Source organism: Camellia sinensis, chromosome 4 (genome assembly GCF_055761805.1).
Source record: "Camellia sinensis isolate YWXY chromosome 4, ASM5576180v1, whole genome shotgun sequence".
NCBI lineage: Eukaryota > Viridiplantae > Streptophyta > Magnoliopsida > Ericales > Theaceae > Camellia > Camellia sinensis.
In genome coordinates, this window is record NC_138964.1 from 193,598,745 (window position 1) to 193,670,010 (window position 71,266).

A 71,266-nucleotide genomic window follows, 5' to 3' on the forward strand; every position below is an offset into this window, starting at 1 on the left:
ATTATTTTTCATAATTTTATCAATAATAATATGATAAATTATTTGTCAATTATAATTTTAAATCACTACATTGCAATACATGATGATATTGATAGTTGGATTTCAAAATCTAGGCTATTGGCCGGTACATATAAAAAAATTAGATATTGTAGCCTTCGTTTGCCATGTCAGATTTTTTTACAAAATGACAAAATAAGTTTTTTTTGTCCAATAAGACACAATATCATATCTAACTCATAATTATTTTATTTTTTCTCTCATAAAAGTCAAAAAAAGTCAAAAAGTCTATCTCAAACGAAATTTTTTAACCCTAGACTAAAAAATTAAAAAGTCAATCCACATCCTAAACGAACCCTTAATTATGAATTTTTAAAAATCATTAATAGGATGTGTTGTTAATCGTAATGACTATGATTTGACAAGTAACGGAGTCGATGAATTTAACTTCAAAATTGATTCACAGCATAATATTGAAATGTATCCGACTCGAGATCTTGAAAAGCCATTGCATACCAATTTTTAGAATAATAGGGTCAATTTTTAGTTTATTATCAATTTAATCATGTAAGACTCAAGTATCTTGTTATTGTGGGTAAATTGTAGGCATCTGGATTTCTAATATTTGTATTAGTTAAGAAAGACTTGCAGAAAACTCCCAACTATGATTTAATATAGGTATATTTTAGGCCAATTTTGAGTTCAAAATTGAGTGGGCCCCAAACGTCTATTGGGGTAGGTCCGAAGAGGTGAAGTGTTCCTTGCCGCGTGGCAAGTCACACGGTGAAGACGGTTCGTCAAAATCATTTATGAGTGAATGTGAAATTGACGTCGTTTTCGGGTTCGTGGAGTTGAACATTTAAGTTTTAAATGTGGGTTTCCTTGTGAGGGTTGTCTCACATTAAAACTTTAAGAGAGTTTATTTGTGTATATAAGCTCTAGCCTACAACACTTGGGTTGAGCCCCAAGGGGCACCCCAAGTTTGTAGAAGGGAGGAGTTATGGACAAAGTGAACCTTAGCCCAAACCACCACACGCGCGGGCACGCCGTCCGTGTCGTGCACGGTTGTGGGTCGGTTCAGTTCTAACATTAATTTTTTGGACAAAATTTATTTGAATTTTTTCCAAATTTCTTGCGGAAAAAATTAATTTAAATTTTGTATTTTTATAATTTGAATTTGAATTCAAGTTTTAGTCCAAAATTTGTGCCTCCTACAGTTCAAATTCCATACAGAATCTGCCAAACAGATTCATTACAGAAACTCCCCGGACAGTTACAGTAACTGTATCTGTTAGTTACAAAATCAAATCTGTCCGTAACAATGCAGTAGTTATAAACAGATTTGTTTGAATTTCAAACAGTATCTGTTCAGTTTGAATTAACACATGTTCACTTCCTTGTTGTACCTGTTCGGGCCTGCTCTTTTGTCTATATATAGAGGCCATTTCTGCAGTGTTTTGAATGCTGAAAATGGACAGAAAATTTTATTTTCTTGCTATCCAATTTTTTCCATTGCATTATTAATTATTCATTCTAGTTTTAGAGTAAATCCAAAGAGAGTATAGAACACAAGGTTCTAGTTCGCCGGACAAATTTGTTTGAAGTGCTTCTACAAATTTGGGAAGATCATTGTTTCCTGGGAGATAGACACCACTTAACCGTAAGCACCGTAGCAGGGCGAATCTGTCTTAAGGACAGAGTGTCACACACTCGACTTGGTCTTTTAATTTTTATTTGGTTCGACAAAATAAATTCTGTAAGTTTTTATTTTATTTTGTTTGATGTAGTTTTCATTTATTTTATTTACATAGAAGATTGTTCCAACAGGTAGAACAAGAAAAACAACAAGCGCTCAACAAGCAAGATGGTAGATGGATTCCAGTGGTAAAATAGAGGGGAAGACAAACAAATCAAGTTAGGTCGAAGGAAGGTAGGCATGCAGGGACGTATACTCTGTTTGTAGATAACTTACCAAAGTCAATGGCTCCAAGAAGCATGTATGCTTTGTTTCTAAAATTTGGCATAGTAAAGGATGTCTTAATTCCACAAAAGAAGAGGAAAACAACAAACACAAGGTTTAGGTTTGTACGTTTTGATTGTCCTGTTATAGCCAGTGTAGCAGAACAAAAGGCAAATGGACTATGGGTAGCTAACAAAGCTTTGATAGTTCAAAGTACAGTGTATGAAAAAAAAAAAAAGGGTGACAGGATGAGGTCGAAACAAGTATAGCGGAGGCAAATGGAGACAAGAAAACTATCAGATATAAATGGAACAAAAAAGTGGAATCAAGGCATTGATGGGAGGTCGTACGTAGAGGTCATAGAAGGAGCCCAACCAAGAGGTCAAACCACTACTACAATCAGAGTTGAAGAAATAGGAAGTGGCTGGCTGTATGCGAGCATGATTATGAGGCTTAAACCCAACTACTGTGCCTTGGAGGTAAAAACAGAACTTAAAGAACAAGGAATGGAGGATGTAATGGTGAGAGAATGAGGAGGGCGTGATGTAGTCCTATCATTCAACTCTAGGGAGGCTTTGAAAAGTTCAATTAGTAAGCTTAATGTTTGGTTCCAGGACTGGTGTGAATACATCATAGAATGGAAAGCAAGAATGCAACTTCAGCATGAGAGGTCTGTTTGGATTAGCTGTTATGGTGTATCTCTGAATCTATAGAATTCCAATACCTTCAGAAAGATTGGCCGACTTTGGGGGGAATGGCTCCAACAAGATCGAGATATTTGTGAACCAATATCCTTTTGTTGTGGAAAGATCAAAATAGCCACAAGTGTTATGGAACTGATCAATACCAGTATGAATCTAGAATACAAATGAAGAGTATATCCAATACGAGTCTATAAGGAACAGATTATCAATGAGGTACCAACCAATTGCAAAGGTATCAACACTGAAGATGGAGAAAAGGGTGTCAGCTCCAATGCTAACGGGGTGTTATAGTCAGCTGCAGAGAGCAAGAGGGAGGTAGAAGATGCTGACAAGGCTGCTGAGGTGGCGGATGATATGGCAAGAAAAAATGATAAGGCAAAAGGTGTTTCAACTCCTAGGCTGAATGAGGGAGGTGAGGTAGAGGTAGGTGGTAGTTGGTTTCAAATATTAGTGGTGAAAGAGACTAAAGAGTGCATGGGGAAATCAAATGAAACAGGTTCAGGCGTGAGTGAAACAATGATGGTTGTGGAAAGTTTACAGCAGCAGCAGATACAGAGGTGCAATCATGATTTGGGAAAAGTTGTTGAGGTTCAAAAAGATGATGGGCAGGTAGTCCTTACAGGCTTTATTAGATGCTTAAGTGAAACCCAAAAAGCAAGACCTAGAATTAGTTTGGGGTTTGCTTTGGGCCAAGACCAATCAAAGTCCCAGCCCATTGAACTAGTCCAGTACAAGTCTAATAGTAATGGACTAAGTCATATCTTGATAAGTACTGAAGGAGGACTCAAAGGGGTGGGCTATAAATCCAAAAGTAACGACACAATTAGTGCCTCTAGTGGTGGTTCCATTAATAACCAGTTTAAGCAAGGCCCAAGGAAAGTGATCACAAAAAGAGGGCCTAAACAACCATTGGCAGAAGGTGGGTTCTCTAGGCTGGTTAAAAGAATTGAGCAGAAAGGAGTGGGAGTAAGAAGAAGCAAGGCTTATTAGAAAAATATGGTGCCTAGATCTATAGCAGTGCAAAGGCCAAGTGTAATTACCAGTCAAAATACTTGTGAAGCTGATAAACTATAAAAGGCTCAAGAAACATTACTTATGGGGAAAAGCCTGGGGATCAACTTCAAGTGACAGGAAGCAGAAATTATTAATAAAATTGCACAACTGGAGGAGAAAGATAGGGTGAGAGTAGGAAGGGAGGACTGATACAACCTCAAAAGCGGTAATGTTAGGAGGTTACAGATCTAAAAAATGTTGCTATGAAGATTCTAAGATGGAATATTAGAGAGGTTGGAAGACCTGAAAAAATGAGAAAGATTAAGAACCTGATGTTTGACAGGAAAATTGATATAGCTTTGATTCAAGAAACAAAAAAGTCAAGCATGACCAATCTAGTGGCTAGGAGTTTGTCGCCAAGAGAAAAGATGAAATTCATGGTTATGGATGCACTGGGTATGGCTAGTGGATTGTTATGCCTATGGGATCCTGATGTATTTCAACTTTCAGAATGCTATAGTAACAGAAACTTCATCTTACTCTCAGGTACCATTTTGAATTCCTTTGACTGTGTTATTTTAAATGTTTATGCACCAAATGATATTACAATGAGAGGTAAGTTATGGGAGTCCTTGTTAAATTTAAAGACCCTTTTCCCAAAACCATGGTGTCTTGGAGGTGACTTCAATGAGATTAGAAATGTGGGGGAAAAAAATAAGAAACTCAAGAAGGGATAAGGGCATGAAAGAGTTTAATGAGTTCATAGATAGATGTGAGGTGAATGATATGCAAATGGTAGGGAGAAAATTTACTTGGTGTAATGCCCATGATAGACACAAATGGAGTAGAATTGACAGATTCTTTCTTAGCCCAGAGTGGATTGAAAATAAATTCAAACTTTGGGGACTACCTAGGTTGGTTTCAGATCATTGCCTTATAGTGCTTATGGAAGATGAGAAGGATTGGGGTCTTAAACCTTTCAAATTCTTAAATACTTGGCTTTTGCACTTACAATTTACACATTTTGTGGAGATTACTTGGAATTACAATTTCAAGGGACTACTGGGTACACTCTACTAAGGAAATTACAGGCTTTAAAGATGGCATTAAAATAGTGGAACAGAGAGGTATATGGTAATATTGTAGCACAATTAAAAGCATCAGAAGATGAACTGAAGGCCTTAGATCTGAGGGTTGAAGTAAGACCTCTGGAGGAAGCTGAAATCAAACAAAAAAGTGAGGCAAGGAATGAAATATGGAGATTAAGTAGAATGATGGAATGGGCATGGCTTCAAAAGTCAAGGTTAGACTAAAATATGAAAGAGGACAGGAACACAAAATACTTTCATGTATTGGCTACTAGTAGACAAAATAGAAATTCCCTCAACTTCATTGATGTTGGGGATGTGACAATTGAGGAACCAAATCAGGTCAAGAATGGGATATGGTCACACTTTACAAAGCAATTTTCAGAAGAGTGGAGGCATAGACCTGTGATAGGTGGGGACTTTAAAAGTGTGAGGCAAAGTGATTCCATTCATATGCTAGAGTCAGAATTTTCAACAGAGGAGGTTTGGGAAGCTGTCAAAGATTGTAATGGAATCAAAGCTTCGGGTCTAGATTGGTTCAATTTACTATTTTTTTAGAAATTCTAGATGGTGCTCAAAGAAGATGTGATGCTCTTTATGGCAGATTTTCATGACATGGGCAAATTGGCTAGTGGCTTGAACAGTTCTTTCATCATCCTTATTCCAAAGAAAGTTAATGCAGTTAACTTAAATGAGTATAAACCTATCAGTCTAATAAGGTCAGCCTACAAAATACTCACCAAGGTTCTTGCAAGTAGACTAAAAAAGTCGTGGTAGCTGTAATTGGTGAAACACAATCAGCATTCCTAGGAGAAAGAAACATACTTGATGGGGTATTGATTACAAATGAAATAGTGGATGAGTGGAAAAAAAACCAAGAAAAGAGGGTTGCTATTCAAAATTGATTTTGAGAAGGCTTATGACTCCCTCAACTGGGAATTCTTATTCTCAATGCTATCTAGTTTTGGTTTTAGAGCAAAATGGATCTCTTGGATGAAAGGTTGTCTCTCTTCAGCTAGAATCTCAATCCTTGTAAATGGTTCACCAACTAAGGAATTTAGTCCTTAAAAAGGCCTCAGACAAGGGGACTCATTATCTCCTTTCCTATTCAACTTGGCTGCAGAAGGTTTGAACATATTACTTATGAGAGCTAGGGAGTTAGGGTTGCCAAAATGAGTAGTTTTTGGTGATAATAATGTGGTAGTTTCTCACCTTCAATTTGAAGATGACTCCTTATTGTTTAGTGATGTTGAATGGTCAGAAATGCTAAATTTAAAAAGGATCCATAGGTGCTTTGAAGTTGTATTAGGGCTCAAGATAAACTATCATAAAAGTGTGGTACGTAGGTTTGGTATCTTTGAATCTGTGCTCAATGAGTTTGCCTCTATGCTAAACTGTAAAACTAAGTCAGCACCACTGAAGTATCTTGGGTTGCCATTGGGTGCTAGCCCCCATAGGAAGTTGATTTAGAAACCTGTCATTAAGAAGATAAAGCTCAGGCTTGCTGGTTGGAAGAGGAGATTTCTTTCCTTTGCAGGCAGGTTAACTTTAATTAAAACGGTGTTATCTAGCCTGCCGGTGTACTACTTCTCATTGTTCAAGATACCAAAAAGGATAGCAAAAGAAATTGAAAAATTACAAGCGTCATTCTTATGGGGTGGCCCTGAGCTAAAGAGGAAAGTTCTTTTAGTGAAATAGGAAGAGGTAACAAAAAGTATTAGGCAAGAGGGGTTGGGTGTTAGAAGAATCAAAGACATGAATGTTTGTTTATTAATGAAGTGGTGGTGGGGGTTTGCCAATGAGGAAAAAGCTCTATGAGAGAAGGTGATATGCTGTAAATATAAAGTTGAAGGTGGGAAATGGCTTTCAGATTATCAAGTAAGGGTCAGATTCTCCAAGATTTGGGGAGATATATTGGTTGCAGCAAATCAAAAGGTCAGCCTCCTGTAATTTTATGTAAATAATCTTCAAATTAGAGTGGGTAATGGTTGTAGAGTGTGCTTCTGGCATGACTGCTGGAATGATGGAGTTAGCCTCAGAGAATTATTCCCTAGACTTTTCAGGTTGTCTGATAAGGATTGGTCACTCAGGGATTATGCTGTCAAAAGAAGTAACTCTGAAAATTGAGTGTTCAGCTTTAGAAGGGCTTTATTTCAATGGGAACATGAAGAGCTCATCACACTTAATCACTCTATCAAACCTGGCCCTGTTTTGAATCTGCATAACAAGGACATAACAGTCTGGTTAGCAACCAAATCAAGTCAATCCTTTGTCTTAACCCTATACAATCACACTGATTTAAAGTATGGTGAAGTCAAGAGTTCTAGCAGATTGGTGTGGATCAAGTACCTCTCCCTTGAAATTCAATTTTTTTGGTGGTTCACATGGAAACATAAAGTAAAAACATCAGTGTTCTTGCACAGAATTGGAGTGCTGGATGCTAGTGCTATCACTGTATATATATTTTGCAAAGATGCCCAAGAAATAGTTGAGCATGTGCGTATCTGGTGTCCTATGATTTGGAGAGTTTGGACTAGTCTCCTGCAATGGTGGGGAGCTCAATGGGTGGTGCCTGGAACAGTTGATGGGTTACTATAGTGGTGGGCTGGGAATAATTTCATGAAAGCTGAAAAGGAGAATTTGAAATGCCATTCCTTTGGTGGCTCTTTGGTCCATTTGGAAGCACAGGAATGATTGTCTCTTCCAAGATATCCAACCAAACATGGAGAAGCTACATGAAGTTATCATTGTTAGGCTTGCGATTTGGTTGAAATCCACATCCAAGGATTTCTATTTTTCAGTCACTGATTTTATGTTTAACCTGGTGCAAATTAGATTTTGTTTGGGTAGGAGGTTGTAATGTTGTATTGTCATTGAGGTTTTGAGGGGTTTGAGTTGGAAACTTTCTAACTCTTTTTTGGGGCTTTGGAAATGCACATGATTAGTCTTGCTATGGGTGTCAACCTAGTTGGGATGCCTAGCTTGGAGTCCAGATCCTCTGCCGCATTTCCCTACGGCGGTCCCTGCGGCGCCCCAAAACGACGTCGTTTTGGGGCAAAATTTCAAAAAAAGAAAAAGATGCAAAAACATAGAATCAGAAGAGAAAGGGGAAGAAGAAAGCAGAGGAAGACAGAGAGAGAGAGAGAGAGAGAGAGAGAGAGAGAGATGAGAAAGCAGCCTCAATTCGGAGTGTCGTTGGGTGTGATCGAGCCTACAAGCTAATGGATCGAACATGGTAGTTAGTTTTGGATTTGGGGGAGAAACTAGGCATTTTCAAAGTGGAAAATTTCATATCAATGGTAGGTTTAAAAGGACTGATCCACAGTCATTCTCAATTTATGCCAGCAGATGATGAAGATATAGTTGATCTTCATGTCATGTGGAAAAAAAGAAAAGAAAAAAAAAAGCATGTGAAGTCGATGTGGATATTTTCTGTGAAGAGGGGTTCCCTAACCTTAGGGTTAGAGAAAGCCGTCCCACTGTCATGGTTTTATCTTCCTTCACCGCCGAACAATTCTTCACCCACCACAACGACATTCAACTCCTACGGCGATCTCTGGCGCAACCTCCGTCGCATCACCACCATCCAGATCTTCTCCTCCGCCAGCCTCCACCACTCCTCCGACGTCCGAATCGAGCCTCGGGTGGGGAAACCCATAAGGTAAATCTGAAATTTGTGTTTTGTGAGTTGGTTATGAGGATCTCTGAAGATGTGTTCAACATTTTTTATAAGAAGATGGTGTTTTTCTCGTCTCTCTCTCTTCCTCCGCTTTCTTCTTCTCCTTTCTCTTCTGATTTTGTGTTTTTGCATCTTTTTTTTTTTGAAATTTTGCTCCAAAACGACGTCATTTTGAGGCGCCGTAGGGAAACGCGGCAGAGGATCCGGACTCATAGCTTGGACAATGATATAACTTCTTTCTAAGCTTTTGTACTTATTGTGTTTTAATGAAATATATATTTGTTTGCTGCTCAAAAAAACGAAAGACTTGCCATACAAACGAACAAAACTTTCAAAAATAATATTTATGTGTAGTCTGGCCATGGTGCTCACCACAATCTACTTTAATGAATTGAATGACTCATTTTGTAGCGCTTCTTAAAAAAGAAAATTAAATTCATCTCATAACTATAATCACGTAATTTCATCATTTTCATTTTTAAGACAAAAAAAAGTCTATCTTTAAAAGTATATTTATTATTTATTTTTTTGAAGGCAAATCATACTATTAAAATTATCAAATCAATATACATTTATAAATATATATGAAAATTAATCTACACAAATCATTTTACACCTCCTTCGGCCTAAATAAAACAAGAAGTAAAAGCAAATATCCTCCCCCCAAAAAAAAAAGAAAAAAAAAACTTATATATATTTTATTCACATTTTTATCTTAAAAAACTTATATATATTTCATTCACATTTTTATCTTTTTTATTTTTATCTTTCAAATCTCTACACTACAACTTATAAGAGTTTTAGAAATCAAGTGTTTTACTGTTTAAAAGTGAAAATTTTGTTGCAAAAGTCATTTAGGAACCAATTTCTATTATCATAAGGATAATCACTAAAAGGTTGTCCCGAAAAGTAAAAAATAAGGTTTTTAGCAACAAAATTTTGAAAATATCACTAATAAATAGATTTTTAGAGACAAACTAATTTGGTCTCAAAATAGTTTATTTTTTGAAACAAAAAATTTGATCCCAAATAGAAAATAATTCATCACTAATATTCAATTTTCATTATTAAAAATATAATAACGACATTTTTCACAATAAAAATATTTAGTTCTTAACAAAATAATTTTATCTCTAAATTTTAATTTCTAAAACCTTAATTTTTTATAGTATTACCATCAATGATCCAAAGACAATCTTTTTATAATTTTATATTTATCAGAAGTACAACATAGTTAATATTGCATAGTATTCAAAAGTATCTAATAATTTCATATATATATATATATATATAAGAAAATGTTTATTAATGTCAATAATATTGGGATATGCGAAGAAAAAAAAGAGTATTGTATATGTAAAAATATATATATATATATATATATATAAATATTATAAGTTATGTAAAAGTTGAATTGAGATTGTAATTTTTTTTTTTTTTGTTGATATTTTTATCTTTCTGTTGATAGCTTGTCAGACTACTTTTCGCATGATTAATATATAAAATTTTGCTAATAAATGCTCTTAAAACACGAGACATTTTTTATTCATTTCAAAATGCTTTATGAATTTCATAAAATTTTTAACCTTTCTATGTTTTTCAAGTTACATTTTATGTTTACTATTGTTCCAAGTGTCCTTGTCAGTAGGTGTTCAAAAAATGAATTAAAAATGTCATATGTATATTGGTCAAACGACAAAATTTGTTAACTTTTTATTTTTTCAGGCGTAAATTATAATTATGATCTCTGTAATTTTTCGCTCTTGTTAATTTAATATTTATAATTTTAATTATATCAATTACATTGAAAGCAAAATAGTTCATTAAAAAATGAATGAATTATTTTAAACGACAATGCTACGTAGCTCAAATTTTGTGGCTCAAAAGTGGCTCAAATGGCCAAAACGACGTCGTTTTGAGTACAGAACAACATAAAAATGGCCAAAACGACGTCGTTTTGGCCATTTGAGCCACTTTTGAGCCACAAAATTTGAGCTACGAGACATTTTCCTATTTTAAATTGGACGTTTTTATCCTTTATTTCTATCAAATTTTTAAAGTGGCATTACAATTGAATTAGATTGATACAATGTGAAAAATTCAAATATAAAATTGATAAAATTAGAATTATGAGGATCAAATTGGAAATCATAATAGTAATTAATAGGAGTTGACTTTGCAGAGTGTTGTGGGGCTCATCACAAGCCTATTTCAATAATTTAAATTGTTCATTTTGTTAGATTCTTTATATATATATTCGCATAAAAAATTAAGTTGAATTAATAATCGTAACATATTTAATTTATTACGTTTATCACAAAAAAAAATTAAAATAAAAATAGATGATTCATTTTTAAAACCACACTTGTCTAGTTTTTTAGTGGCAAATCCAATAAATTTAATAGACTACTATACTCGGATGGGCCTAATTTATCAAAACGAGACATGTGATAAGTTTTATGAGGCCAAACAATGCCCTTCATGGACTACAAGGAAGCCAAATCCTAACTAATTAAGCTTTCATTTGGCATAAGCTAAACGGGGACTTTTTGGTTAAAATAGTCACAAAAAGATAAAATAGGCTTTTTAGCTTAATAAGACAAAAAGTCACATCCAAATCATAATCATTTCATTTTTTCTTTCATAAAAGTCAAAAAAGCCAAAAAAACATATCCCAAACGAGATTTTTAGCCCAAAGTTAAAAAAAATAATAAGTCAAAAAGTCAACCACCATCCCAAACGAACCCTAATAATAAGTATTTGTCATATATATACATAAGTCTTTGCTAATGACTCTTTAAGCCATTGTTTGGGAAGTGGGTTTGGGGATAAAATAGTCACAAAAAATAAAATAGGCTTTTTAGTTCAATAAAACAAAATATCACATTCAACTCATAATCATTACATTCTTTCTCTCACAAAAAAATTTAAAAAGCCAAAAAGTTAAAAGTCCTTCCCAAACTAGGCTTTTTAGCACTAGGTTAAAATAGTCAAAAAAGTTAAAAAGTCAACCCACTTCCCAAACTAAACCTAAGAATTGTCAATAAACATTACAAAATGTGAAAATATTTGTAATCTCAAAGTACTTTTTTTTATATATTTTAAAATATTTTAATATATTCTAATACACTTTAGTATATGTTTTACACTTTTTTTTTATAAATATGTTTTTTGATTTTTTATAAAATATATATATATATATATAACGAAAAAATATTAATTAATGTGACTAAAAAAAATACACTTATATAAAAAAAATATTTATATACTCCCTCTTTCCCAAAATAATGGTCCATTTTGGGGAATTCAACTTTTTTTGATAGTATAATTATTGCACTTTAAAAAAGTTGATTTTCCAAAAATTATTCTTTTGATAGTACATTTTTTGGGAATATCAAGTCATTAATGTACTTTTTATATTGTTTATTAATTTAAAAGAAGGGCAAAATAGAAAATTTATATTATTTTTGTACTTGATTTTTGAAGATAGACTAATATTTTGGAATAACGAAAAATGAAATAAGGGACTAATATTTTAAAACAGAGAGAGTAGTTTAATCCAAACAAGACTTAATAATAGCTTTAAGGACGAATTTTTTGTTTTGGGAGATAGAATGAAGGGGATTGATAGTGAGGAGATTGATAGTGAGGGAATTAATAATGAGGAATTGTTAAATTATTTTTATATAAAATAAAAAATATATATAAAAAATTAAACATTATATTTATAAAAAAATTCCCAATATATAAAAAATAAAATTTTTTTTAATCCCCTCACTATTTTCTAATACCATCTCTACCTCCTCACTACCAATTCCCCTTCCAAGGGTATTAGTAATACTAAGGGATAATAGTCCCAAGGCTATCTCTGCAAATAAACAAGGCATTAGTAATACCTTAGTATTACTAGTCCCAATACCCTCTCTATAGCCTAAAACAAACAAGGCCTTAGCACTTTATTTGACATCAACATGGAATGAGAAGGTCACTTGTGACATGTGGCTCCATTTGGGAAGATAGTTTATGGATTTTTTTGACTATTTTAGTCACAAAAGATAAAATAGGTTATTTTAGTTACAACAAATAAAATATCACATCTAATTTATAATTATTACACTCTTCTCTTATCAAAAAAGTCAAAAAAAATTTCTCAAATCAAACTTTTTAACACATACTAAAATAACTAAAAATATTAAAAAATCAACTCGCTCTCCAAACAAAGTTATAATAACACAAACTAGTTCAGTGAACCTTGCACCCACTTGGGGGCACTGACTCAAATGACAACTTGCTCTGGTTCACTCACTACAACAAAAGTTACGTATAACCACGTTTTTTACACAACGTTTTTTGAAAAACGCTGTGGAAGAGGTAAAGTGAAATTAAAAGGCACGCATTTTCCTTTTATAAACACGCGTTCGACTTTTAAACGGTGCTCCGTCTCCCTCTGTACCCATTTCTTTTTCCGTCATTCTGTTTTCTATATCCATTTCTCTCTTTTCTCTCTCCGTCCTAGATCTAGGTTTCCTCTGTCTCCTCGTGCTTCTTGAGAGATTCACCAGGGTTGATTCCGATTACTTGTTCAGATCTAATTCTAAATCCATCGATTTTTGAATCAATTTGGTTAAAATTTCTTGATGGTTTTTTGTTTTTCTTGATTCTGATTCTGATGATTTTGCAGAGGAAGATGGACCGGTTGAGTTGCACAAATCGGCGAGGTTACGAGATCGATGAGTGAAGAAGGATCAAGATCATCGGGATTGGGATCGGGACTGAGAAAACTAGCCGATTGAGTGAATCCTGGGTTTCTGGTAATCAGATTGAGTGAATATTGGGTTTCTGGTAATCGAGTTGCTACATTAGTGAAGGGATTTTATCTAGGGTTTCGAGCCTGTTAAAGCTCCTTCTCAGGTATGGTCCTACCGTCGCTACTATCCCTTAAGTCTGGTCCTCTCTCTCTCTCTCTCTCTCTCTCTCTCTCTCTCAGATCTGGTCTCATACACAGGACTCACTATATTCCTCGCTCTTCGATCTGGCCTCCCTTCAGTCAAAGTGTACTCTTTTTAATCCTTTCACTTGCCATTTTTGTTCTGCTCTCTTTTCAATAGAATCTCATTCACTTTGATATTTTTTTTTTCAATCTATGTTTGTATATTGGTAGAACATAATTTTACGTATTTCTAATGAACATAGATAATTAGACTATGTTATTCCTTTTTGTCTTGAAGGAAGAAAACTAGAATCCTTGATTTAATTTTTTTTCTAAAAAAAAAAATTTACTATAATGCGATGTTGGTTGTAGGCATTGGGGGTTTGTGCTTGCTTCATGGTCCAAGCATCATAGTTTTTGTGTTGCTGCGGTTTTATGGTAGAAGTTTGGTGTATAAACAGTACTGTTCTTGATGTAGTTGTTCTCAACTCTGTCAAACTTCCTTTCATTTTTTTTTCTGCATTTCTACTTCATATGTCATATGACCTTGGTCTTCAAGTTGAGAACATAAAAATCATTTGTAGTGTTTGATTGATCATTTTTAGCAAGCGTGTCTCTTCAGTTGATGAAGATTGAAACTCAATCCGAATCATTTCCAATTGATTATATCGATTCATTTAATTTTTTATCTCTTTTTTACACCCAATCATCTGCGTATCATATTAACATGCACAGGTTTGGAGGCAGTTTGAATTTCAAGACTGCTATGTAGTTCCAAATCCCCCTCCCCCCTCCTTTATCTAAAGTTCTGCTTGTTCAAAGGCATGCCCTTTTTTTATGTCCTTTTTGTTACTGCGTTCAACTCTGTTGATAGATAGTTTCAGTATTTTAAACACAGGGTGAATGGTAATTGTCTGACTTATTTTCTGTACTTGCAATAAATAATTTATCTGTAAACAAAAATGTAATATAATCTACAATTGTCTGTATCAGTTTCTTGGAGGAAATATCATCCTTGGGAGTGGTCAAAACTTTGTATTAGAGGTATTTCTTTCAATCATATTAGGACTTTGCATAATGGATTGCATGAATTTTTACAATGCAAGTGAGTACAATATTTCAAATAAATTATAAGGATGGATTTTCTTTTGCTGAATATATATATTTTTCCCATGGTTTGTGCATAAAGCAAATGCAATTATGGTCTTCTCCTATGCTAAGGTAGCTGAAGCTGCATGTTTACACATTAAGCTAATGATATTTGAGCACGTCATGCTTATTATTGGGACTAATGTATCTTGTTAGAAGTTTCACTTTTTGTTCTCTTTGTTTTGTATGTAGACTACAGATTGTTGTCTATGTTGAACCCCTTTGGTTCTGCTTCTGAAGGACATCATTTTTACACTTGTGTTCAATGTAGGCTGATGAATATGATGGTTGCTTCTTGGAGGATGTTCGGGACACAAGGTGCTGTTACAGGTGTAGGGCTGTCAATTGGCTACCCTACAGAAGGTGATGGATTACGTGCAGGACTGGTGGTCATTTCAGCTGCTCCAAGCGGTCCTGCAAATAAGACTGGCATTTTGTCTAGGGATGTTATCTTGAAAATTGATGACACAAGTACCGAAACCATGGGCATATATGATGCAACAGAGTGCTTGCAGTGAGTTCTCTACTATGCTCGTCACTTAGTTTTCCATGTAACATTTCTGTTCACCGAATATTATCTACAATCAATTAGTGAGATGTACATTCGCCAGTTTTAAACTATTATTGAATTCCTTCTCATAGGTTATCATGCATTGAACCCTTATTTTAGAACTATATTGCATTATTACTTATGCATACAATGTGTGGTGAGAAATGAAATATTAAGACTGGCAGTTAAAAAGTGCATTAACTTTTCTATCATGATATCTATCATAGCAGCTTATGGTGCACTGAATTTTTATTTTTATAGCTATATTCTAAATGATACTTTTTGCCCAAATGGATTATGACAATGACTATTCATCTTTCGAATGTGATTTACTGAATGATACTTTTATAGCTATATTCTAAATGATACTTTTATAGCTATATTCAACTAGGCTCAATGGCAATTGTTCATTCTCAGAGCAGTTCCTTCATGAGATTGACGCCTTTGGTCTTTGAGGTTTGTTTGATTTTTTTTCGATAGTTCACTTTTATGAGTTTGGCTTCTGGTTTTCCTTCTTCTTCTGACTTAATTTTCTGTTTCCTTCGCTTATTATCCAGGATCGTCTCACCAAATCGTCTGGTATGTTGTTCCTTGTGCTTTGTTTTGTCAATCTTGAAACTAATGTGTGAAGCATGATTAATTAGCATATGTGTTTAACTATGTGCACTGTAGTTTGCTTTGTGTCAGAACATAAGTAATATCAAGGTACTTCTACAAAAATTTATTGTTGTGTGCTTGAAATTCATTATAAAATATCTATAAACCCAACGCAGTGATGAAGACCTCTGTGGTGCTCCACTCTGCTGCTTCAGGAATGTTTTTCCTTTGTTCACACTGATTGAAGGTGGAACAGATTTTGCCTCTTATGGGGTTCTGTTTTTCATTTGTTTTTGAGTTCATACTGGCAGTAACTTTGCTACACTTTGTCTTGTTTTTGTCTTGCACAGTGGGCATCTTACCTACTTCTATATTGTAGTTTTTATTTATTTGTTAGATGGGACCAAGAACATCATTTTTGGGTGCAGTTGCTCAGAGTTTTTAGGCAACTATCTTGGGGCTTTTGTCTTCACTATTGATGTAATGTACACTTTACTTTATATATATATATATATATATATCAATAACTTTTCTTTAAAAAAAACCTCAATCAAATGATTAGATTCAATTTGAAGTGTCGATTGATTGAGAGCCTCTTTTAAGACTGTTAATGTTGTATAAAGAGATGGCTGAGTTTATATGTAGTCTTAAAATTAATTTTTTTACCTGGAAGCAGATACCCATTTAACCACCTCCTTAAATTTGTCTAAAATTTTTTATGACTCCTTGTATTTTGGCCAGATTACAGTATATTTTTTGCAGCTCCTTGGCAGGTGAGCGTATCTACATCTTCATGGTGTAGTTCGAAATATCATTTATTGGGTGGTAATGCTCTATATATTCTATATGATGTATTCGATCAGCTAAATTTTTATTCGGGCATCTCATATTGTCATATTCACAGCATTTCTTGGAAGTACCTTGATATCATTACAATCTCATTGTTTTATTATGTGAATCATTTTGTATCATTTTGAGAACTTACTGAGAGGTGTGAACTAGAGTCAGATTTCTTGTACTTAACCTAGAGTGAATATAATAAGATATAAATGAGACATTTTGAGAACTTGGGGTAGTAATTGGTGACAATGTCAGAGCCAGCTGAGATGTTTCACTCATGAACCACAAAGATTATGAGTCTATGACAAGACTCTCTTAAGGGTGGTATGGTTCGATTTGAGGGTTGTCTAGATAATCCAGTTTGTTAGATGGTTAACATATGAATATTTGAACTATCTGGTATGACCTCCTAGAGACTTTATCAAACTTTCCTCTTGAATTTAAGTTCAGACAGGGTTTTATAAAGAAAGTAATGTTGACATAAGCATCTCATACTGGGCTTGTTAAGAAGCCCATTCACAACCAAGCTCAAGCTTAGGTTTTGGGCAAGATTGCTCCACAAACTAACTCTATTGAAATTGGGATTTACTTGAGGCCTCATGAAAAGTTGGCGCTACACTTATATGGCTTTGGTAACTGTGACAAAAAGGAAAAAGTACCTTACGTTTTAGATATGACAAAAATATGGATAAGCTCTTGGAGTATCTTGTAATTGCAATTGAAGTTGAATATCTTTCGATATGGAAATTAGAATGAATAGGTAAATGAACAAACTTGACAGAATAGGTAAATGAACAAACTTGACAAGCTTTGATTAGGCTCATGAACATGATTGAGTTTGGCCAAACCTTAGCAAATGAAACTTGAACAGGAAATTGTTTTCTCAGATTAAGCCCTGCTCAAGTTCAAGCTCAATCTAAAGTCAACCAACCCCAGCAGCCCATTGTTCTTACTCTTTCTAGACTTATCAACTGAGAGACTATTGCAATTAATTTTGAATATTATATGTTGTTTTCTTTTTCACCAACTTGCAGCAAACCAAGGTTTCGCTCCTCCAGCACCAAGTGAAGTTGCTTGTCATTGATAGCATGACAACTCTTGTTTTAGGGTAAGTTCAAGCTTTTTCTTCTGCACTATATGACTGAAGTTTGTTTTTCTCAACTCTAGTTATCAATTGTCTAACATCCTGCGTAGTTACAGTATTAACTTATTAATTAGCCATTCTGCTTTTGTTTTTGGATGTGTTATCTTATACGCTTCTTGTTGCTTTTAGAAATCAGATGTTGGACATTCTACAACTACACAAAATGATGTTAAAATTTGCTAGTGGAGCAGTGCTTTTGATAAAGCTCAGCCATTTTTTATCAGATTAAATGTTTGGCATCTAAAAAACAAGTTCGTAAACTAGCATGGCCAGAATGGGAACATTGAGATGGATATTTTATAAGTTGGGCAAGGATAGAACTAGGAATGAATAAATTGATGAGAGTTCAGAAGTAAATGCTTTTGGAGAGGGTTTATATCACTTTTGGAGCCAACTTGATGAAGTGATAGACTATCAAACCAAGTTCATCGGATTAGTCAGAGCACACAGATTTCATGTTTGGATCTAATTTTTCACTGTTTGGGGTTAGTTCTAGCTATGCAATAAAGGTTGATTACAAGATGTGTTATTTGCATCATTTTGTTTGGAGATCCTTGCATCATTACAATCTCATTGTTTTATTATGTGAATCATTTTGTTTTGTGTTTTAGTATTGTTGGGTTGAAATAAAAATTTGGTGATGCAATTGACTAATTGGATTAAGATTACGTTTACTTTATCTTTAGCCATAAAGAGAAACTTTGAAAGTAAAACTGAAGATAAAATTTGTTTTCATTGATTGGTGATGTGAGGATAAGAGTTTAGCGTAGGATTAAGACAAAGAACACATTCCAGATAAAGAGAATGTTGGTTATCTATTTATTAGTATTATTTCATCAGGTGGTGCTCTCCGTACTCGAACTATCTGTAATCTCTCTTATGAGTATATATTTATGTGATGAACGTGAAGTTTGAATGTGGGTGTGTGCAAGTGGAGGTGAGAGTTTTGAACCTAACTTGCCATTGATGTGCTAACTTTTTGTTAACTTTATTATTGGCAATGATTATAATTTGTTAACTTTTTATTTTATTTTGGGTTAGCTTTTTTATTTTTTTGACTGATTCCAGTGTTTTTTTGTAGGAGCATTGGCCAGCTTGTTCCTTGAAATAAGCATTGGCCTATGAATGAGTTATTCAATATTTTGATGGTTTTTTAACATTTTTTTGGGTTATGGTTTGTGGTTAAATATAAATAGGTAGGAAATGTTACAATTTTTCTTCTATTGTTTGTCAAATGTAAAATTTTAGCGATCTGGAAGAGGAATTAAACTTGTTTGGTTTATTTTTAATTTATGTGCTTCTGTATAGAATCTTGGACTTTTAGATTTGACCTTATTTAGCTAATAGTGCAATTTGAAAATTGAATTTTTTTTTTTTTTTTTTGTGGGAGAAGCGAATTATTTTGCAGATTTAGTCAGGGCAAATGAAATTTATTTATATTTGTTCATTTTATATTTTTTTAAAATAAGGAGAAAAGATGGCGTTTTTGAAAAAAACGTTACTAAATGTCGTGATATGATGTCAGTGTTTAACTGTAACAGAAAAGATGGCGTTTTTTAAAAACGTCATTAAATGTCGCCATATGACGTCAGCTTTTAACTGTTTACGGTAACGGATGTTTGAGAATTTGCGGCGTTTTAAAAAGCGCCGGCTAAAGTCATTAGTGACGTTTAATAAACGTCAATAACCTAAGACGGCGGCCGTATCCTCGACGCAAGTTATAAACGTCACTTTATCCTTTAACGGCGTTTTTAAGGCTTATAGTGGCGTTTTTTAAACGTCGCTAATACCAAAAATTCCTGCAGTGACTGCACCTTTTCCATATTACCCCACTGACTTTTTAAACATCTACAACAACCATGAACTCACTCTTGCTTGCAAATTGAGAGAGAGAAAGGTTAAGAGCCGCCCTTGCCTGCAACTAGGTGTCTTACTAGTACCCACAGGTTCAATATGCTTTCTAAACAAGGACGGACACTTCCAAACTTGGTTACCCGTTGTAAAGGTGGGACCCGTCATCATATTTAGGGATTATTTAGAACGTCTTAAATAAGCGTATTTTTTATTTTTTTAATTTGAAAAATTAGATGTTTAGATTAATATTTTAATTTTTTACGAAAAAATATGTATTAAAAAATTATATAAATAAGTGTATAGGAAAAGTTAGTGAAGCAGACCGTACACTTTGGACAGTCTAGTGGGCTGGTTAGGAGATGAGAAATGATTGTCTTCTTTTCGGGCTTAAATTGGATGGTGTTGTTCGGCCCGTAGGGGCCCACTACGGGTCCCGTTTGACTAATCGGAACCGTTAATATGTAGAACTCGTCGAATACTATAAGATTGTAAAAAATCACGTTGATTGGATATCGATAACTATCTGATCGTATTAGTTTTTTTGTCAACTGTTAACTATAACGCCATCCATTTTTTATACAAAACTGATTTGATCATCTAGTTAGCGATATCCGATTAACGTGAATTTTTACAGACATATAGTACTAAACGAGTTCTATATATTGCATGGTTCGAATTATCAAAATGGGACCTGTGGTGGGCCCCTACAGGCCCAACATTACCATCCAACTTTTAGTGAATATATATATATATATATGTAATTATTTTTTTTGTTTTTTTCATTGTACTCTCCTTTCACGTTAGTACCTAGAGTGGTGTAAAGTTGGTTTGTATTCAAATATTATATATATTAATTTTTTGTATTTTTAATTTATGAATAGTGATGACTTTTTAGCTTTTTTTTTTTTTTTTGTAACTTTTTAGATTTTTTTAATCACCCCAAACCAGGCCTTAGTATTCATTTAGAAGGTAGATTGGTTTTTTGACATTTTAGTTTTTTGGTTATTTTAATTTAAGGCTAAAAGTTTCGTTTGAGAATGATTTTTTGACTTTTTATGAGAAAAAGAATATAATAATTATGAATTAGATGTGATATTTTATTTTATTGAACTAAAAAATCTATTTTATTTTTTATGATTAAAATAACCCCAAACACAACCCAACCCATCTTCCCAAATGAAGCCTAATACAACTTGCACCCCCGAATTGTTCCCTTTCTAAAGTTAATCTATAATTAGAGATTTTTGAAGAATCACATGAAATTGTTTATTTAGTATTTTTAATTAATAAAAAATTGAATTTATTTTTATTTTCGAATTACTAAATAAAAGTGACTCTCACCCATAACTTTTTTCATTAGATGACCAGTTTTGAATATTATTTAAATAATATCACGTTTACTAGTCTATTGATATATTTTGTGTTCCAAATTTTATTGTTGGAATTGATATATACTCAGCAGTGAGTCCTCTATCCATTATATATTTATTTTTTATTTGTTATATATATATTTTTTCTATATACACTTTAAACAATTAAATTAGACTTTATGCTCCCTCAGCAATAACTCAATCACATGCATAATCCCATCAACAACATAAATAATTAAGCATGAATATGCACCGAACAAAATTTCATCATTTGAGTTGAAAAACAAAAGCAAGTCTTTTTGCTTGATTTTTGTGGTGTACACATATGATAGAATTGAAAAAGGAAAAAAAGAGTAAATAATTTGTTGCGTAGTCCTTTTCAGTAGATTCTATGCATCTGCATTCTCCATTTTAAAGATGTCACAGTTTTTTGGCATCACATGATATTGTCAAATGATGAAGAAGAAGTAATAAGAAGAGACAAACAAGGCATTAATGGCTTTTTCCTCACTCGTCATCAACAAGTTGGACGTGTTGCAATTAGAGTTTGTTTGCAGTCTTTAAATGAGCTCAAACATGTTGTGGGCATGTGAGGACTTCCTTCACACATCTTTCACTGCAATTCAACAACAGATTTGGCGGTGGAGTCGATGGTATTGCCGGTGGTGTAGTATTTGTAACGAGTTTTAAAATATGTTTATGTCTATTTATTTTTTTTTATTTTTTAAATTTGATTTTAAATAAATTTTAATAGAGTTCATCATGAGCATCCTAATATCTTGTTATTTTATAGTGCATATAATCAAGTCGACTACAAAAGATTACACTTTAGTGATTAAAATTAGGCCTACTAATTTTGAAGTTGTGCATTTGAATTTGAGAGTAGTTGCTTTGTGCGATGCGAAGGGTTAATCCCTCTCTACATCCCTCTTGAAATAGGAACTAAATTGGGTGTAGTTTATATATATATATATATATATATATGAACGACATTTTAATTGAATTAATCATGAGTAAAATCTTAGTATTTTGATTTTTTTATAATACATATAATTAAGTGCAGTACAAGAGGCTACTTGTTCAATAATTAAAACTTTATCTATTAACCTTGAAGTTGTGGGTTCAAATTTGAGAATAGTTGTGCAATCATTCCAAAGGTTCAGTCTTTACTCAATCTATCTCTCTTAGACTCTCATGAAATACAGACTAAAGTGGGTGTAGCGTTTGTATATATATATATATATATGGGGTAAATGACACAGGTGGTGTATCTAATTTGAGCGAAATTTTATCTTGATCTCCGTAATTTTAATTTTATCAATTTAAATCTCACACTTGCAATCACATTTGAATGTGGTGCTTTCGTCAATGGCTGTTAGTATTTTAGACACAAAAAAAGGAACATTTGCAACTCACATAGGAATTTTAGCAAGTCCAACGTGCAAGGAAAAAAAAAAAAAAGAATTATACTGTTGTTTTCTAGTTTTTTTTTTTTTTTAATTTTAATTTGGTCTCTCAAATTTTGCACGCGTTATTTTTCATGTAAAATGTTAACAATGACTGATAGAGACTGCATTGATCCAAAATTAAAAGTGTGAAGTTTAAATTAATAAAATTAAAACTACAGAGATTAAATAAAATTTTACTCAAACTAAAAGCATTAAAGGAAATTATTCAATATTTCCGGAGTGCCACGTGTCTGTACTCTTCAATCAATCATCATTTAACATGTCTCTCATATTTTTCAATCACCTAACACAATATCTCACTTACTCACCTTCTTTACTAATCATGATATTATGTAATACCACGTGTCCATATTCCGGGATTACTGAATAATTATCTAATGATTAGAATATAATTTATCCATATATATTATATATACTCCCTCTGTTTCAAAATAATAATCTCTTTTGAGAAATTTAACTTTTTTTTTAGTAATACAATTATTGCAGTTTAAAATAATTGATTTTTTAAAATTACCCTTTAATAGTACATTTTTTAAGAAATATTCATTGTCATAATTTCATTTTCTGTGTTGTTAATGAATTTAAAAGAATAATAAAATAGGAAATTTATATTATTTTTATTCTTGATTTTTGAATAATAATTAATATTTTGAGATAATAAAAAATAGAATAATGAACTAATAATTTGAGACAGAGAGCAATCAAATCAAACTAGATAATAAATTATTTAAACTTAATTTAAAAATTTTAAATTGTATTAAAATTTAATTTATCGTTATAATGATCATATAATTTTTTTTATTGAGCTGAATTCGAATAGCTTTCCTAGGAGAAGGCGGTGGAGTAGATGGTACTGCTGTTTTTGTTGTGGTCACAGGCTCACAGTAGACGTGACATAAATGAGAGAGGAAAATGAGTGAAGGTATTAATTAAGTATCAGCACCGATGATGGAGTAATAGGTCTCACTCAGTGCTATAGTATTGTTATGTCAGTTTTTTTTTTTAAAAAAAAATAAAATAAATGTTACATCATTAATAATTATTTTAAAATATTATTTTTAATGATTTCTATCATTACTGTTGAGAAAATTATATAATACTGAAAAATCGCCATCAGTTTTCTTCAATGCAAATGATTGGTGCATAGCTACTACCACTGCATTTATCTTTCTTCAATACGTAGGTCCATTAACTTTAGAGGGAGGTAGTTGAGAAGTGATTACACATTCAATTGTGTTATTAGGGTCAGTAAGAAATTCATAAAATTCATAATTTGATCCGGTTTAATTTAATTTAATAAGTTTGGATTGATTTTTTGAATTTATAATTCAGTTTTAGATTGAAAAATTAAAAATTCATAATCCACGGAATGGTTTCAGATTGAACTCCACGATTCCGAATTAGAATTGATTCGAACTATATACAAATAGCTTATTAATTTCGCATAGTATTTTCTCTTATTTTATATATAAAACCTAAATCGAAATCTAAACTCGCATAGTATCTTCTTTTATCACTTTTATTTGTTAATTTTTAGTTTTAATTTATAATTATCTAAATACTTATGTGGAATCAGTTTTCTTATGATTGTTTAAATTTTAGAACAATATGTCGCTATTATGGAAAGACATGTTGTTAATGTGAAACTAATATGATGTTATGTTCATGTTTTTATGAAATTAAAATATTTAATATTTTTTTTGTTATTTAATTATATAAATTTGTTGTCCTAAACCGATCCAATCCGTTGGTTTAAATTGGTTCTATGATTTAAACAAATTAGATTTATTACAATTTTTTAATAATCGTAAATAACGAATTGATCTTAATTTTATCTCAATTCAAACCATGTTCAACCCCCTATGTTTAGGAGCTAAATTCGAGATGGCCCATACGGCGAATGGGCGAGCCTGAGCAGGACCGGTTCTGACATTTTCAAGACTCAAAGCGGAGTCTTAAAATTGGAGCATTTTATGTATAAATAATAATAAAAAATTATTTATTTAAATTTTTTACTTTGAAAATGTATAATGTAAATTTAAAAAATATATTTTTTTGATGAATAAGTTTTTTTTTTTTTTTTTCGATCAGCAAATGTTAATTATTAGTTGTTAGATTAGCACTTATGAAAAAAATCTCCCTACCCTTGGCAAAGCACCTAAGTGCTTGCACACTCTTAATTCAACCCCTTAATGGAAATAAGATCTATAAATATATATTTTTTATTTTAAAATCAAAATATTTCTTTTAATTTGAATTTGATAAAAATTTAAAAAATATATCGAAGATAAATTTTTATAAAAAATTTCACGAAAATTTGATGAAAGAGTTGAGTAATTCATATCAAATCAAGTTTTTTTTTTCAAGTCTATAATCAAAAAAGAAAAAAGGTTCAAGATGCTCTATTGACTTTTAATTTAGATAGTGAAGTTACATGAATTGATTTGAACTTTTATTTTTAGACCTACTAACACCATAAAAGTTTTTGAGACCGTTAAAATTTGTCAAATTGGGACAGGGCCGGCTCTGAGCCCGAGCAGCAAACGGTCCAAGTCAACGGAAAATCCACCTTATGTGGGAGCATGCTTTTTCCGTTCCGCGGAAGTGGGACATGATCCCATACCAAGGGGAGATATAGGGAGAAGGTGCCGAATATATCTGAAACCACAATGCAAACGATCAATGGAGGGCCAGCCAGGTAAACGCACCAAACCAAGTATACAACACTTTAACACTTGGTCTCCATTTTATTTATTTATTTATTTATTTATTTTTATCAACACTTTAGGATGTTAGTAAAATTAGTGTTCACAAGTGTACCACATAAAGGGTCACTGCTAATTCATCAGCTCAAACTTTTAACCTTTCCTCACATAGTCTCTGTTTACCCTTTGGTGTTTTAGACGTCTTTTATTGACATACATAAGCATCAGAGAGTCCCCTACGCTGATCACCCCACTTGCAGTGTCTGTTCTTTGAAGTTTTTCAAGCAACAAAGGCAAGCGTTTGTGTCTGTCAGCTGCCATTTTCTGAGTGTGGTAAGTTTTTCCCACAGACACCTAGAAAAATGTTGTCCTAGAGAATTTTTACTGTGAAGCACATGAATCCTTCTCAAGGCCCTAACCATTCCCTTTGTGATTTTGCATAAAAATTAACAGAAAATTATTGATATTTAAAATTAGTATACTTAAATTGCAGAAGCATTCTTGTTATGATATTTGAATATCCATTACAATTGTATATCATGATGATTATGTGTTTCGTGGGAGTGTATTATGACAAGCATCTGCAAGAGATCTGGGAGGGTCAGAGAAGGAGCCATTGACAATGAGCTTTGAAAGAAACAAGTTTGAAGCTTGAGAGTAGTGTATCCCATCCCAGCTAATGTGTTTTGATGGATCATTACAAGGTTTCCCATAGATTGTGCCATTCACAATTGCTGTGTTTCCACAATTTACATGATAACCATAGTAACTCCCACAACAAAATTTCATTGGATCTTCAAAACCTGCCCTCAAAATATACACCAAACACACAATTAGTTAGTTGTGCTTCCTCCTCCAATGGGCATGGTGATTGATTGCATTTCACTTTGAGCCCCAAAAACTTGCTAATGGTAAAATGTTGGTTTGGTACCATTTATAGTTTAGTGTTTTCTAGTTTAAAAATAAAAATAAAAAATAAAAAATAAAAAATTTGGTACACGTGTTTGAAGATATTGTTTTGAAAGCAACTAAAAAGGGTGGTATGGTAGGAGGTGGTTGTTAGAAGGTGGGAGGTGGTTTTGGCTGAATGTGGTTGTTGACAGTCGAAGATGGTGGACAGTTGACCATCTAAGGTGGTGGCCAAAGGTGGTTACTACCAGTGGGAGGTGGTTGCCAATCGCAAGAGGTGGTGGTCAAAGGTGATTATTGGAGGAGGTCATTGGCGATAGTGGCTGGTGATGATGATAAGGAGTGGGTGAAAGTAAAAAAAAATTAAACAAGTGAAGCAAACTTTTTGGGGCTTATAAAAATTTAGTAAATTTTGTAAGCACTATTTATAATTTTTTGACAATCAAAATCGATACCAAACAAATTTTTATTTACATTAAAAAATCCCATAAATATTAACAAAAAAACTATAAACATAAACGTTATCAAATATATCCTAGTTTTTTTTTTTTTTTTTGTCAACTAGTAAAAACTTTATAATGTAACAAGATTCAAACTCGGATATCATGCCATGAAAATTTACATACCTAGATTCTTTGCATTGCTTATGAGGGCATATTTAGCTGAATACACATCTACATATGTAAATGTGGCATTTGATAGTTGTGCCCTTAGCTGGGAGATCCTGTCCTTTAGCTGCTTGTTAAACTCCTCAGCCACCTCATTATAAGGCTTCACACACCCATTTTGGTCCAAGTTTCCAAGCTTTGGTGAGTAATAGATGACACTGTAAGGCAGACAACCGATTGGCCCAGTGTTATGTACCCAGAACACCCTTGCCCCTTCATAGTGTAGTTGCTGAAACATAGGTCTGAGAAATGTTAGTTTCATATGGTATAGACAAATTACTTAGAATCCTATGTTCATTCCTGCATATAAGGATGGACTTAGATGGGGTAAGGAGGTGATCGCCCCTTCACTACCATTTCAAAGACTCCCTTTGCTATATTAGTATTAGTTATTAATTATTTTTAGTTCATTACTTTTTTTAATATATATATTTGTTTTCTTATGTTAAAATTTTGGGTCGGTTCCTACCTGCGCTAACTCAATTTTAATAGTGACATGACAATATATAGCTAGGTGGAGTGTTGCTTACATGAATTGCTTGGGAGAACTGGTTTAGGACATCGGGAATTGATGCATTGGTTTGTTCTTCAGTGGTAGTTTGAAAACCATAGGCCAGGTCATTCTGGCCAATGTCAAACGTGTATATAGCCTTTACAAAGTCCTCTGGCATTGGAAGACTGCTTTTACATGGTGGAATCTTCTTTTTCCCTATATATATATGCCACAAAATTAATAAAAATTTAGAAATCGATAGCAGAAAAGGAATCTTCTTTTTCCTTTTTGTGGACTCCTCGCAAGGCTAACCATGCTGCCCATTGGACAGAGAGGGCCTTTCTTAATGGTCTTCTCCCCCTCAATTGGGTTTGTAATCCCCCTATCGGGTTGTGTAAGGCTTTAGCCTTGATCTAGTTATACAACTTTGTCTTTCAAAAAAAAAAAAAAACTAGTGCCTATACATGGTTAGGAGGTGAGTATTTCATGTCACAAGTGCATCAGTGTTGGGTGTACTCATGACATTTGAAGATTGGGTTAATGAATGGTCTAAAAAACATGAGACATGTTACACGTTAATCCCTTACATCAGATTGTTTAAAATCAACGAGGGGAGGAGGGGTATTTTTGGAACGTTAAAAGAATGTAGCAAAATTAAAATATTGGGAATCAAAATACAACAAAGGGCATACTTTGCGGGACCAAGATGCAACAGTAACCACATTTTTTATACCATCTTAGTGCACCTCCAAATGTGTTAGCACTGTATTGGAGATAGACATGAGTGGTGAGAACCGTTACACCAAACACAGATTTGAAAACATTTTCTGTCAAAACAGAGTGTAAAAATGAAAATTGCAGGGATGGGAAAAGAAAGAGGGAGAGCTTACCATTGTTGGATAATTGCTTGTAGAGGGCAGTGGTGCGAGACTTGAATTGAATGAAATGTGAGATTTGGATGCCCAGGTGGAATGGACTATACCCTCCTGGTCTGATAGATGAACCTCCTGTTGCAAAATTAGCACCATGACTAAAATTTGTCCCAATTGAATCCAGGTATGCACTCAAGTAGGGCACTCCCAATGTTTCAGCTGCACAAAAATGAACACTAATATTAATAATTTTGAAATTGTTTAAATTCATTTGGAGAGTTGTCCCAATTAGTGGCACCACTACATACAGAGCCCAGTTTGATGATCTGTCCTTTATTTTTTAAGCTATAATTTTTAAAGCCACAATGGGTAAACCATCTATGAAAAATCAAATAGGTATAATAGTCTTAGTTACAAGATTTTCATTTTTGATATCAAATGGGATGAAATCATACATATACAATTATCAAATCAATATGATTTTTTTCACAAATGATCTACACACAAGGAAGTGAAAACTAAACAACTCGAATGCCCAATTCATTGAACTGGATGGATCCAATTCATCTCTTTAATTGGAGAGAAATAAGACCCTATTAATTTTGTAAAAAAGTAAGGGGCTAAATCTAAAAAATGCCATTTTGTACGTTGCAGGCTATTGAAATGAAGTAACAATGGCACCTTTCTATCAACATTTTTCCTCAAACGATTAAAAGGGTGAAAGAAAAAAATAAATAAATAAATTTGAAACAAACTATTTTACTTTCTCACCAAATCTCATAAAAAATAACAAGATTTGACAAAAGTTAAAAACAAATTGAATCTCAAAACATATTACCAAGATTCTCCATCAAATATGGAGGGAATAAATCACACCCCCAAGGTAAAAGTTACTCTCTTATCTAAAAAGATGGTGAAAAAAATAAATTAGATCATAAATTGTGAAGGCAGACCAATGGTGAATTGTGAAGGTTGAGACAAAAAATGTGTTACTAAATTGCTTACCCATAAAATCTATGATGAGACGACCATCACAGGCCCTTCCAGATGGCTTCCCAAAGAAAGTTTCACCATTTGGTGGTGGGATTTCACCCAGAATCGCTGATCGTCCTCCTGTATCTGAATTTGAGTCTCCAAAGTTATATATCGTGTCGAATCCACAGCTCTTTGAAGCTTTAACACTGCCACCCATTTCTCCGCCGATCAATCCAACCACCACCACCAATACAAACACCCACATTACCCACGGCGGTGGCAAAACCATGGTGACTTCTCACCAACCTCCCTCCTCAGAAAGTTCTCTCAAGGAAGGCACACACATGTGACTCTTCAGTTTCTCACAAGAGTGCATATGCTATATCTGTAGCCTGTAGGTCACTTTACTGAAATGATTGTCAACTTTTCTAGCTTGGGGACGAACAACATGCGGATGTGCTTGTCTGATTCAGTTTTTAACAAGTTCAAAATTGATAATTAAAAAGTAAAAGTCAAAAATATATCTTCTATGGCTTCTCAATACTACATTTTGTTTAAAAAATGTATGGTACATCGAAAATCAATGGCTCAGATTGAGCCACATCATTAAAAGTGACCTGGTAAGCAGGTCACTTTTTATAGTTATGAGCTAAAATCATATTTGTTCATAACTAGAATCAAATTAATCATAACTTAGTTATGAACTCTCATCACTTATCTTATAACCATATCTCATAACCAGCACCATTTTGTTGATAACCAATATCACATATTTCATAACTACAATCACGTATCTCATAACTACATCTCATAACCAATATCCTTTAGCTCATAATCACACCACTCTGATCATAACCACTATCACATATCTCATAACTACTTCTCATATAGCTCATAACCACATCTTATAATCAATCCCTAACTCATAACCACATCTTATAACCAATCCCCCTTTGACTCATAACCAACATTACATATCTCATAATCAACACCCTTTTGCTCATAACCACATCACTTTGATCATAACCAATATCACATATCTTATAACTAATAACCACATATCTCATAACCAAATACCCTTTTGACTCATAACTACATCACTTTGCTCATAACCAAAATCACATATCTCATAATCAACAATCATATATCTCATAACCATTACCCACATATCTCATAACCAACACTCTTTGGCTCATAACTAACATCACATATATCATAACTACTAATCACATATCTCATAACACCCTTTGGCTCATAGTCACACCACTTTGATCATAATTAACATCACATATCTCATAACCATTAGTCATATATCTCATAATCAATACTCTTTGGCTCATAACCATACCACTTTACTTATAACCACTAATCACATATCTCATAACCAACATTCTTTGGCTCATAACCACACCACTTTGCTCATAACCACTGATCACATATCTCATAACCAACATTCTTTGACTCATAATCATACCACTTTACTCATAACCACTAATCACATATCTCATAACCAACATTCTTTGGCTCATAACCACACCACTTTACTCATAACCACTAATCACATATCTCATAACCAACATTCTTTGGCTCATAACCACACCACTTTACTCATAACCACTAATCACATATCTCATAACCAACATTCTTTGACTCATAACCACACCACTTTACTCATAACCACTAATCACATATCTCATAACCAACATTCTTTGGCTCATAACCACACCACTTTACTCATAACCACTAATCACATATCTCATAACCACATCTCATAACCAATACCTTTTTGCTCGTAACCATACCATTTTGATCATAACCACCATCACATATCTCATAACCACATCTTATAACTAACATCATTTTCACCAATAACCCCTAACTTTGATCATAACCAACTCAAAACCACTAACCACATATCTCTATTTTAGATTTACTTACTAAATACAATAAAAAGGGTAATATACAAACAATATACATTTTAAAATATTTATATACACATAGACATACATATAAATAATTTGACTAAATTTTAATAAAAAATGTGTTGAAAATTTTTATCTACGATTCACTACAAGAAAAGTGGGCTTATGAGACGGAACTTTTTTGCGACGGTACAACTTGCCGTCTTATGCAAAAAATGTGACTTTTTGAGACGGCATAACTTGCTGTCGCCAAAAAATGTGACTTTTTGAGACGGCACAATTTGTCGTCGCAAAAAATATAGTATTTGTGATGGCAGAAATTGCTGTCGTAAAAAAAAAAAGAGTATTTGTGATGGCAGAGATTGCTATCGCAAAAAAAAATAAAGTTTTTGCGACGGTACCAACTACAGTCGCAAAAAAAAAGAAGAGTTTTTTGCGATTATAATACGTACTGTTGCAAAAAAAATAAAAAAAATATATATATATATATTGTGGCTTTGAGACGGCTTTATATATATATAGTCATAAAATTGTTTAAATAAATGCAACGGTATTTTTCTGTTACAAAAAAAAAATAAAAACGAATTCGTCTTACTCTTTTGAACATTTCTCTTTTCACCCATTTTTTCATCTTTCTATCTCTCTTCTCTCTCTCTCTCTCTCGCACTTATCACTCTTCTTTGTCTCTCTATGTCTCTGTCTCTCTTCTCTTTCTCTCTCTCATTCATCACTCTTCTCTGTCTCTCTGTCTGTCTGTGTCTCTTTCTCTTTGTGTCTCTCGTCCATCTTTCTTTTCTTTATCTCTCTCATCTCTCTTCTCTTTACCTCTCTCACTTATCTCTCTCTGTTTCTCTCTCGTTTATCTCTTTTCGCTCTTCTCTCTCTCTCTCTCTCTCTCTCTCTCTTTGTCTATACATTTTCATCTATTTTTTCATCTCCATCTCTCTCTTCTCTTTCTCTCTCTCTCTCTTACTCATCACTCTTCTCTCTCTATTTATCTGTCTATTTGTCTCTCTCTCTCTCTATGTCTCTCACTCATCTATTTCTTCTCTCATTTCTTCTCTTTCTGTCCTTTTCGTTCATCTCTCTTCTCTTTATCTCTCTTGCCCATCTCTCTTCTCTTAATCTCTCTCATCTCTCATCTTTCTCTGTCTCTCTCGCTCATCTTTCTATCTTTCTCTCTGTCTCTCTATCTTTCTCATTGTCTCTATCGTTCATCTCTCTTCTCTCTATCTCTCTTTGTCTCTCTCGTCTATCTCTTTTCTCTCTGTTTCTTTTCTGTCTCTCACTCTCTATCTCTATCTCTATTTCTTTCTCTTTCTCTTTTTCTCCTTCTCTCTTCTCCCACTATGTTTGCGTTGCTCACTCTTTCCCTCCCGTATACTCTATTTACTGAGCTCCCTCTCGATTTATCGATCCACTACAAGAAAATGCACTTTTAGCGACCACTTTGTCTCTCTCTCGCTCATCACTCTGTCTCTCTTTCTCTCTCTCTCTCTCTCTCCTTTATCTGTCTCTCATTCATCTCTCTCTCACCACCCATCTCCTCTACCACCTTCACCACTACTGCAAACGCCATTCCACCACCACCACTACTTCCACTGTTGCCATTTCACCTCTACGACTACCATGACTACTACCATTGTCACCACTCCACTACCACCACTACTACTACTACTATTACCTCTCATCCACCGCCGCCACTCCATCTCCCATACCACTACCACAACTTCATCACTAATCTCCTTCGCCATCACCACCACCACCACCACCTCTTATCCATCACTTTCACCACTATTGTCGCTCCCTTTCCTCTACTACAAAAAATTTGTTTGGTTATGGTTTTTTAATAGAGTGTTGAATTGAGTTTTGAATTGTATGTGGAATTGAGTTTTGAAAGTTTGATGTGACATGTGAAATAAAAAAAATTGTTTGGTGATGAGTTTTCAAAACTTAATTCAACATATAAAATTGATAATCAAATACATAACTCATAACTCGATATCCGTATTTTTGATCAACAGTCATAACCAAACTATTTTTAAAATACTCAAATAAAAAAAATATTTTTTTTTCAATTAATTGTTTTTAAGTAATTTTTTTGAATATTTTTTTTTTCAAATCATTTTTTTTTTCAAACAACTTTTATGTCAATTATTTTTTGTCAATTAATTTTTTTATCAATTAATTTTTTAAGCATGTATAAACATTAAAAATATTAAAAATATTTAAAAAATTAAAATATTAAAAATATTTAAAAATTAAATATTAAAAATATTCCGAAAATCTACATCTAACAAAACCTCAATTTCCCCACTGTCTTTTCCCCGTCTTTCCCCCCTTTTTTTTTTCATTTCCTTTTAGGTTTGTAGAGCCCTAGTTTCGGAGCCCTAACCTTCGAAACAACACTGTCTCTCTCTCTCTTTCCCCCATGTCTTTTCCCCGTCTTTCCCTCTTTTTTTTTTTTCATTTCCTTTTAGGTTTGTAGAGCCCAAGTTTCGGAGCCCTAACCTTCGAAACAACACTGTCTCTCTCTCTCTCACGGAGGCGACGACGATCGGCGATAGTGGTGGCTAGCGACGATCGGCGATCGGCGACAATGGCGGCTAGCAGCGATCGAATCATCGATTCGAAGGTATTCTTCTCTTCTCTTCTATTCTCTTCTTCTCTGCTCTTCTCTTCTCTTCTCTTCATTGCTCTATGAGATTTGGACCTCTCTCTCTCTGTTTTTGATTTGTACCTCTCTTCTCTTCTATTCATTGCTCTATGACATTGGGAAGTGAAGGTGAAGAAGATGTGAGATGGCTTGACAGTGGTCTGCAGGAGGCTATGGATAATTTGATAAGTGTTGTGAAAATTTGAAAACTAAAATAAGAGATGTTATGAAAATCACAGAATCTATTAAAATGTAAATCAAATTAGAAAAATTGATGTTAGTCAATTTAATTTTGATGAAGTGTTGTGGTGATGTTGAATTAGATGGACAAGGCATCCATAATCAAAGATGCAATTGACTACATCCAAGAATTGCATGAGCAAGAGAGGAGGATCCAAGCTGATTTAATACAGCTTGAATCTGGAAAATTGAAGAAAAATACAGTTTTTGACTTGGATCAAGAGATTCCAACCTTGTCAAGACTCAAGAAAAAGGGAATTGATCATAGTTATGATTCAAGGAGATCAACCACTTCTTCCATTGAAGATCTTGAAGTAAGTCTTTGATTAAGATTTGATTAATAATTGTTTAGTTTCTGGATAATTTTGTTTTGGTTAGTTAATTTGTTCATAATTTATACTATTTTAAAAAAATGAATAGAGGGATAAATTGGACATATACATATGTATCAGTGATGTCATGTGCAGTTGAAATTCAATATTAAAAATCTTAAAAGTGATTCTTTGTACCTGGCCATTAAATCTTAGTTACACAACACATCACTTATTCTAAAATTACTTTAATAAAAAAAAAATCACTCTAAAGGATCCATACTAAAATTTTATATCAGAACTTATCCAAAAAATTTAGAAATGGGATTGTCTCCAACTGTCACGACCCAAACCCGGCCCTATGGGTTTAGCACCGTAACCGGCCAGTAATCCGAGATTACCGAAGGCCTGCTTAACAGTAATACAGTGAAACAGAGTACAGGGCCTGGCGGAAGCCAATACAGTAAGTAAATAGTGTCCATTGAGCTGTGACAGTCTGTATGCCAAAAAGATTTTTCATGCATTCATACATACACAAACAGTACAGTCTATACAAAATTTACAGTCACACAGTACAGGGACCTAATCCCTTGATAACAGTACGGTAAACATTCAGTCTATACAGAACAGTAAAACAGTACAGGAGGGGGAATTGTAAAAGACCCCTAAGCCTTAACAGATAGGCTCGGAACCTCGCAGTGAGGCACAAAGGTTGGCTTGACAAAACTGGAGTCTAACCCACGCTCCTAGCTCCGATCTGGTGGCTGAGCACCTACATATATATATATAAACAGTGAGCTAAAGCCCAGTGAATAACATAAAGCGTAAAGGGGTTTAGAATGAATGTCCTTACGGTAATGAAAACAGTTCAATTCAATCAGTATTTCAGTTGTTCAGTACAGTAAACAGTCATATGTGGTACATCCATTAGCATAACAGTAACAGTAGGTCTTAAAAGACCGAACAGTAATGATGGCCATCAGTCAGTAAACAGTAGTGGTTCCACGAGGGAACCGACAGAGAATTCTGTCGCAGTAACAGTAACAGTAAACAGTAAGTACTAAGGATGCCACAGTACAGTTCAGAAATAAAGGACATACATTCATTCAGTAAATAATACCAGTTCAGTAAACAGTTCAGTTCAGTATTCAAAAGATATCAGTTGAACATATCTTTACACAATTGTTACTCACAGAGTTCTGGGCTACAGTATGCTAGAGCGTGTCTCCCCAGTTGCCAACCCTACACAGTTCACAGGTTGAACACACACTAAGCTACACAGTTGGGAAATATCATAACTTAATCCCTAATTTGCCTTGGTGTGTTCTACAACGATATCCTCATCTAAATGTCTTAAACTAGGCCTAAGAATGCCTAGGATGGGATGAGGATGCAAAAATACACTTAGAAAACATTTTGCAAACTTTGCTGAAAATAGGGGCCTCGCTCGAGCGAGACTTTCTTCGCTCGAGCGGAAGTCCAAAATCAAAGGCTTCGCTCGAGCGAGGAATCCTTCGCTCGAGCGGTCTGCAAAACAGTAAAAATACTGGATGCTGAGATTTTACGCGCGATGGTCGCTCGATGGTCGCTCGAGCGGAGCCCTGGACAAAGGTGCTCGCTCGAGCGGGGAACCCTTCGCTCGAGCGAGGAAGCCAAATCTGGAATTTCCAGATTTGCCTCCCAAGCTCAAACCAAGCATTCAACCACTCCAAACTCGACCTCTTGGGCCCAAATTCTGGAAAACATAACTAAATTCAATGTATAACAAGTTTCAAAGCTCAATTTATGAATTCAAGCCCCAAAGGTGAGTCAATTAAAACCATATTCAAACCCATTTTCAAGAACAACATTCAAACATGCAAGGATGAGTTTTAAACCAAATTAAAGCTCCAAAGCTTGCTCAAATGAGCTCATTTCTTTTCAAAACCAGATGGAAACATGGTCTATAACAACAATGTGAGCATGCATGTACTAATGTCCGTGTAATCAACCTCAAAATGCAACAATACTAACATGCATGCAAGAGATGAGCTTCAATCCACCATTAATGAACCAAATCGTGACTTAGCTCTACAAATTAACATGAACCATGCAAGAATCCACTCAAAACATGAATAAGAAGACAATGGAGCTACCTTTAGTCTTGTATTTCAAGAAGGGAGCTCAAATATGCAATCACTTCAACAATTTCTTCAATTACCAAGCAATTTACAAGCAAAATTGAGATGAACTCCACTCCTCTAGTTTTTCTCTCTCTATGGTCGGCAATGAGAGGGGAAATGGCTGAGGAAATGTTGTCTTTGGCTCAAGTGTATGAGTGTATACAAGGCTTAAAGATGTGTGAGATAGTGGCCCACTCAAGGGCAAAACGGTAATTAAGTCCAACTCTTTAATTAGCTTAATTTAATCATACCTAATCAATTTTCAGATAATTATACCATAAAATCACATTAATTCTGAGGATCATGGAACATCAATCGGTTTCTAATTCGGCCGCCGATATGGCCTTCAATTTACAGTTTAAACATATAAGCATGAACAGATAATCATACAGTCAAACAGATAGAATGCAATTTAACTAACATATACTCAATCAATTCGGTTTCCAATTTCAGTCAGTCAGTTCAGTACTTTTAATCAGTTCAATTATCAGTCAGTTATCAGACATTATCAGTTCCGTTTAGCAGTAATCGGTGATTATCAGTAATCAATCAGTCATTAATCAGTAAACAGTATGAGGGTTGTTACAGTCTCCCCTCCTTATAAAGAGTTTAGTCATCTAAACTCGAGTTACCTTCATTCTGGAAGAAAACAGGATTCAGTGGAAACAGTTCAGGATATCGTTTGGCCATGTCATCTTCCCTTTCCCAAGTGGTATACACGCCACCGTGGTTTTTCCAGTCAACTTTCACCAGCGGGATCTCTTTGTTCCTCAGTTTCTTGATCCGTCTGTTTACAATCTGTATAGGCCGTTCCTCGTAAGTGTAGTCGTCACTCAACACTACACGAGTAGGCTCAATTACATGGAAGGGATCCCGGAGATAATCTCTTAACATAAAAATGTGGAAAACATTATGCATGTGTTCCATTTCAAGAGGGAGCGCAACTTGATACGCCACCGGATTGATTTTCTCAATAATCTCATACGGTCCGACGTATCTTGGTGCTAACTTGCCTTTGACTCCAAAACGAGTCTGGCCCTTCATCGGTGTCACTTTCACAAAAACGTGATCACCCACTTCATACTCTCTGTCCCGTCTTCTGACATCTGCATAACTTTTCTGTCTACTCTGTGCAGTTTTCAGTCTTTGCTGTATCAGTTTCACTTTCTCAGTTGTTTCATACACAATCTCGGGCCCAAGCAAAGGCCCATCTCCAACTTCTGCCCAGCAAATCGGAGATCTACATCTTCTGCCATACAATGCCTCGAAGGGCGCCATACCAATACTCGAATGGTAGCTGTTATTGTAGGCGAATTCAACTAATGGCAGATGACTTTCCCAGTCTCCCTGAAAATCAAGGACACACATTCTCAGTAAATCCTCCAAAGTTTGGATGGTCCTTTCTGATTGGCCATCTGTCTGAGGATGATAGGCACTACTCAGTCTCAGTTCAGTACCCAGTGCAGTTTGTAGGCTTTGCCAAAACCTCGATGTAAACTTCGAATCCCTGTCAGAAACAATAGACACAGGCACTCCATGCAGTCTCACAATCTCATCAATATAAATCACGGCCAATTTATCCGCATTATAGATTGTCTTGACAGGTAAGAAGTGAGCAGATTTGGTTAATCTATCAACAATAACCCAAATTGAATCCATACCTTTTCTGGAGCGAGGTAATCCCACAATAAAATCCATCGTGATATGCTCCCATTTCCACTCTGGTATGGATAGGGGTTGCAATAGTCCGGCAGGTCGTTGATGTTCAGCTTTGACCTGTTGGCAATGAAGACATTTGGATACAAAATCAGCAATTTCTTTCTTCATTCACAGCCACCAGAAATTCTGTTTCAGATCTTGATACATTTTCGTATTCCCCGGATGGATAGACAATTTCGAATTGTGGCCTTCTTGCAGAACTCTTCTTTTCAGTTCAGTATCATTTGGTACACACAGTCTTTCTTGAAATTTCAGTACATTATTCTCAAATTTGAATCCCGGTCTCGGTTTAGATTCTCTTTCTTCGATGATCTTTTTCAAGAAGTCATCCAGTTGCTGTTTCTCTTTAATTTCTTCAATCAGTGCCGGTTGAGCAGAAATAGCAGCTAAGGTTCCACCTTGCTCTCGTAAAACAATTTCAATTTCAGATTTTTCAAGGTCACAAAGCAACTCTTTCTGTCCGGTAAGCAAACAGGCTAGGTTTCCAATCGATTTCCAGCTCAATGCATCGGCAACGGTATTGGCTTTTCCCGGATGGTACAGTATCTGTAGGTCATAATCTTTAATCAGTTCTAGCCATCTCCGCTGTCTCATGTTTAGTTCTTTCTGTGTGAAGAAATACTTTAAACTCTTATGGTCGGTGTATACTTCACATGTCACCCCGTACAGATAGTGACGCCAGATTTTCAGTGCAAATACTACTGCAGCAAGTTCCAGATCATGGGTCGGGTAGTTCTTTTCGTGCGGTCTCAGTTGCCGGGAAGCATAAGCAATAACCTTCCCATTCTGCATTAAAACACATCCCAAACCCTTATGAGAAGCATCACTAAATACAGTATAACCATCCGTACCTGAAGGTAAGGTAAGAACCGGTGCAGTCACTAATCGAGTTTTCAACTCTTGGAATGCTGATTCCCTTTGGTCGGTCCAGTCAAACGATGTCCCCTTCTGAGTTAACTGAGTCAATGGTAGGGCAATTTTGGAGAAATCTTTGAAAAATCTTCTGTAATATCCAGCCAGTCCCAAAAAGCTTCGGACTTCAGTCACATTTGTCGGTCTAGGCAGTTCACTACAGCTTCAATTTTCTGCGGATCAACAGAAATTCCATTTTTGCTAACAACATGCCCCAGAAACATAACATGGTCAAGCCAGAATTCACATTTAGACAGTTTAGCATACAGTTTCTGTTCTCTTAAGGTTTGTAGGGCAAGTCTCAGATGATGTTCATGCTGTTCTATGCTTTTGGAGTAAATCAATATGTCATCGATAAATACAACAATAAAGTCATCAAGGTACGGTTTAAATATTCTGTTCATGAGGTCCATAAAAGCAGCAGGGGCATTCGTGACTCCGAATGGCATAACTAAGAATTCATAATGGCCATACCTTGTTCTAAAAGCAGTTTTATCAATGTCTTCTGGTTTAACCTTCAGTTGATGATACCCCGATCTGAGATCGATTTTGGAAAACACTTGTGCACCCTGTAACTGATCAAATAAATCATCAATACGCGGTAATGGGTATTTATTCTTTACAGTTACCTTATTCAGTTCACGGTAGTCAATGCACAGTCTCAGTGAGCCATCTTTCTTCTTGACAAACAAAACAGGAGCACCCCATGGCGAAGTGCTAGGTCTGATGAACTTTTTGTCTAACAGTTCTTGCAATTGCACTTTCAGTTCTTTCAGTTCAGTTGGAGCCATTCGGTAAGGAGCTTTAGAAACTGGTTGTGTTCCGGGAATCACATCAACGGTAAATTCAATCTCCCTGTCAGTCAAATCTCCTGGAAGATTATCTGGAAAAACATCTGGAAATTCCCTGACTATAGGAATACAATTCACATCAGTTTTAACACTATCATCAGTAGACACAGTCAGTACAGAACACAGATATCCTTTACACCCCTTTCTAATTAATTTAACAGCTTTCACTAACGAAATCAAATACGGAGGAGGTACTACTCCACTCCCCTTAAACACAAATTCAGGCAAACCAGGTGGACGGAAAACAACTTGCTTGGTCACACAGTCAATAGTGGCATGATATTTTTGTAACCAATCCATCCCCAATATTACATCAAAATGATCAATGTTCAATGGCAGTAAATCAATAAACAGATGCATATCCCCAACAATAATTTCACATGCGGGGTACATATAAGCACATGTCATGGATCCCCCTACGGGTGATGATACGGCTAGCAGATAGTTCATAGGTTCTAAGGGTCTATTCAATTTCCGTGAAAAAGCATGCGATACATAAGAATGTGTAGACCCCGAATCAATCAATACATATGCATTTTGCGTACAGATAGAGAGGATACCTGACACAACGGTCTCAGTGTTTTGCACGTCTCCCGGTACTAGGGCAAACACTCGGCCCTGCCTCATGGGCTCTTTCCCGGTAGCTCTGGGGTTAGGCTTTGGTGCTACAGTTGATGCTGCTGCGCTTGGTGCAGCTTTACTACTGGCTTGTGGAGCAGAGGGGCAGTCTTTAACCATGTGGCCCACCTTGCCACACCTGTAACAGGCTCCAGATATTCTGTAGCAGACCCCCTTGTGCTTCTTGCCATACTCAGGACAGGGTGGTATGAACCCACTCACTTGGCTGGGGCTAGTTGTCGACCCCGTATTCTGTTTCTTGTTGGCTGGGTTGTGCTTGCCTTTCTTGAATTTGAAACCCTGCCTTTTACCATGCCATTCAGTTGTTGGTGTTTCAGATTGTTTCACCGCTGCAATGTTCGACTCGGCCATGAATGCCCGGTCGAGAACACCCACAAAAGTCGGTAATTTCAAAACATTTATCCGGTCAAGTATTGCCACATTAAGGCCACCTTCAAATTTTCTGGCCTTCTTATATTCGGTATCCACCATGTGCGGTGCATAACGGGCAAGTTCAGTAAATTTGGTTTCATACTCTGCAACGGACATTGTGCCCTGCTTCAGCTGTTCAAATTCAGTCACTTTTCTATCCCTGACACACTGAGGGAAGTACTTTTCAAAGAAGGACTCCTTGAACTAAGCCCAAGTCATAACAGTATTTGTATCACGGATTAACATCCACCACCTTCTAGCCTCTTCTTGTAGGGTGAAGGTAGCTAACAATACTTTGTTTGCTTCTGAGCACGGAAATACTTCAAATAATTTTTCTGTTTCAAGCACCCAAGCTTCAGCCTTTAACGGTTCGAGGCCTCCCTGAAAGGATGGCGGTTTCATCTTGCTGAATTTATGGGTGAGAGCAATAATATCCCCATCATTCACATTAACATTAGGTTCCGGTTGAACCGGAGGAGGAGGAGGCTGTTGGTTTTGTTGTTGTTCCAGTCTAGCAGTTATCAGTTCTATCATTCTTTCCATTCTTTCCATTCTTGCCTCGGTAGACGAGGATTCAGGTTCATTTGCATTGTCCATTTCACTATAAGCAGTTATAACAGTTTTAAACATAAGCAGTCATTTGTTTAACAGTTTACCACATTAGCATGTATTCAGTCATAACATAACCACACACTTATCATGCTCATGAGATGCCCTAATAACTTTTCTAGGACACCCTATAGCTCATTTGGACACGTGTGTGCGGTATAACTCGTGGTAAGTATCGCTCTGATACCACTCTGTCACGACCCAAACCCGGCCCTATGGGTTTAGCACCGTAACCGGCCAGTAATCCGAGATTACCGAAGGCCTGCTTAACAGTAATACAGTGAAACAGAGTACAGGGCCTGGCGGAAGCCAATACAGTAAGTAAATAGTGTCCATTGAGCTGTGACAGTCTGTATGCCAAAAAGATTTTTCATGCATTCATACATACACAAACAGTACAGTCTATACAAAATTTACAGTCACATAGTACAGGGACCTAATCCCTTGATAACAGTACGGTAAACATTCAGTCTATACAGAACAGTAAAACAGTACAGGAGGGGGAATTGTAAAAGACCCCTAAGCCTTAACAGATAGGCTCGGAACCTCGCAGTGAGGCACAAAGGCTGGCTTGACAAAACTGGAGTCTAACCCACGCTCCTAGCTCCGATCTGGTGGCTGAGCACCTACATATATATATATAAACAGTGAGCTAAAGCCCAGTGAATAACATAAAGCGTAAAGGGGTTTAGAATGAATGTCCTTACGATAATGAAAACAGTTCAATTCAATCAGTATTTCAGTTGTTCAGTACAGTAAACAGTCATATGTGGTACATCCATTAGCATAACAGTAACAGTAGGTCTTAAAAGACCGAACAGTAATGATGGCCATCAGTCAGTAAACAGTAGTGGTTCCACGAGGGAACTGACAGAGAATTCTGTCGCAGTAACAGTAACAGTAAACAGTAAGTACTAAGGATGCCACAGTACAGTTCAGAAATAAAGGACATACATTCATTCAGTAAATAATACCAGTTCAGTAAACAGTTCAGTTCAGTATTCAAAAGATATCAGTTGAACATATCTTTACACAATTGTTACTCACAGAGTTCTGGGCTACAGTATGCTAGAGCGTGTCTCCCCAGTTGCCAACCCTACACAGTTCACAGGTTGAACACACACTAAGCTATACAGTTGGGAAATATCATAACTTAATCCCTAATTTGCCTTGGTGTGTTCTACAACGATATCCTCATCTAAATGTCTTAAACTAGGCCTAAGAATGCCTAGGATGGGATGAGGATGCAAAAATACACTTAGAAAACATTTTGCAAACTTTGCTGAAAATAGGGGCCTCGCTCGAGCGAGACTTTCTTCGCTCGAGCGGAAGTCCAAAATCAAAGGCTTCGCTCGAGCGAGGAATCCTTCGCTCGAGCGGTCTGCAAAACAGTAAAAATACTGGATGCTGAGATTTTACGCGCGATGGTCGCTCGATGGTCGCTCGAGCGGAGCCCTGGACAAAGGTGCTCGCTCGAGCGGGGAACCCTTCGCTCGAGCGAGGAAGCCAAATCTGGAATTTCCAGATTTGCCTCCCAAGCTCAAACCAAGCATTCAACCACTCCAAACTCGACCTCTTGGGCCCAAATTCTGGAAAACATAACTAAATTCAATGTATAACAAGTTTCAAAGCTCAATTTATGAATTCAAGCCCCAAAGGTGAGTCAATTAAAACCATATTCAAACCCATTTTCAAGAACAACATTCAAACATGCAAGGATGAGTTTTAAACCAAATTAAAGCTCCAAAGCTTGCTCAAATGAGCTCATTTCTTTTCAAAACCAGATGGAAACATGGTCTATAACAACAATGTGAGCATGCATGTACTAATGTCCGTGTAATCAACCTCAAAATGCAACAATACTAACATGCATGCAAGAGATGAGCTTCAATCCACCATTAATGAACCAAATCATGACTTAGCTCTACAAATTAACATGAACCATGCAAGAATCCACTCAAAACATGAATAAGAAGACAATGGAGCTACCTTTAGTCTTGTATTTCAAGAAGGGAGCTCAAATATGCAATCACTTCAACAATTTCTTCAATTACCAAGCAATTTACAAGCAAAATTGAGATGAACTCCACTCCTCTAGTTTTTCTCTCTCTATGGTCGGCAATGAGAGGGGAAATGGCTGAGGAAATGTTGTCTTTGGCTCAAGTGTATGAGTGTATACAAGGCTTAAAGATGTGTGAGATAGTGGCCCACTCAAGGGCAAAACGGTAATTAAGTCCAACTCTTTAATTAGCTTAATTTAATCATACCTAATCAATTTTCAGATAATTATACCATAAAATCACATTAATTCTGAGGATCATGGAACATCAATCGGTTTCTAATTCGGCCGCCGATATGGCCTTCAATTTACAGTTTAAACATATAAGCATGAACAGATAATCATACAGTCAAACAGATAGAATGCAATTTAACTAACATATACTCAATCAATTCGGTTTCCAATTTCAGTCAGTCAGTTCAGTACTTTTAATCAGTTCAATTATCAGTCAGTTATCAGTCATTATCAGTTCCGTTTAGCAGTAATCGGTGATTATCGGTAATCAATCAGTCATTAATCAGTAAACAGTATGAGGGTTGTTACACCAACCAATTAGAGCATCTAGTCTGGCCTACTGTCATCCCATTTTAGATACAATTTGACAATCCGATATCTAATCAAATTAATTTTTAGTATAAATGATATGTTCGAAAGGTTTGATCTCAATCTGAATTTGGATTTCATTAGTTATAGGACGTTTTGATCTGGACAATTACATGAAGATATTTTGGAAAGGAAAAAAAAAATGTGACATCTACCTCAATTTTGGCCTTCCCTTTTAGATATAGATATGTATATAGAAAGGAAATCGAAATAGAGAAAGACTCAAACAATTGCAAAAGCCATGCACATGTTATTTTAGAATGGTCAGTTGAACCCTAGAAGGTGCAGAGGCTCTGGCACTTTGTGCTACCCCATTTTGGTTGAATTTCTTTGATTTATCTAAAATTTGTGAATTGAACTTGACTCTTCTTCTTCTTCTTCTTCTTCTTCTTCTTCTTCTTCTTTCTTTCTTCTTATTTATTTTTTATTTTTTATTATTGAATGAGGATGCATTAAAATTTTTATCAATTGGAAAGTAGTGTTCCTTAATTCAATTTTTCTTGACTCAATCGCAATTTTTTTTTTAAATTTACACACGCATCGCGTGTGCCTTAACCGCTAGTATTTATTTATTTATTCTTGTGAACTTCTGTTAATTTTCAAGTTTTGCTTGTGAAAATTCTTTGACTGAAATATGAATTTCTTTGTGGTTCAAATTTTATTCTTTGGGTTTGGTTTTGTTACAAATCTATGACATAAGAATGGGTTTCTATGAATAGATATGTTATGTTATTATTTGGCTTTCTATATTTGGTAGTTTAGCATTATCAGTCCTATTTTGTTCTTAGTTAGTTAATTTTAAATTTTAAGTTGTTATGGGATAGTTTTTGAAATTTTCACTATGTGTACATACTTTTAGTCCTATTTTTCATCCTTTTTGGCCTAGCAATAAATAAGTAAATAAAACTTCAATTTACGTCTGTCAAATGAATTTCAGTTTATTTATTAGTTGAGTTTTATAGGCATGGCAGCATGGGCTAGATTTACGCTAATTGGTAGGCTCCTGTTGATTGTGATACATGCTGCTGATTGTGATTTTGAGCAAGTCTTCATGAAGGGGGAATTTTTTTCTTACTTCTTATTTTAGCTCATTTTTGGTATTAATAACTGTTTGTTTACTTTTTAACAAACCATTAATAATTGCTTGTTTACTTTGGTTATGAAGTGTCAGTTTTCTCTTGCATAAACCACCTCCTGCAAACAAACATGGGCAATTAAGTTATATATATTATACTCTTTTTGTTTTTATTTTCTATGTTTTATCCTCAATATTTGAAATTGCAGAGAAATTTTATGCACTTAATTAGTCTGCTTTTCTAACATCTTGTGCTTTAGTGTTTTCCAAAACTAGCATGGAAGACATTCATAATGTTTACTTGTCGTTTGCATTTCTGAAATGTCAGTATGGGCCACTGATTTTCTTGTAGGTTTTGAGGATCTTTGCTTAGTTGATCACAAGAATTGACGATGTGGCCTGCATACCCGAGGTATATTTTTTTATTTTTTAAAAAATTTGACCGGAAGGAAAAGGCGCTGGACTAAATTTCTGAGTGATTTAAAAGAACAAGCTTGATTTTTGAAGTGGGGCTTGTAACCCCCTAGCATATGATGAATATGCTAGTTCTTTCTGTTGCCAAATGTGATTTTGGGCAAGTCTCCATGACCGTAAGTGTTTTCTGTAGTAGCAACATAATACAGAACATTCTGTTGGATTCATTTGCTGTTGATTATGTTGCTGTCTTCTTTCTTTAGTTTTATTTTGTAGTTAATTCTTAGCTTTAATTAGTAGATTTATAAGCAGTATTTATGTTTCTTGATCATAAGCTTAATTGGAAGATATAGAAGCACTGTTTTTGTAGGTTAGTCATATAAGTATGTTATGTTGTGTTTGGGACATTGTGTTGCTGAGAAAATATGCAATGAGGGAAAGAAAAGGAGACTGCAAGTCTATTTGGGTTTTTGTGTGTGTGTGTGTGTGTGTGTGTGTGTGTGTGATGTATTTGTGCTTGAAGAAGATAAATAACTGCTAATTGTTGCTTATTTCGTGTAAGTAGTAGATCTATAAGCACGTACTATGCTTGGTTGCTGAGAAAATAAGTTCAATGAAAATAAGGAAGAAGGAAACTGAAATGCTAAAATCTTTCCTTAATTTTATTTTTGATTTCCCAAAATTGACAACTTACCATATGCCCTTATGGTTTTGGATAAACTATATTGACAAAGTAGTTTACGATTCTAGTTTTTAGAGGGCAGTTATAGTTGCGCTATGCAATTATGAATTCCTCATTTATTTGTCAACATTCTTGTACACTCACAATGTTGAGTAGCAACAGCCAAAATCCTCATTTGGGATCGTTTTTGTACACTCACAATTTCGAATTGCTTTTTTTTTTTTTCAAGAATTGTATTTGAGGGATGGAACAACAAAAAAAGTTTGGTCTATGGAGTTGTGAATTTGTTTTGGTCTTTTTATTTTGTTTAAATATGGGACAATGGTGTTTTAGCCAATCGCCGAAACATCCCCAACTATTCACACCCCCAAAACATCGCGTTCAACTCTCTGTCTCCCACTCGCTGCTCCTCACCTTGCTGATCACCTCCACCTCTATCGCTGTTAGAGTTGCCAATCGCCGCTAGTGGTACCGATCATCACCGCCACCGCCACCGCTAGCCCTACCCTCCTCTTAGATTGCCTCACCGCTCGGCAATTTGGTAAGTTTCTTTTTCTTTCTCTTTGCTTTCTCTCTCCCCCTCTCTCTCTCTCTCTCTCTCTCTCTCTCTCTCTATGCCTTTTGCTATGCTATCTTTGCTGTTGGCTCTTTCCCTTTGGCTTGGGCTCTCTATCTCATCCTGTTTCTGGTAAGTTTTTTTTTTTTTTACTGACATGATTCTATTATTGTGAAATTGTGAGAGGTTGAAAATTTCTTATATTTGATGAGCATTTGTGAAACAAATATAAATGTATTGATTTAACTTAAAATATTTGTAAGCTTTTTGGTTAAAATATAAATGTAGGTTGTTTGGTTAAAATTTTAATGTAGGGTGTTTGGTTGAAAGATTAAATATATATATATATATATATATTTGTAAAAAAATATGAAATACAGAAAAAAAAAAAAAGAAGAAAAAAAAGGAAGAAAAAAGTATTGATTTTGCTTAAAATATGAAAGTAGGGTGTTTGGTTATATTTGATGAGCATTTGTGAAAAAAATATAAATGTACTAAAGTTTAGGAATGTTGCTTTAGTAGTTACTTTGCAATTTTTTTAGATTTTTCTCTCAAAATATCAAATAAAAAAAAATGTTATATATGGTGTTGCTTCAGTAGTAACTTTGCTTTGTTAGATTGTGGCTTCACAGCATTGGTTTTTAAATGATGGTTTGCAAATCCTTAGCCACTATATTTCACAGTTTTTGAAGCAGATTTAATGCCTTTGTCTTTGGCTCTTCATGATAGTGTTGAGTTCACTGGTTTTTGCTGTTCTAAATAAACAAATTCTTTTGGTAGCCCTTCCTACAGCTAGGAAGGCACCTCTTTAGGCAAGTAAATTCTTCTCTACTTAGTGAATTAAAGCTTGAATTATGGTTATTATAGTTATAACAATTCTTGTGTTTTTTAGATTCTTTGTTATCTTAATTAATTGATGTGTATCGAAATTTGTAGGTACCAAAAGAGTATTGAGCTCCTGATCTTGAAGCTTCCATTCAAGAGGCTTGTTCATGAAATTGCTCGAGACTTCAAGGTAATTGAATGGTCGCAATAGATAAACAGTGTCATATTTATCGTAATTGTTTAGGGGGTTTTTTTTTAAATGTTTTTGATTAGTAATGTTTTTGTTAATTCTTGCCATTGTATGTGAATTTTTGTTTGTATATTTGTGTTTGTGGCTTAAAATACACATTTTACACTTATGTCCAAACTGAACATTAATAGGTCATGTTGGATTGAATAGGATAAGAAATACATATTAAGCCGATAGAGATTCAAATATTGTTGGAGTTTGAAAATGTTGAATGTACATTATTGTAATTTGAGTATCTCCCTCTCTGCTAGGAGAAATTTTTCTCTCTAGTTATACGTTGTCATATATCTCCCTCATTGCATATGTATCATTTGACTACTGCTTTTTCCTTCTTTTTTTTTCTTCTTCTCCCATTTAATCAAATAGAAAAATGCTATGAAATCCACTTAAGTACCTCTATTTATCCTGAATGAGAGTTATCTAGTTGAGATTAAATTTGTGTAATGTGGAGTTGATATGTAGAATAATTTTAAATCACAAGATGACAATTTTGGACAGTTAAGTCTAGATTTGTATTGTAGTATTACTGAATCAAATAACCTAATATCAATGTATTTTCTGTCTCATACTTTTTGATGTCTTAGAGAGCCCTTTTTTTTTAATTTATAAAAATTATGTTTTCTTTTCTTCTTTTTAAAATCTTAATTGCACACCGAGTACAATGCTCTTGTTCAATTTTTTCTTTTCTTTTTGGGTGTATCACATAACTCTTCTTTTTTCTTCTAAGGTGTTTTAGAACTGTGTGTGTGTGTGTGTGTGTGTGTGTGTGTGTTCAATCTACTTTCCCAAATCTATCTCTATTTATTTTTTCTTACTTTTCTTTTTATGAATTTTTACTTGAACACAAAATTGGTTAGTTTCAAAGCAGTTCATCTCCATCTCTCTTTTGTTTTTAATTTTTAATGAAATGCAAAGTTTTTCCTACTGAGTTTTCTGTTGTATATTTCTTATAAAACACGGTTCTTTATATTTTTAACAATTTTTTTTAATTTCTTTGTTTTGGTATAATTTAGACTCATTTTGTATTTACTTCTCAAAAATGTTAATTCACATACAAATTGTTACGAGTAGGATGTTATGATCGTTGACCTATAACCCTTTTTTAATGACTCAACATAGAATCCCAATTTTAGGAGAGAAAGATCTAAATTAACTTGAAATGCAGTAGTCAAATAAGAACTTCAGTTAATTTGACTGAGTGTATAACACTTGATAGAATAGAATGACAAAATGGTTCAATATATGTTCAAAAAATCGAAAACCCATCTTCAGTCAGTCCCATTTCCTTTGAAGAAAGACTTGATTTTGTTTTTCCAGGTGTAATTTATGAGATTAGGTTAATTGTTTGTGTTATTTAATGTTTTTGTGGTTGAATCTATGTTGCTCTAGACTTGGTAGGTCCACTACACTACAAGAAAAGTAGGCTTAAAACACTGAAGCATTTGCAACAGCACACTAGTCGCCAAGTTTTATTATTTACTTTTTTTTTTTTTTGGTTCAATATGATTGCAGTTCAGCAGATATGACAAGATAAGTGGAAGAAGCCGAGGGTTTGGAGATCCACTGTCCGTGGTGGAACCAAGAAGTAGACACTCGAAAAACAAAATTTGTGTTGCTTTGTTATATAGATTTTGTTAACTTCAAGGCCTCTAGGGTTTGGAGATCCACTGTCCGTGTTGTTAAAACTTATGTTGGTTCAAATGATTGGAATCTATCCACACAAAAAAAGCAAAATAGTTTTATATATATATAATGTATAAATTGTTGTTTTTTGCATAGTGTTCATGTGAGGAATGAAACTTTAATGGGTTTTTAATATTTGAGCATTCCACTTTCATAAAAATGAAAGAAGGGTTCTATAATTGTAAGCACATTGTGTGAAGAGGACTGGAGTTCTGCATTTTTATGAACACGAGCTTCAAATTTTATGATCCAAACACATCCTCAAGGAAAGAAGTTGATACGGATGCATGAGGTGTTGTGTTTGAATTCATTGTGACAATCCAATATCTATTTGCCTGCAGGTCAGGTCAGCTCTGAAGTGGGAGATAAAAAGTAGAGAAAATCAACGGAGAAAGATAGGTGTTATGTTTATGTGAGAATGGTAGATCATGCTTGAGATATGTTCGTTTTAGGTTTCCCCTAGCAGGATCCTTGCTATGATCTGCCTTTGTGGCTTTGTATTATGCTACCTTTGTCTCATAGAAAAGTTATGTATGTTTTGTTCAATTTCCTTCCCTTATTTTTTTTGCCTTTTCCTTTTCCTTTTTCTTTTCAATAGAAATATATATCCAGAAATACCTTCCAGTGCAATATACCTGCAGTTCTTTATGTGATGATGTTTTTCCTGGGTATCGGTTGTGGTCTTCCTTTTTGGTGCTATTGTTTCAGACGTTGGCTGAAGATAAAAAAGAATGTCTTCAATTAGTCTTTTCTAAAGGAGAGAAGAATACAGGCATACATTTTTTCTTTTCTTTTTTGTTTAAATGGCCATTTTGAACAACAGGAGTTCCCTAGGGGTGGTCTACATTGCGGTGTGGATTTGACTGGTAAAATATACTCAATTTTCCACAACTGAATACAAGTAAATGTGTTAGAAGGTTTTCCACAGAAAATTCGACTACTTGGTATTGTATTGATTTCAATCTGTTTTGATGTTTGCAATGTGTATGGCATATTTGGCAGATTTCGGATTTGCTTAAGTTGAAAGTCTTAACTTCATGTATGAAGTTAATGTATTATGAGATTAATTTATACTCATGTCAATTATTTGAATCATTTATTTCATATGATAAGATGTGAAGAACATGCAAAAAATATGTTGCTCGGGGAAACCTAAATGGAACATTTCAAATCTATTGCAATAGTTCCCATTGTTGTGCATTGACCTTGTAACAGTTGCCATTATCCTGGCAATAGTGTCACCCAAAGCCCTCTTAGCTCTTTGCACTCCAGAAAAAACTAACTCAACCCACAGTTCCATAGGAAAATCTCAGAATCAAATATAGAAACAACAATATTAACAATCACTCTGTTGTCAACTAAAAATAACATCTTCAACCACCTTTGTGGTAACCTTAAAAAAGAACTGTAGAGTGGTAACATCACAATAGTCACAGGAGCATATTTTAATTTCCCCTGCTTCCTTGATTATAATTTTTACTTGCATATAATTAAAAAATTTACGCTTCTCATAATTAACAACCCAAAATAGGACGGCTCATTTAGTAAGGTTACATCTATCAAATCACATGTCATGTATCAATCTCATCTGTTTATCAAATATCTTGTGTATCAATCTCATATGTTTATTGAACATCTTGAGTATTTTCTGTCCCTAATGAATTAACTGCATATCGGCAACATTTCTCCAAGACAGCATCATGAACCTGCAAAATATCCACCACTCATCAACCAAGGAGAAGATTGGAAAATTTTAAATATTATGGCCATAACAAATAAAATAAATAAATAAAAGTACCTGCAAAATAAAAAATAAAATAAAAACAAAAATACAGGTTCCAGGATCAGAAAGCTATAAATGCATGATATCGTGAAATAGACAACACATCCAATGGCTGTTATGTGTCCAATCCCATATACTTCACAGAATTTCAATGGCCCTTTTGTGTCCCATGAACTCTTGGAAACCTGGTGAACCAGAGTTAGCATCTATGCATGATAGATTAGATGTTCCAAACTAAATGGGACCATTAAGTTACCACACTTAACCAGATTGTGAAATGGACATGCCTGCCCAACAAATTCTTGAAGAACAAGCCCCCGACTGGGATGCTAATGAATCTATGGATATATCTCTTTCATAAAATAAAAAATATATATTTTAACATAAAAGGACTTCAGAGGAATGAGTTCATCATAATGTGTTCTAAATGCCTGTGAATGACCAAACCAGCCATTTAAGATTCCTAGGAGCTGATGAACCATGAAGTTAATGAGAAATTGTTCAACAAGCTAGAAAGATAAATCCAATGAAGTGATTGGGAATCTTTAGAAGATTAGTCAGTATAAAATTGTGATTGGGAATCTTCAGAAGATTAGTCAGTGTAACATTGCTTTTCTTAAACATGAACTACTCTGTGTCTGTCAAGTAGCCACATTGATCTGGGTTTATAGCACGTACATAAATGATGTTACGATCATTAATAAATTCTTTATTCGTAGTTTAGTGGTTGTTTTGTTTAATGATTTTGAAAATATATATATTTGAGGAGAGAAACTCACGTCGATGGCAGGAAATGACTATGACTTCATAAAGCATATAACTTTAGCTGTGCACTTTGAAGCATCTCAGATGTGGGAACAATTGAAGCAGTTCTTCACGACTTTGTCTCTGTGAGGGAAATATATACACATCAAAAAAAGGAAAGAAAAAAAAGAAACAAACAACAGGAGAATCTACTAGTGTGTTACACGAAAAAAATAAATAATAATAAATAATAAATAAATAAGGGCAAAATACAAAGCCCACAAAGCCGTAGTTAAACTCTTGTTCCAATGTCAAAAGTGGCAAACGCCAAGCAAATCAAATTGATAACCAAAATAGGAAAAGCTATAAAAAACAACAAATCTAATGGAATTTCTATGGTGACTTAGAAGAATTTGAGTGGTGTAAAAGTAGTTAGGTTGACTGATTTGTTCAACAAAATATTACAAACTAAGAAGATGGTTGATGATTGAAAGAAAAATGCTCTCGGTACATGTATATAAGAAAAAATGTGATATGATATACCTTGATGCCAATGCATCCATTCACATCGAGGGTTGTAAGTGTGTTTGAGCAGAACCTTGACAGGGTTTCCAAGCACTTATCAATAACACCAATAATACCAAACAAGCTGCGGTTTTTCCATCCATGAAATCAGTAACAGATGTTATATCAAGAGGAAACTTTTTAATAGCCAGGAGATGACTGCACGACCATACGATTTCACCATAACAGTATGGAATGGCCAATGCTTATCAATCTTGCTAGTACTCTGTATTTGATACTAGATGTGCATGTTGCACTAAAATTGTTTCAGCAAGGTTGCAATAAAATTCAATCAATAAAAAATTTGAACAATATGACAATGACTATCGTGTCATAGCTCAACTCAACTCAACTCGACAAGGCTTTATCCCAAATCCCAATTACTTTAGTGTAAGCTACATGGATCCATTTCCTTGAATTGATTATGATAAATACAGCTGCTTAAATTACAGATTTCATTTTAAGTTCATTCCAAATTATAGTTCAGCTTTCATATTTTCTGCATGCCATGTTCCAATAACTTGGGTATGGATGTCAGAGGTGTGTATGTGCCTAAAATCGGATTAATCTATTTCCAAATTTAAGAAATGAGGGACACAACTAAATGTGATATTACTTAATGCTCTTTTGTTTTTGTTTCTAATGCTAAAATGGTGTTTTTATGTAACATAGATCATCAACCACCGATACTATACCCAATTTGAAGCAACAATATCCAATTCACATAATAAGGGAGTTTTGACTTCATGGCATAATCGCATGGTATGCTCTTAAAAGCTTCTAAAGGCACAAACCAGACATAAAATGCATCAATTTTTCACATTCAATAATATTAGTCTCATCAAGATTTAACCCCAAGGGGGCGAGTGGTAAAGACATAAGAATAAGATCCAAGGTCTCAAGTTTGAGTCTCCCAAGGGGCCACTAGAGGTTTGTGGTTGTTAACTTCAGGCCATATGCTTTCAACGTTCAATGCATACAAAATACGATTTTAAAATGGAATCCAAAAGGCTTTGACTAAAAATTAAAATAAAACATTTCTACAACTTACACTAGAATGTTGAATTGGAGCACAAATTCCCATTAGTCCACATCCAAGATGCTCTATACCATCTTCAAATAATTGGACTATGTTATAAGTCAATTTTTACCTTGTTCTTTCAATAATCAAACAATAACAACATGTTTTCTGTAAGAAAAAAGCACAAAATCTGCAATAGCACAAATGAATAGAACATGCAAGTGATGCAGACATATTTTCCAAAACCATAATTAATTTTTTTTTCTTGCCATACCCATTGAAAGGTTTTAATTTGCAATTGCAATCACTGCCAAACTTCCAAAGCATGGATAAGTTCTGTCAATGGCCTATTGGCATAATTGATGAGTCATAGGTACCAACATTTCAATAAGAAAAATTGAAAACAAAAGGAATAACAAATGGCATACTACCATAAAAGTTGCTATTTAAAAGCAAATTTAACTTAGAAGTCAAGAGAGAAGGTCAAATAATGTTTCCCTGAAGAGTAGGTAACATAAAACAATTTACTAAGGGCTATTAGTTTTGGGTCCTCCAGGTACCACTCCTTATTTCCCCATTATGCTACCTAATTAGACGCTACAGATTCACCGTAAATCTAAAATTGGTAAAAAAAAAATTAATACAAGAGATATAATTACTAATTTATTAAATATATGATTTCAAGGTCTAAAGATCGATACAAACAATCAAGAAAACTAATGGGTATAAGGGTAGATTATATGTATGCATATATACATACCTATATGCATATGATATGCTATCTCTATGTGTGTGTAAATATATAAACAATGCCCAAATAGTACACATTAATATGTGTTGGGGAGGGAAAAGATTGGGTACACACCTAACCTTTGACATAGTACACAGAGTGGCTGCCTCAAGATTTAAACTCATAACTTCAAGGTTATTAGGCTAAGATTTTTACCATTGAACCAATGGTCACCCCTGTGTGCGCGCGCGCGCATATATATATATATATATATATATGTATATCTTAAATATACAAATATGAGAAATTAACACTTCTCATAGGAAAATAAGTTTCCAGTAAACCAAGAAATGGGTAAACAAGAAGTATTATCATTGAATCTGTAAACAATGTTCAAGATTATCATTATCAAAGGGTTCAATAAAACCACAATACACATACACACAACGAAATGATTTTCTAGATAATAATTTTTGAAGAATTCATCAAGAAAATTGGTTGCACCTGTCTTCAACTAGCTTGAGTTGAAAGAAAAGAATTCATCAAAAAAAAAATTATTTATATTTTTTGGAAAATTTTGATAAAACTCTAATTTGAACGAGAGTGTTAAGATGAGTTGGGTTTTCCCATATCACACTAATCTTGCACATAGCTTTCAAATCCAAAATTTCATATCAGGAAGTACTAAACAATCCAAGAAGGCTCTTTTGATTCTAACATATTAATCAGAAACTCAAACAAGGTCTACAATTTCTTACATATCTATTGGTTTTCATAAAAAAAATCATATGATCAAAACAAGACTCAGATAACTTATTCTATCAAACAACACCATTCAAGCTCGATCCACAGATCATCTTAAGATAAGTAAAAACACCAATTAGATTATATTATTTTATTATAAATTTTCTTTTACACATTATTATGTTAAAATTAGTGTTTGTTTTATATGTCTAGATTTTTTATTTTACTTGTGTCTAATAAAAATTTGGATCTGCCAAACTTTAAAAAAAAATAAAAAAAACTAAAACTTAAAAGTAATTTTGTAGCTTAAAAACAGAGAAAATTTATTTTATATAAAAATTTACATTGTAAAAAAAACTTGTTTAGATTTTTCTCCTTAGGTACACTTTTAGATTTTCTCAAAAAAGCTTGAGCTGGGTCGCCTGTGTGTTTAATCAGCATGTAGACGTATAATGCTATAGCAAAGAGAAAGCAATTAAACAAATGCCAATATGATTGAGAACTGATGTTAATTTTGAATGTGAACAAAACTTAATATCCTCAGCTATTCACTTTTTAAGGTTAGGGTTTTGAAATCAAAGCCCTATCTTCGGTGGTTACAGATGTTAATTTTGACTGAGAACAAACCTTAATATTAGATATTCAATAAGGGTTAGGGTTTTGAAATCAAAGCCCCAATGGCACAGCTATCTTGGGTGGCTGTAAATAGGAACATACCTGACCTACAGAAGAGAGCTCTCGTAAATATTCAATTCGACTAGAAGGGAAAATATTTGCTGACAAACCCATGGTGGCGACGTGAACAGAGTGATGGCTTGTGAAGAAGATGTCGACAACGGTGGCGTGGATCGCCGACGGGGCTGGTGGTCTTTGGCCATGGTAGAAGCTTCGGCTATGGTGGAAGAAGACATATAAATACAAAATAAAAAAATAAAAAAATAAAAAAAAAAACAGAAAACATAGAAGTTAACACACCAAAGCTGAAAGCTACTCATCCAGTTTCCAGGCTTAGTTCAGATTGAACATTGCAACCAACAGAATTGCAGGCTTGTTTCCCACAGATAGGTTCACTCATTGACATTGGAAACATTGCTTGGACATTTCGTTGAGAAATGGTATTATCCAATTCTGTAAGCAATTGGGTGCTGTTGGGAAAACTAGGTTGTGATGATTCCTTCAAACATTTGACTTCTACACTGTCATGAGCCGATCCTTCTAACAACGAAGGATTGACAGCCTCAGCCTCAGAAGTAGTTGAGAGGCAAAGTGACTTTGAGTCCTCTTCCTTTTCAGGAGCTGCAGAACCTGATGAATTAAACAATTTAACGTAACAAGACAAAGAATACAAAGAAGAAAGAAAAATGATATGACATATATACGAATCAAACCTTCACATGCAGGCCTTGAACTCTCTCCCTCAGGCAAATGCCAAGATTTTGGTTTTCCCAATTCACCATCCAAGCCATTCTTGTTATTGTTTGGGAACATATTAGCCAAGGCATACAGAGTCTCTACCACTTCTTCCTCATCTTTTGTGATTGGCCGGCTTGGAGATTCATCTAGATCTTCTGGTTGCTGCAAATCCAATTCCGGTGTTAAACACAAAATGGCAAATTGAGGAAAATTGTAAAACATAATCTGAAATTCGGAGGAAGAGATTACTACTACATTCAGTCTGGATTTCTTTATGCCCGGTAATTCAACTCCATTGGTCCCATGGTTTGTCTCTTTCTTATCTGGGAATGGTGGAGAAATGGATTCACGGTTGCGCTTCTTCATGGTTGTAAATGTAAAAGAATAATTCCTTAACCTTATTAAAATCCAATCAAGTATAAATTATTGAAATCTAAAAATCTATCGAGAGCATTCAATTTTCAATCTTTCTTTTTTTTCCTTTTATTTTCTGATTTAGACAAGATGTGATAAATAGATAGATGAAAATTGCAGAATACATAAAGTATATAATATCAAATAAAAATTACAGAATCTTTCAATCTGGAAAAGAAAGGAAAAGCAAAGGAACAGTTCGGCAACAAAGCATCAAAGATGAGGAAAGTTCCAATTAGACCAACCAGATAGAGCCGAATTAAAATCTATGGGCTCCAACTAACTAACCCGAAAATCATTCAAAAAACTCCAATTGACAAGAAATCTGTGGGATATCATCACCCCATGTGAGGGGTGATCCTCCATGTGTTGCAAGGTTGGCCATGTTAGGAAGCCAACACACATGAGCTGGCCATGTGAAGCCAGCACACAAGATAGCTGGCCATATGCAAGGCCAGCCTCTCCATCTCCATTCTGATTGACTATAAATGGAGGCTAAGGGGAGGGTTTGAGATAGTGCAGAGCAAGCCACAGAGAGTGAGATATGTGAGGCGGAGAGACCGTCTCCCTCGGTGTGAGCGAGGGAGACGGGTGAGTGTGTGAGTGAGGAGAGTGTGAGCTCCTCCTCTATTGTAATCTTTCTGTAATATCTCCATTGTTATAGTGATAACCGGCTACTCTCCCGTGGACGTAGGCATTGAGGCCGAACCACGTTAAATATTGTGTCTCCTTGAGTGTGGGTGTGTTTTTCTGCATGGAATAATTTCTATAAGGTCTTGGGCGGGATCCCAGATCCCAACAAGTGGTATCAGAGCCTCGTTGGTGGCGTTTCGGAACAAAAACAGCGTTTTGTTTGAAACTGTCCAGAAATCGTATTGCTCGAAATTAGGTTTTGAGTATACCAGGAGCAAGGGCTCGAGAAGAGGAGTCCAACCATGTAAAGAAGACACCCAGAGGAGGAGTCACGCGCTCTCACGCGCTGCCTAAAAAAGGCAAGTGAGGCCCAGTCTCGGCACGCGCCACCACGCGCCGTGAGGCTGTCGGCGCGTCGGCCCAGTCTCAGCCACGCGCTCCACGCGCGGACGAAGGAAGAAGGTGAGTGGGAGCAGCGCGTGTCCACGACGCGCACGCCATGTGGGCCCACGTCAGCACTGACATGTCGGCCACGTCAGCAGCCACGTTAGCAAGAGTTGCCACGTGGTTACCACGTCATCAGCCAGGTCACCGCCACGTGGCCTGTCACGTCATCGACACATGGCCATAGAGCATTGCCACGTCAGCACAGGTGTGCCACGTGTCTGCCACGTCAGCAGTGGTGTTGACCAGTCAACTAGAGGCAGGGAGGGATCCAGTGCTACGCGGCAAGGGTGTAGCCGCAGGAGGAAGAATCCAGTGTTTCGCGGCTAAGGTGCAGTCGCAGATCTGAGGCGTACAAAATGTTTTGGCTAGATCGAAGCCATTTGGAGTCCGTTTTTGGTGATCCAATAGTGGTTTCCGACTATTTGGAGTATTCCGGACACATCCGTACGGTCAGATTTTGGAGACGGAGTTTCTGTAAAAATAAGGCAGATTAAAGTGGCAGACGGTGTCAGGGGCAGTGGACGGAATATTCTGTTAGAACACGGAATATTCCCTGAACTTCTGAAAATTGCAATTTGGCCCAGAATTTTCAGAAAATTATGGTGTGGCCCAGCTTTCGGGGATAGTTTTCAGTGAGGTCCCCGAAAATGCAGTGAAGGTTGGTCCTAGCTAAACGGACCGCTCCGGACGCAACCGTGAGGTCAGAATAGTGAAATTCTGAACGGTTTGGAAAGATTATCAAAACATGGGTGTTTGTCATCTTCAATACTCGAAGGAAGGTTGCTGGATATTGTGGAACGCTGCAGATTCACTGAAGAGGTTAGAATGAGCAGATTCTGACCAGATTGGACAACCAGATACAGATTGAGATAGATCATTGAAGACCAGAGGAGATCAGGCTTGATCAAATGGCAAATCAAGGGAGATCAGGATTGGTCAGGGGTGATCAGAGGATTGCAAAGATGATTATCTCCGGAGTTCGTTGGAGGATCTGGTTCAATCAAAAGAGAAGACCATTCATCGACGGATAGATGATTTGGCAACCAGTACAGGCTCAGGGAAATACTGTGGCTGTTGGAGCTACTGTATATGAGTAGGTACTAATGGTATGTGGACATGTAGAACAATAGTTGCAGAGGAGCATCCTAAGCGCAGAAGTACAATTGCAAACATGCAACATTGCAAGGGTACGCTAGAGTGTCGTACAGAGGCGCGAGAAGAGTGTGCAGCAGCAGGTTGGTGACAGTTCACAGGAACTTCCAGACAAAGAAATTGAGACAGGTAAAACGCAAGAGTGCGTGCCAAGGAGTGGCAAGTCTTATTTCTCTATGGTGGTTTCTTTAGTTCCATGGCAGCAGATGATAGAGTTGATGCAGATCTCTCAAGCAAGCTTGACGTAGGGAGACCAGAAGCCATGGGTGCGAGCACTATGCACGGAGTTGCATAGTGGTAACTTGTACAGACCGGTGGAAGTTGTCTTGGCAGAAGGGCTAACTGTCAAACATCAGTACGGACGTACAAGTGAGACAGAACCGAACATCAGGGATTGCAGCACAGACAACGGGCGTATGAGATCGCTGGGAAGTTGTTCTGAAGTGCAGAAAGCAAAGGCTGGTTGTTCAGAAATAAGCTCCGAGCAAGGAAAATTGAGGATGTTGATGTGTCAAACTCTGAAGTTTTCTAGTTGCTCCCGTGTTCATCATGCAAGGAGTTGCACGGTAATGCATGACAGTCAAGGGCATCCCAGCAGGGGGTGCAGGACATCCAATCAGGGGGTGTCGGATATCTTGGTTGCGCAAGTTCAAGCATAGCAGGTATAGACATCCGAGACAGAAGTGTGGAAGAGATCTGTGGGAGATAGGAGCAGAGGCTCTCTCCAAATCAGAGAGTGGTGTGAGTTGAGTTGAGGATGTAGGATTCCCTCCTCCTCTTATATCTCTGGTGTATTATCTCTAGCTTCAGGGGGTGCAAGCATCTCAGTGAGGAGATGCAGACTATGCTGAAGACATCCGAGACAGGAAGCGTGGAAGAGATCTGTAGGAGATAGGAGCAGCGGTTCTCTCCAAATCAGAGAGTGGTATGAGTTGAGTTGAGGATGTAGGATTCCCTCCTCCTCTTGTATCTCTGGTGTATTATCTCTAGCTTTCAAGGGATGCAGCGTCTCAGTGAGGAGATGCAAACTATGTTGAATTTGGGCGTGACAAGATTAGCAGCAATGTGTGTTGTGGATCACCTCACATGGGTTGAGGGGGTGATTTGTGGGATATCATCACCCCATGTGAGGGGTGATCCTCCATGTGTTGCAAGGTTGGCCATGTTAGGAAGCCAACACACATGAGCTGGCCATGTGAAGCCAGCACACAAGATAGCTGGCCATATGCAAGGCCAGCCTCTCCATCTCCATTCTGATTGACTATAAATGGAGGCTAAGGGGAGGGTTTGAGATAGTGCAGAGCAAGCCACAGAGAGTGAGATATGTGAGGCGGAGAGACCGTCTCCCTCGGTGTGAGCGAGGGAGACGGGTGAGTGTGTGAGTGAGGAGAGTGTGAGCTCCTCCTCTATTGTAATCTTTCTGTAATATCTCCATTGTTATAGTGATAACCGGCTACTCTCCCGTGGACGTAGGCATTGAGGCCGAACCACGTTAAATATTGTGTCTCCTTGAGTGTGGGTGTGTTTTTCTGCATGGAATAATTTCTATAAGGTCTTGGGCGGGATCCCAGATCCCAACAAAATCGAACAAAAAGTAGAAAAATTTATATTCTCGTTTCACAAATTACACACCTGACCGTAGCTTCCGAGGAATAGAGGCATGATCAACTGTGTTGCATTCATGAAAAACCTTTTGGGGAAACCTAAATCTCTTGCTAATACTTGTCGTGTTACGAATCTCATCTTCAAATTCAGACCCAGCACAACCCATTTCGCCGTTTTCGTTACTAGAATTCACTTTACCAACAACGCTCAATCTTCTCATTCTTTCTTTCTTCAATTTCTTCGAGAAAACAGTGCCCTCAAAATTATTATTCATACCTTCAAATCAAAACAAACATTCACAAGAAATTATATGAGTTTTGAGAAAAATCGAATAAGGGACAACAAAGAACAACCCAGAACAGGGCAGATAATAAGAAGACACCCAATATCAGCAAATGCTTATCTCAAAACCAGGAGAAAAAAAAATTAAAAAAATTAAAAAATAAATAAGAATAAACAGGTAAAGACAGACAGCCATTGATGAGTTTTGTTGTTTAGCTACAACAAAAAAAACGTAAAATTCAACATGTAAATTTGTCGTCAAATGATTGTGGATTCGCAGGCGAGGACCGACTCGCTCCTCCACGCCTCATGTCTCGATTTTTGTCCATTTCCTAGACGATAACAGAAACACAAACATCGAATTGAAAACGGCTTCAACGGCCCAAAATTCGATCGAACCCACCTCAGATAATGCTTCCAAAAACAAACCCTTCAGAGAAAGGTGAAGAGCAAGAGAGAGAGGGAGGCCAATCGTTCTTCTCTCGCTATGGTGGAAGAGAAGAGAAAGGTGAAGAACGGTGGCCCCGACGCTTGACCGTTGGACTTCGACAATCTCTGCAGCTTCGGCTATGGTGGAAGAGAGGAGGGAGGAGAAGAGAAGAGCAAGAGCACGAACCAGACCAAGAGAGGGAGGCAACTGACTTGGGACCGTTGGACTTCTGATTTTGACAACCGGTTAGACCGGTTGCCAATTCAAAATTAAATTATTAAAATAATTTAATTTTATGATAGTTATAAGATAATATGGTATATATAAATAATTAAATATAACTAAGTTATGAGTTAATATGAGAATAGTTATGATTTATATGATATTAGTTATGATATCAAATCACATAATTTCATAACTAATGTATGGTACATCCAAATGTACCATAGCATCACCCACCAAACAGTTCTAATGTAATGCTTATTCACTAAAAATTTTATTTATAATATATTTTTTATCAAATTTTTTTATTTATGAAAATGAGTTCGCCCCAATTGAACAAAGGGAGCAATGCATTCAATGTTGGGTCCCCATTTCTATCAACTTTGGAATCCTTTAAAGAAGATTTCGAGGGCCTGATTGGTTCACCTGAATTTGGGTTTTGGATTCATTTAACACAGCTTTACGGCCGACAAGAGGACTGGACTATGGGTTCCAGAATTAATGGAGTTATTAAAATATTGTTTCAAATTGATATTAAAATATAAAAGGTTACTTAACTTTGAATATATGTAATTTAAATGTTGAAGACGAAATGTAATTAACTTTTAAAACAATTATGGTAAATTTTTTTTTTAAAGTTTCTTATCAAATGAAAACGTGTGCACAGTTCTAATTAAAACAGAAGAAAATTTTAATCCTTGCCCTCGTAAATTTGACCGGGATAACTCCCTTCTATATCACTATTCTTCATATCTCTCCATACCCTATTTTGTCGATTCTCAGGTCCACAATGATGATTCAAACTGTTTATCTCACATGCCTAGTAATAAAGATGAATTGTGTAAAAAAACTAATTTTATCAAATATTATTAGACATATGAACAATTCAAATCACTATTATAGGCTAAGAGTGGAGTCCACGAAATGAAATGTGAAAAAGGAAAATAGTGGCATGGAGATGAGTCCTTTTCAATACTCCAAAGACAGATTAGGGATATCATTTCCTAATTTCTACAGCATAGTCCACACACGAATTGGTGTTAGATCAATTTTGTACCATCTCATTCTGAGTAGATAGTAAAATATAGTATAGAAAATGGTGTGCTTGTAACCAGACTTCAAAATTCACAAATTTCCATAAACGGTTTCATCCCATGTTTAAGCGTCACCAATGAACCATAAGAGCAAAACAATAATACTATAATTAAAAACAGTAAAAATAAATTTTTTAAAAAAAAGTACAAAACAATCAATTTAAATAAATTTCCATTATCATATACTCTTTTGTAAAACCAATTTGAATCCATCCCCAAAACCCATTTAGGAGAGAAAATAATCTCTCCCCCCACAGTTTCTTGCAACTTGTGCAAGGACTACATTACATGTATACTTCACATTATCATTTACATTAGCAGCCACCTCCTTGGGCGTGACTAAAGGAGCCCCTAACCGTTAGAGAGCCAGAAAGGAAGTGTCTACACGGGCCCTGCAAAAGCAGGAGTGCCTGCAGTATTGCACATGGGAGAACTGGAGGCACCCCTTCAAGATGTTTGAGCCATACCTTGACCCAAACCCAACCGAACCACAACAGGGTCCTAGCGAGCAGAAGCCAAAATCTGCATTGCCCCCATGGAGACTTGAACCCAAAGCCACTTGCTCACCAAACCCTTGGTGGTGAGTGTATGAGGTACCTGAAACTGAAATTGTATGGCATGACTTGTACCAACTGTGAAAGAGGCTTCGTTTCCTTTCTCTCTAGGCATCTAACTGTTTGATTCCTCAGTTCATCAGGGAGCTGCAAGCAAACCTGATCCAGAAGTGCTTCCAAGTCCTTTGCAAAGTCAGGAAGATACCAATCTAACAGCTTTGAAACTATAAACTTGTTTTCTTTTGAAATGCCTATTGCTGCCTGTAAGTAGTCTCGCTTTGCGCCCTCCATTTCGTTCTCAACTTGAGATGCAGTATACACCCTAACCTTCATTTGACAAAATTTGTCTCAGCAATTCATAAACAAGATTGTCTCATAGGAAGATTTCGTATTGACTAAGATTAAAGGAATTGATAATCAGAGGTGGCTTAACCATTAGGTTAGTTAGGCTGTCGTCTAAAGTCCACAAAAAAATTTCAAAAAAATCCTATTGTCAAAGACCCCAATTTTTCAAAGATAGCTAGATAAGGCCTCATTTTAATGTTTAGTCTGAGACTTCCAAAAATCTTAAACCGCTACTGTTGATAATAATAGTAACAAGGAAAATGATTGTTGGGTTGATTAGTCAACCCAAACCGAACACACATTGAGAGGTTATTTAGTCAATGTGTGGTAGGTCCCACAATCTGACCAATCATCCCTCAACCGTCAATATGTATTCAATTTTGGCCTTTGATTAGTCTATACCTATGGTGGTATTCTAACCATGCCATATTGTTTGATACAAATTTTTACTTACAACTTACAAAATAAAAATAAATATTAAAAAAAGTTAATTATTAATAAACAGGGCAGAGAATACTTTTAACTTATGCATTTAGATTATTAGCTTACTAGATATCTATATATTTGAAATGAAACACAAAACTAGCACATAGAGATTCGAAACTTTGCTTGCTGCCGGCGCTCATTGTTGAGCATTAGATGCATTTTTTATATGCCTTTTGTTTTTGTTTTTTTTTAATTTCTATCTATTTATAGTGTTACCCAAAAGACAACTTAAGAGGGGTGAATTAGTTTTTACAATTAAAATTAATAATACCCTAATAAAAATTATGACTAGCACAATAGATAAATATAATTAATGAAATAAAAATAATTAAAACAAATGTGTTAACAACTATGTCAGTTAATGATTTTAGCATAGTAAAAATGTGAAATATAGTTATGACAATTTAAAATAAAATAAAGAGATAAGGGAGAGAGAGACAAACAAATTTATAGTGGTTCGGTTTCAACTCTGCCTGCGTCCACTCCTCAAGGTTCACTTAAGATTTTCCACTATTTTCTAGCTTCACAGGGGTGCTAGCAACCTCTTTACAAATGGAACAATCCTCCACGGATTTTACACAGACCTCACAAGTCTAAACCCTTACAAATCTTAGGTGATTCACAATCACTCTCAAGATTTCAAGAACACAGTGTTTGCAACACTTTTACAAGATGAAATTGTATTTTTGCTTTCAAAGAAAATTTACAATAAATATCTCTCAAAGATAGATATATAAAATAAAGTTTTAATTTTTCTGTAAATCTCACACAGGAAAGATGAGCTTAAAGCTATAAAGCTCAGTGTATAATTTTTTAGAATAGATGTGAGTAATTATAGATCAAAGAATATTTTCAGATTTTTTTGTAACTTATTTACATTAAAGGCTTTGATATATATAATGAAAATTATAACCGTTTATAGCCGTTGTATTCATTTGAATTTATAGCCGTTTATAACTGTTGTAATTATTTGAATTTATAACCGTTTATAGCCGTTATACTTCCATCATTACCAATTTAAATATCTTTCACTCCATTATTACAAATTTAAATATCTTCCACTTGAACCTTTTGAACCTTTTTGCCTTTTGAACCTTTATAGCCGTTTATAGCCGTTATTCTTCCATCATTACTAATTTGAATATCTTCCACTTGAACCTTTTGAACCTTTTGACCTGCTGTTGTGCTAAGCTATTTGAACCATTTTTTTGGGCTGTTTGAACTCCTGATTTAATCAAATATTAAATACATTCTAACAACATTTAGGATAAAGGTTTATGTGAGAAATAATGGTACAAAATAAATATTGATTATATTTTTCTCTCTCAAATAAATCAATAAAATAAATTTTGATTCAATTGTTCTCTTTCAAATAAATCATCAAAATAAATTTTGATTAAAATATAATTAAATAAATCATCAAAATAAATTTTGAATTCTATTTTTTTCCTTCAAATAAATTAAAACATAATTAAATAAATCTTCAAAATAAATAAGTCTAACATATAGAAATGGAGGGAATTTTACTGTTGAATCTAGTCATGAAAATTTTGTTGAACAGTTAACAAAATTGACTTTTTTAATCATCAAACTTATCCTAAATGTGTGACAAACTTACAGCTGGGGAGGACGAACTTCCACAGGAAAGTGCGAATGTAATCAAGGGTTCAGACCACTCCAATCCGAATATACTGCATGCTTTCTTTTTTGGGTGAATAAATGCTGCATGCTTTCATTTCCTCATTTCTTGAAACTTTCAGACAAGTCTATTGAAATCAAGGAAAGTGCAAATGTAACCAAGGGCTAGCAAGTTAACAATTTTCCCCGATTAAGAACAAATCTTTTATAAGGATTTTACCCGCTTCTGAGTATATAAACAGAAACAAGTAAATACAGAAAAATGTGAGAAGAATGCCACTTACATATTTCAAGTGGTAAGGCAACCTCAAGACAAAATGCTCAGTCATAATTGCATTTAGCAAGTGTCCCCCCACAGTTATCGTTGCCTGAGCGCAGCATAGTTGTAGTTATGCCGGTTGTGAAACTTAAAAGGTTATAATTAACGGTATTAGTCTGAAACAGAAGACACTTGCACTGAATTAGCAGCTTAAAATTTTGAACTTCCAAGTCTGATTGAGTTCTTGACAGTTCAAGCTGATCCATAACACTTGATTGACATTATGTATCCATTATTGGTTGATAAACAAACGGATGAAAGGTTATTTGTTCAAAAAATGAGAGGAAAGGAATGAAAATGATGAGAATGATGAGAAGATCTCACGTTTTGCATCAGTGCTACGACCATTTCAGGAGTTTCGGGTATGCCCTGCTCTAGAAATGCCTGAAATATTGATAATGCAAGCAAAAAAATGTCCAAAAGTTAAATAAATAAATCTATAAATGTCTTAAGCTTAATATTATCAGTCACTTCAAAACTTATCGAGTCATTTGGGATAGATAGGCCTCTCTCTTGCATTCATCGTGCAGGAATTGTAAATGTTTATCCAAAATGCAAGCTTCTGCTGATGTGTAAGACCCTCCAAATGGACAGAGGCTAGCTTGCTGAGGAGAAGCCTGAAATATATACCAATGAGTAATACACAGCAACGGATATATTGACAATTAGGGTTGCAAAACAAGCTGAGCCAAGCCAAGCTTTGGGATGCTCAACCTCTTCTCATCAAGTATATTTGAGAAACTTGAGCTCGACTTGAGGCAACTCAATGACATAAATAAGCCAAGCTCAGGCGTGAAAAGAAAAAAAGAAAAACTAAATTATATGCACATTAATTATTAATAAATTTGATCAATCAAATATGTAAATTTGCAAAAACACCAAACATAATAGATAAAAATAAAATAAAATAATTAAAATATATTTGATATATCAATAAAAATAAATGTTAATTAATATATGATTGTGTTCTTCGAGCTAAGCTTAGGTCTACTTGAGGTCAGCTCAATTACTAAAAAGCCAAAAACTTTGGTTTGAGCTTGTTCATTTAGCAGACATGCCCAACCAAGCTATTCATGAACAACTCGATTCATTTGCAACCTATAGTGCCAATTTAGTAAGAAAGATAACAACCTTAAACTTACTCGAGTCTATGGACCAAAAATAAAGCATTTGTTTTCCTGTTGAAATCAATTGAGCCAGCTTCAATTGAACAGAGATGCTTATAAGGACCAATTTCTCGCTTTCTGAATTCTGAAAACATACTGTAAGGATCCCGAATCTCTGTTTCTTGATTGCTCAGCATTAGAGAAGGAATGGCCTTTGATTCAACAGTCCTGTTCTTTGTTGTGCTGAGTCTTAGAAAGATGTTAGACAAGCACTTGAAAACATCCTCAGAAATTTTGTTTGGAGAGCTGTCAGCTTCCAACGCTCCACCATCAGAGTCAGAAGAGCTCTCTTGTGCTCATTTGCGGTCTGCTAATCTTCTCTCCAACTGTATAACAATAATCAAGATCATTTTACAATCAAAAGGTTGAGAAATTTCTCATCTAATACTGCAAATATACCTGTAACCTCAGAGGATCAACGTTTTTTCCTATCGATTCAGGCTTGATTGGAGGTTTCTTCATTCTAGGACTTTTATTTTCTGGATATTGCTTATCCTTTGATGAATTAGAACGCAATCGATTCTCTTTTACTGGCCCATTTTCCAAAGAGAAATTGGGTTTTTTTGAACAATGTCCAATTCGATCAGGGGTGGGTTTGGAAGACGATAGTTTTCTACTTGAAGCACTTCTCGCAAGCGAAGGAAAAGGCTTTGCCACAGATAATCCTGAAATTTCATTGTGTTGGAACGAACATAGTGATTCCCCGTGTTTGGAACTTCTGGTGGATAACTCGCTGCATAAATCAACTGAATTCTATGCATTCCTCTTGGATGATATGTAAGCTGCTTCCTGATATAAACCTTGTCTGAAATCGATAATCTGCTCTTCTAGCCGAACAACCTTCTCTTCCAAAACTGATACTTCAGCGAGAAGTTCTAGTGTCTGAATGGTGAGAATAACATTCCCCATTATTCCCATGATCAGCTGCCGAGCCAGAAAGTTAAATTAGGAACACTTACTAATTATAATATCAAAAAATTTTATAAAAATATTTCATGCAAATTTTACAATTGGTTTAGAGAAATATCAAAAAAATATTGTTATTTATAATTAGTGTATCGTGGATAATATAAAAAAATATGGATATAAGTCTTAAAATAAATCATATAATGATAAATTATTTTTTTATACAAATTTTGATTAAAAATTCAATATAATGGCAATCTATGAAGCATGGACACTCCAAAATTGATGTCGTAGCAGTGTCCGACACGCGGACACGCCGGGGACACGGGGACACGCCGTGGACACGTACGGGACACGCCAAATGGCGTGTCCCTTTAATTTAATGATTTTTTTGGAAGGGGACACGGCGGGGACACGCGTGTCCATTTCTGGACACGCCATGGGACACGGCGGGGCTCGTTTTTGAATTTTTTATATTTATTTGGGGTCAAAGTATAATATTTATAAAGTAAAAAAAAAAAAAAACAACGGGAAGCCCTAATCGAACAACTGAGGAGTAAAGGAGTAAAATCAAACCTGCAAAGACTTTCTCTCTCTCAGTCGAAGCCCTCTCTCTCAGTCGAAGCCCTCTGAAGTTGATCGAAGCTCTGTCTCTCACTCGCAGCCCTCCGACGTCGATCGCAGCCCTCTGACGTCGATCGAAGCCCTCCGACGTCGATCGAAGACCAGTGATCCAGTCGTCTCAGTCGCTGCTTCAGTCGATCCAGTCGTCTTCGAAGGTAAGCCCCTCTCTGCGTCTCTCGCTCTCTCTCTTTCGCCTCTGTCTCCTCTTTCGCTCTCTCTCTCTCTCTCAGCTTTCGACTGAGATGGATTGATTTTTATTTTATTTTATTTTTTTTTACGTTTATATATGTTATATGTAACAGACTCTTTTTTTTATTTATTTTTTATTTTGATATATATTAATAAGACTTTTTTTTTTTTTGATATATATTATATGTAAGACTCTTTTTATTATTATTATTTTTTTTTTTTATTTGTTTACATGTTTATATATATATATATATGTAAGAACTTTTTTTTTTAATTATATGTTTATATATATGTATATATATAAAATTGTATTTAAATTCTGTTTTTTTTATTTAAACTCTTTATTTAGATGAGGCTGTTTTTTTTTAATTATATGTTTAAATTCTGTTTTATTTAAATTCTATTTAAGCTCTTTTTTTTGTTTTTTTTTTTATTTTTTTATTTATCCTTCTAATGTTAATGTTAATTTATAGGAAAAATGTCTAGTTCAAATTCTGCCAATAACACACCATCTGCCTTTGATGCTGAAGATGATAAGCCACTGTGGAAATATGTGACTAGATTAGAAAAATCTGGTGCAAAGGAGGGGAATTATACTTTTCAATGTAACTTTTGTCGGGTTACACGTAAAGGTTCATACACTAGGGTAAAAGCCCATTTGATGCAAATTAAAAATCAGGGGATAGAAGTGTGTCCAAAAGTAACAAGTAAGGATAAAGCAGATTTTGAGAGAGCAATTGCAGAAGCAGAGTTGAAATTGAAAAACTCTAAGTTGAAGAAAGTCCCATTGCCTCCTCCTAGTTCAAGTGCATCATTAGGTTTATGTTTTAATGAACCAGAGGAGATATATGGATCAAAAAGGAAGAGGTCAACTGCTTTAGGGAGTGAAAGTAGTAGTAACCCTGTTATGAAAGCATTTAACATTGGGGCTCGAGAACGACTAAATAGTGAGATAGCTAGAATGTTTTATTCAGCAGGCTTGCCATTTCATTTGGCAAGAAATCCTTACTATGTTAGTACATTTACTTTTGCTGCAAATAACAACATACAAGGATATGTACCACCTGGGTATAACATGTTGAGAACTACATTGCTTCAAAAAGAAAGGATAAACATTGATAGGTTGTTAGATCCTATTCGAGGCTCATGGAGAGAGAAGGGGGTGAGTATAGTCAGTGATGGATGGAGTGATTCCCAACGAAGGCCATTAATAAATTTTACCGGAGGTGGGCCTATGTTTCTTAAAGCGGTTGATTGTTCAGGGGAAACAAAGGACAAATATTTTATTTCCAACTTGATGAAGGAAGTAATTATGGAGGTTGGGCCTAAAAATGTGGTTCAAGTCATTACAGATAATGCCACAAATTGCAAGGCAGCCGGGCACCTAATTGAAGCACAATTTCCTCACATCTTTTGGACTCCTTGTGTTGTGCACACCCTCAATCTTGCCTTGAAGAATATTTGTGCTGCCAAGAATGTGGAAAATAATTCAGTTGCATTTGAAGAGAGTAATTGGATTAGTGAGGTTGTGGGTGATGTGATGATGATCAAGAATTTTATTTGTAATCATTCCATGAGGTTAGCAATGTACAATGACTTTGTGAGTTTGAAACTTCTTTCAGTTGCCGAGACACGCTTTGCTTCTTCTATTGTCATGCTTAAGAGGGTCAAGTTGATAAAGCAAGGTCTCCAAACAATGGTAATCAGTGACAAATGGAGTTGTTATAGGGATGATGATATTGGCAAGGCCAAGTTTGTGAAGGATAAGTTATTGGATGACTTTTGGTGGGATCAAGTTGACTACATACTTTCCTTTACTGCTCTTATTTATGACATGATTAGAGTTTGTGACACCGATAGACCTTCTCTTCACTTAGTATATGACATGTGGGATACAATGATAGAAAAAGTGAAGATGGTGATATATAAGCATGAAGGAAAGCGACTAGAAGATGAGTTTACATTCTATAATGTAGTACATTAGATTCTTGTAGACCGGTGGAACAAGAACAACACACCACTTCATTGCTTGGCACACTCATTGAATCCAAGGTGATTACAACACAATTTACTATTTTTATTAATTTAAGTTTAATATTATTCTTTCTCATTTATAATGAGTAATACTTTTTTTTCATTTTAGGTATTATAGTGATGTGTGGCTTCATGAGGATCCAAGCCGAGTTCCCCCACATAGGGATGAGGAGGTTTGTCTTGAGAGAAAAAAGTGCTTGAA

At 35.2% G+C, this 71,266-nt stretch overlaps 6 protein-coding genes and 1 long non-coding RNA gene across 26 annotated transcripts in view; 4 read left to right on the forward strand and 3 right to left on the reverse strand.

Moving 5' to 3' along the window:
* The first annotated feature begins 4,970 nt into the window (after positions 1-4,970).
* On the forward strand, positions 4,971-13,159 carry LOC145824332 (uncharacterized). The gene is made up of 4 exons (XM_082923974.1): positions 4,971-5,247; positions 5,347-5,461; positions 6,613-6,688; positions 13,103-13,159. The coding sequence occupies exons 1-4, from the start codon at positions 4,971-4,973 to the stop codon at positions 13,157-13,159; spliced, it is 525 nt and encodes a 174-aa protein (XP_082780100.1).
* A 33-nt stretch (positions 13,160-13,192) lies between these two features.
* On the forward strand, positions 13,193-14,768 carry LOC145823524 (uncharacterized). The gene is made up of 3 exons (XR_014365807.1): positions 13,193-13,332; positions 14,345-14,395; positions 14,693-14,768. It is a non-coding gene; the product is annotated as an uncharacterized LOC145823524 (long non-coding RNA).
* Positions 14,769-25,489: 10,721 nt separating this feature from the next.
* On the reverse strand, positions 25,490-29,378 carry LOC114280006 (GDSL esterase/lipase At3g27950). The gene is made up of 5 exons (XM_028222320.2): positions 28,977-29,378; positions 27,990-28,190; positions 27,137-27,315; positions 26,565-26,835; positions 25,490-25,832 (listed from the first exon to the last, which is right to left on the reverse strand). Exons 1-5 carry the CDS (start codon positions 29,233-29,235, stop codon positions 25,576-25,578), a joined length of 1,167 nt encoding a protein of 388 aa, XP_028078121.2. The 5' UTR covers positions 29,236-29,378; the 3' UTR covers positions 25,490-25,575.
* Positions 29,379-33,312: 3,934 nt separating this feature from the next.
* LOC114280007 (transcription factor bHLH35) lies at positions 33,313-34,335 on the forward strand. The gene is made up of 2 exons (XM_028222321.2): positions 33,313-33,503; positions 33,848-34,335. The coding sequence occupies exons 1-2, from the start codon at positions 33,468-33,470 to the stop codon at positions 34,088-34,090; spliced, it is 279 nt and encodes a 92-aa protein (XP_028078122.2). The 5' UTR covers positions 33,313-33,467; the 3' UTR covers positions 34,091-34,335.
* Positions 34,336-51,033: 16,698 nt separating this feature from the next.
* LOC114280055 (uncharacterized) lies at positions 51,034-61,281 on the reverse strand. Of its 11 annotated transcripts, XM_082867231.1 has the most exons (9): positions 60,803-61,281; positions 56,774-56,847; positions 56,500-56,686; positions 56,087-56,416; positions 55,829-56,003; positions 53,668-53,729; positions 52,596-52,701; positions 52,088-52,196; positions 51,034-51,231 (listed from the first exon to the last, which is right to left on the reverse strand). In XM_082867231.1, the coding sequence occupies exons 1-4, from the start codon at positions 61,047-61,049 to the stop codon at positions 56,103-56,105; spliced, it is 822 nt and encodes a 273-aa protein (XP_082723357.1). In that variant the 5' UTR covers positions 61,050-61,281; the 3' UTR covers positions 51,034-51,231; positions 52,088-52,196; positions 52,596-52,701; positions 53,668-53,729; positions 55,829-56,003; positions 56,087-56,102. The 11 variants fall into 11 exon arrangements, with proteins under 11 accessions (XP_082723357.1, XP_082723359.1, XP_082723358.1 ...); XM_082867233.1 differs by having other exon boundaries at positions 52,596-53,729; positions 56,780-56,847; XM_082867232.1 differs by having other exon boundaries at positions 52,596-53,729; positions 56,777-56,847.
* A 1,677-nt stretch (positions 61,282-62,958) lies between these two features.
* LOC114270048 (uncharacterized) overlaps positions 62,959-71,266 on the reverse strand; it is a 17,032-nt gene continuing 8,724 nt past the window's right edge. For 2 of the 10 annotated variants that reach the window (XM_082867242.1, XM_082867241.1), the window contains 6 exons: positions 67,711-68,235; positions 67,288-67,637; positions 66,663-66,762; positions 66,470-66,529; positions 66,111-66,194; positions 62,959-63,684 (listed from right to left, as the gene is read on the reverse strand). In XM_082867242.1, coding sequence (XP_082723368.1) covers positions 63,367-63,684; positions 66,111-66,194; positions 66,470-66,529; positions 66,663-66,762; positions 67,288-67,448 — 723 coding nt within the window. In that variant the 5' untranslated portion in view covers positions 67,449-67,637; positions 67,711-68,235 and the 3' untranslated portion in view covers positions 62,959-63,366. Of the gene's footprint in view, positions 63,685-65,806; positions 65,955-66,110; positions 66,262-66,469; positions 66,763-67,276; positions 67,638-67,710; positions 68,236-71,266 lie in introns of those variants that run through there. The other 8 variants (XM_082867243.1, XM_082867244.1, XR_014328168.1 and 5 more) reach the window with 7 other exon arrangements.
* The window catches only part of LOC145789804 (uncharacterized), a 1,349-nt gene continuing 21 nt past the window's right edge, over positions 69,939-71,266 (forward strand). Inside the window, exons 1-2 of the mRNA XM_082867240.1 lie at positions 69,939-71,082; positions 71,174-71,266. The exon at positions 71,174-71,266 is cut by the window's right edge and continues 21 nt beyond it. Of these exons, the coding sequence (XP_082723366.1) occupies positions 69,992-71,014 (1,023 nt within the window). The 5' untranslated portion in view covers positions 69,939-69,991 and the 3' untranslated portion in view covers positions 71,015-71,082; positions 71,174-71,266. The remainder of the gene's footprint in view (positions 71,083-71,173) is intronic.

Excerpts from the sequence above, each read along its gene's own strand:
- LOC145824332 (XM_082923974.1), top strand. The coding sequence starts at position 4,971 with ATGAAAGAGGACAGGAACACAAAATACTTTCATGTATTGGCTACTAGT. Across the intron at positions 5,462-6,612 it reads AAACCTATCAGTCTAATAAG|ATTATCAAGTAAGGGTCAGA; the intron begins GTCAGCCTACAA and ends AATGGCTTTCAG. Across the intron at positions 6,689-13,102 it reads AATCAAAAGGTCAGCCTCCT|AGGAAGATGGACCGGTTGAG; the intron begins GTAATTTTATGT and ends ATGATTTTGCAG.
- LOC114280006 (XM_028222320.2), bottom strand. The coding sequence starts at position 29,235 with ATGGTTTTGCCACCGCCGTGGGTAATGTGGGTGTTTGTATTGGTGGTG. Across the intron at positions 26,836-27,136 it reads AGTTCTCCCAAGCAATTCAT|CAACTACACTATGAAGGGGC; the intron begins GTAAGCAACACT and ends CCTATGTTTCAG. Across the intron at positions 25,833-26,564 it reads AAGCAATGCAAAGAATCTAG|GTTTTGAAGATCCAATGAAA; the intron begins GTATGTAAATTT and ends TTTTGAGGGCAG.
- LOC114280007 (XM_028222321.2), top strand. The coding sequence starts at position 33,468 with ATGGCGGCTAGCAGCGATCGAATCATCGATTCGAAG. Across the intron at positions 33,504-33,847 it reads ATCGAATCATCGATTCGAAG|ATGGACAAGGCATCCATAAT; the intron begins GTATTCTTCTCT and ends ATGTTGAATTAG.
- LOC114280055 (XM_082867230.1), bottom strand. The coding sequence starts at position 61,049 with ATGAATAATAATTTTGAGGGCACTGTTTTCTCGAAGAAATTGAAGAAA. Across the intron at positions 56,848-60,802 it reads TCCTCGGAAGCTACGGTCAG|ATAAGAAAGAGACAAACCAT; the intron begins GTGTGTAATTTG and ends CACCATTCCCAG. Across the intron at positions 56,687-56,773 it reads AATCCAGACTGAATGTAGTA|CAACCAGAAGATCTAGATGA; the intron begins GTAATCTCTTCC and ends TTGGATTTGCAG.